The following is a 71,241-nucleotide window of genomic DNA, read 5'->3' on the forward strand; positions in this document are numbered from 1 at the left end:
GTACAAGCTGGATCGGGCTGCACGGTGGTGCAGTGGTCAGCACTGTGGCCTCACAGCAAGAAGGTTCCGGATTTGAGTCCCGGCTCGGGCGTGGGATCTTTCTGTGTGGAGTTTGCATGTTCTCCCTGTTCCTGTGTGGGTTCTCTCCGGGTACTCCTGCTTCTTCCCACTGTCCAAAGACATGCAATTTGGGGACGAGGCTGATTGATACTCTAAATTGACTGTAGGTGTGACTGTGAGTGTGAATGGTTGTTCGTCTCTGTATGTTGGCCCTGCAATGGACTGGCGACCTTCGTCTTCGTCGTCCTCTGCTTCATCCGGTGGGTCCAGGTCATCAGGGCAGCAGTCTCATCAAGGAAGCCCAGACTGCCCTCTCCCCAGCCACTTCAACCAGCTCGTCCGGGAGGATCCCGAGGCGTTCCCAGGCCAGCCGAGAGATATAATCCCTCCACCGTGTCCTGGGTCGGCCTCGAGGCCTCCTCCCAGTTGGGCATGCCTGGAAAACCTCCAGAGGGAGGCACCCAGGAGGCATCCTCACCAGATGCCCGAACCACCTCAACTGGCTCCTCTCGACATGGAGGAGCAGCGGTTTTCCTTTGAGTCCCTCCCGAATGACTGAGCTTCTCACCCTATCTGTAAGGGAGAGCCCAGCCACCCTGCGGAGGAAACTAATTTCGGCCGCTTGTATTCACGATCTTGTTCTTTCGGTCATTACCCAAAGCTCATGACCGTAGGTGAGGATTGGAACGTAGATTGACCGGTAAATCGAGAGCCTCGCCTTTTGGCTAAACTCCCTCTTCACCACAACAGACTGGTTTAGCAACCGCAAGACTGCGGATGCTGCCCCAATCCGCCTGTCAATCTCCCGCTCCATCTTACCCTCACTCGTGAACAAGACCCCGAGATACTTAAACTCCTCCACCTGAGGTAAGACCTCCCCCCCCGACCCGGAGTGGGCAAACCACCCTTTTCCGGCTGAGGACCATGGCCTCAGACTTGGAGGTGCTGATTCTCATCCCAGCCGCTTCACATTCGGCTGCAAACTGTCCCAGCAAGAGCTGGAGGTCGTGGCCCAATGGCGCTAAGAGGACTACGTCATCCGCAAACAGCAAAGACGACATCCTCCCGCCACCAAACTTGACCCCCTCCACCACCCGGCTGCGCCTAGAAATTCTGTCCATAAAAGTCATGAACAGAACCGGTGACAAAAGGCAGCCTTGGCGGAGTCCGACTTACTACCGGCCACACGGACCAGACTCTCACTCCTCCGGTAGAATGACCGAATGGCCCTTTGTAAAGGGCCATCCACCCCGTACTCCCGGAGTACCCCCCACAGTATGCTCCTGGGAACACGGTCGTAAGCCTTCTCCAAGTCCACAAAGCACATGTGGACTGGTTGGGCAAACTCCCATGCCCCCTCCAGCACCCTAGCGAGGGTGAAGAGCTGATCAGGACTGGCGACCTGTCCAGGGTAAACCCCGCCTCTCGCCCGTTGATGCTGGGATAGGCTCCAGCCCCCCCGTGACCCTTACTAGTAAGGAATAAGCGGAAGACGACGATGGATGGTACAAGCCGGATCAGAGGAACAGCTCACTACAAGCCAGTAATTAAAAACAAAATTAGCAAAAAAAAACAAACAAACTCAAGGCAGCGCCAAATCGTTTTTGGGTACTTTCTTCAAAATTTGCCATTTCCATCAGCCTTCTCTATTGTGATACTTCAGTATTCACATCACAGTACTACTTTTGAATTTACTCGTTGTGCCTCTATCGTGGAGCACCAGCGTTTGAAGTCACAAGCGCACGCGCTAACATTTGTTTATGGCATCATTGTGGAATCTCAACGCGAAAGGGATTGTGGTTATTAACTCAGCTGCTGCCAGCGCAGAGGAAGTCTGAGTCTGAGACAGATACGGTGCCACATTTGAGCCACTTTTCTGCTTATGCACTAAACCCCCCACCCAGTTTGAAATGTACTCCACCTTTGTCTCAGTAACAACACACACACACACACACACACCTGATATCAGGTGGAGGATACTTCAGTCAATGATCCATTTAACATCCTGTGTGTGTGTGTGTGTGTGAGAGAGAAAGTGTGTGTGTGTGTGTGTGTGTGTGTGTGTGTGCGCATGTGTGTGGGTTAAAGCTGTAACACCATGTGAAAGCAGTTAGGCAGAGAGAAGCAATGAGCCGGCTAAGACCCCAGCAGGAAGGCATATTGAATATTGTTGAGCTGTGTCAGGAGAAAAAGCTGTTATTAGCAGAACCCAGCAGGGTCCTGGGCTCCAGGTAAGTCAGGGGGAGACAAAGAAGCGAGGCAAGTAGCGGAGAGGGAGGGAGAAGAGGAGGCTGTGTTCGTAATTTGAAGAGTAGATGCGTGTAATGGAACCACTGATGATGGCCGTGATCACGGTAGTCTCTTAGATGATGGTGATGATGTTACCAAACACATGATCAGGTGCTAATATGCTGCAGTGATGCTAAATTCAAATCCGTAACTTCTCCTCGTCATCTCACTTTCAGACCGGACACAAGAAGAATGTGAACACAGTTGTCAAGCTAGAGATGGAAATATAATGTTGTCCCCAAGCCATAAGCTGGCGGTTTCCTCCTCCCACCCTGCAATTGAAGCTCCAGCCGTATCCACGGTGGCTTGACAGCCTCACACAATAGACACAGTAATGGTTGGGTTCATAGTGTCGTGGACACACACACACACACACACACACACTCACTCACAAAATAGAAACGTACGCTGGCGTACACCGAGACCACAGGCTTTCAGTGACTCAAAACATAAAGATCATCATTTAGACTTTTCCTTCCCCTTCACAGGAAGCTGGAGACACTGATTATATACTCTTTGTTTATGTAAGGCCTTTGAGTGTCATTACAAAAGAATGTATAGATTTTTAGGTTAGAATATCAAAGCAATTACTCCTGGTTGTCCATCACTTGCCAACATCACCAATAAAATATATTCAAAGGAATAACTCCACCGTTTTGAGTCCTTGAAGATTTGGACGATCAAAGGTTACCGTGACACTGCACTCTTTGCAGAGACAAAAATGGCATTTTTCATGTGATATTTGTTTTATCCAACATAATAACATCAGATTAAATAATAATGACTGGATAATCAAATGCAAGCTCGCACACGAGTGATTTCGGTTCGATTTACTGTATATTGCAGCGTGTGTTTTTGGACTCAAAATAGCTTGACATTCTACAAAACTTTATTCGCAAAACCGCATGAATGGAATAGTTAGGTGTGTCATATTTAGTCCTTGGCATGTATTCACATTGCTGTTGGTCTGTAAAGGTGTTTAAACTTAAGAAAACACTACAGATTAAGTTCAAGTAAGAACTTCCATCACACAGTCCAGTATTTGTTGGCCCATTCCCCCCTCAACCTGCCTCCTGGCAGGGACCCTGTCACTGCGCATCATCATAGAAACGTGGACGATTAAGGCTTCAGAAATGCTGAAATCTTACATCTTCAGGAGTCTACAGAAACTTTTGCCAACTTTCTATTCTAGCGACTGAGCTCAATCTGGGTTGACCAGGTTCAACTTTTTTCTCTCACGCGTACTTCGGTTGCTTTGGTCTTTTTTAATGAGTTGGTTTTTTTTTCACGCAGGGCTCCAATCATTCTGAGCTCCTTACTTCTTCTCCCTCGCCCCTCCCACTAACAGTGAGTGTGTCCTCAGAGAAGGACTGATATAGACGCTGGCTAAAACTACTAACAGGACATCTGATGCAGTGAGCTAAGAATAAGAACACCAGTCAACAGCTCTCGTATACGTAGGATGTCTTGACAGGGCCACTTAGGACCGGAGACCCCGGGAAAAGTTACATTATAAAGCATTTTTGTACTTATAAGAATCAGATGTTTTCATTGCGTATGTTTTAATACCGTAAGACTTTTCCAATTGTTTTATTGGTTTAATTCTGTCATGCAAACAACTTTCACGCCAAGACGACTGGAAATGTTTCAGGAATCTGAAATGAGAAGCTTACTGCCGATCTTTGAGAAAGCAACCTTTGTGTGCGCAGCAGATTTCATAAGGCATTGCACAACATTCTCCCCTTAAAGGAGGTCAAAGTCATCTGGCATGAACCACGCACCCTAAAGACACACACTGGAGTAACCCGCCACACCCTCCATCTCACAGCTCCTCTTCCCAGTTCAGGTCTGCTTTTGCAGCTACTGAAAGGTCAGCTCTTTTTTTTTTTCTCCTCTAAAAATGGCAGCACACAAATCATCAGCTATCTTATTGTCAGAGAGGGTGAAACGCTGGCTTAGAGTATATAAAGATACAGGACAGGGTTTGGCTTGCATTGGATTTCTCCTACAGTTAACAAAGGTGCACGCATACACGCACCAGAATGCAGATTCACACTCACACAAACACACACAGAAACCTAAAATCTCTGATAAGCGCTTTCTCCTGTTCTCGCTCTCTCTGTGTTTGTGTGCTCACTTTCCTCTTTTCTAACGCTTCTCATGGTCGGAATAAGTTTGGGTTTATGAGGCCTGGTAGAAATCCAAGAGAATAAATGTGAGCAGGCAGCGTCTCCTCCGAGGCTGGATGAGGGCTGTTAGACACACTCTGACTTATGCAAACGTATACACAAGCGTACGAAGAAAGGGGAACACGTGAATCGCTCCCCCCTTCATACATTTGCAAATCTGTAATTTTTTTTTTTCTCGTATCGGCTCTCGTGAATGAGCTCATTGTCAATCTGTATTTCACACGTCTGGTTTTGGATTAGCAGGCTCTTCGTTTTTATCACATCACAAGAGCATACATAAACACTATATAGTGGGTGTGTGTGATATAAAGTGAGTGCTATTGTAAATAATTGCCGTTCTCTCATATGAAACAACAACAGGATGGTGTCTGATGTGCCTCACCCACTGAAAGTCCAGGTTTAAGTGAAGTGTGGCGCGTGGGTAGAGCGCGCAGGTGGTAAGACATGATGCAAAACGTGTGCTGCTGTCACATAATCATAATTCAGTCATAAACAACCGAAACAATGAGATAATTTATGCCTCAAATTGAAATTAATCTCTGGATCTGATTATTTACACCTGGTATTGGCATGCGATGGCTGTTCGGCTGAAGTTGTCACCAACCTCATTCTTCATCATTTGCTAACGGAAAAAAGGGAAAAAAACTTTGCTGTTTTTTTTGTCGAAATTGAAACTGAAAGCGGAAAATTCCTCTGGGCGTCACTCCATCCATTTTGAGTGAGGCTGCACAGCCAATCCCCTTGCTTTTATCATGCTAAGAACAGAATAATACGTATATCAAGATGAAAGTTTGATTTCAATTCACAAAATACATACAACAACATGAAAACAAACAGGGTCCATTACGCTTTAAAAAAAAGCCCCCTGTAAATATTTGTGGCGAATCTGTCACTTTGTTGAGTAAAGAATACTGACGTCTCTTTGGATGGAGGACTTCTGAATATATTCCTGGTTACCAGAGGGACTCGGTAGCATCTTCCAGAGCATAAAGGCTCAAAATGGCTAAGCGAGGATGGGAGCTATCCTGTAGGATACTTTACTTTATAGGCTTTTGTGGTTTGCCAGCAATTAAGCCGGACAAAGATATTTTCCCAGATGGTTTATTCTTGAGTCTTCAGTTTAGGTGACCTCACCAGGCAGGAAGGCGAAAACATTTCAACGATAGTTTTGTACCCAAGATCCAAAAAGCATATGAATTTACATGTCTTCCTCTCAGGAAGAGGCTGTGTTCGATCAGATGAAGCGTACTCAGCCTCTCCCAGCTCACACGTGACACTTTCCCTTCTTAGAAAAGACAACGTAAATGTTTTTCTGCTCACTGCAGGGGTTTGTTAGATACCTGTCCAGCACAGAGCAGCCTGTCTCCTCATCAGCAGGTGAAAGCTGAACCGAGATTCTGGAACAACTTTATCCACTCACTATTTCACCTCAGTAAGGCTGTATTTCCTTTTAAGTCTATATTTTGTAGTCAAGGACAGTGCTGCAGACTCTTTAAGGAAGGTTCTTGCAGGTACACATGTGCATGAAGTAGGATACGGCAGGAAATCGAATTCTCGTTGCGATGCAAACTCATATTCACATTACATAAAACCAAACGCCGTCTAAAACTGAATTTGTCTTATACAGTTTGGGCACAAGATCATTTTCAGTTTTCAGCAAAGAAAGAAAACCATGACAACACGTTGGACTACAGACCTTTTGTTCTTAATCTTTAGTTTGCTGCTTAACCAGAAATTCTCTGGATAACCTCGTTTCTCTTGTGTATGGTCAGTGACTCACAAGCGCAGCACCTGTTACTGCATCAGTCTCTGCATGCGCTACACCCGTTAGATTTTTGGGAACACATATTTCACCCCCTCCCCCGTTCGGTCTCCATCACTCTATGGCCTCTGTCATGAGCCATCATCTCTGGCTCTCTCTCTCTCTCTCTCTCTCTCTCTCTCTCTCTCTCTCTCTCTCTCTCTCTCTCAGATGATAGGCTGTGCCAAGTTGAAGTGAGCTGACTCACAAACAGTGTGGGTTGCCAACTAAACTCCAACAAATATACAGAGATAGGATATATAGGGAGAGAGAGGCAGAGAACATTACTAATGAAAAACTGCCAAAAGCACAGAGGAATAATAAAAAAAAAACATCTCAAATTTAGATCATTCAATTTAAAACAAGCCAAAGGATTTATATAAATAGCATATAAAATGCACCCAAGAACTTGTCCAAAGTCTTTTTTTTCCTCCTTTCTTTTCTCTCTGCATCTGTGTTTCTACTGAAGCTGCAATCTGGCAGAAGTGGCTACAAATTAATAATTTGCTCCCCAGAGAGTCGCAGACTGAGTCACTCCTCCAATTACAAGTGGTAGAAAGTAAACACAGGAGCACATAAAGGTAGGCAGGGAAGGCAGGAGCTCCCCTTGGGAAAACCACCAACCTCTTTTTTACACAAAGACACACACATAGGAACATGACATATCACGCAGGAATAGACACACACGCACACAAACACACGAGCTTTTTCACGACAATGAGCCCCACTTCTGCCAGCCAGAAACAGGGTCATCTCACAAGTTTTTATTACCTTCAGCAATTAAAGCTGTTCTGTTCAGCAGTAACTTTTAACATTTTTGCATAAAATACCTCATAGCTCTTTATCATGGTGTTTAACGGTGTGCAAACAGTGATTATGTTGGAAATGCAGGAAATGAATGGTGGACATGCTGTACTTAGCTAACGCCCTAGCATCAAGTACACATGGACTTATGGGATGCTGGTTGCTATGCCTCATTAGCTCCAAGGGACGGGAGTGTCACCCAAACACACACGTATATCTGTGTGTGTGGGACACGTGTACTACTGAGCTTGTGTGTGTGTGTGCGTGTGTGTTACTCTGAGTGGACATTAATCATCTCCACTGCATAGAAGTGGTCATTTAGTCGAGGTAAGCCAAGGTTATCTGCTGTAGGCAACTTTAGCACCACACTCATCACCGTAAGAGTTCATAACAGGTCATACTGGTGAGATGATAAAACACACCTTTATGTCTCCCTCGCTTATACACATCTCATGTGGTGTGTGTTCTTTTCCTTGTCTTGTGAGAGGATGAAATAACCTTAAAATACTGAATTTGATGGCTCCTATTGAGAAAGTACAAATTTTTCCTGTATGCTGCTATGAATTTATTGGCAAGATGAAAGGAAAATCAGGAACATGTCAGATGTAATATTTCCTTCTGTTTCTGTGTTTTTAACTGTATTTAGAGATAAACCACATATCCAGCTCAGCAAGAAGGGATCATACGAGCCACAAGCTGGAGCCTACTATCACACCCATAGTTCTACAGCACTAAACTTCATCACCCCTGATCCGCCCAAACCTCCACCACACCTCCACCACAAACGCCCGGACCCCACCCTTTCCACTTTATAATCAGAGTTGCCGAGCTAAGCAGAGTGAAAGCACAGGAAAGACAGTGGGGGCCAGTGCTCGACCCCCATTCAGTGCAGTCAGTGGGCCTGTCCGGGCCCCGAAAGCTCAGATTACATCCCACATAATGAGAGGCCTGGCTCAGCAGGCTCTGCTCTCTCTCTCTCTCTCTCTCTCTCTCTCTCTCTCTCTCTCTCTCTCTCTCGCTCTCGCTCTCTCAGTCTCACACACACACACAAAAAGAGACATGCGCATGCACACACACTGTGGCATTATTGCTGAAGTCCTGTTCTGTTCTGTTCTTCTATCTGGTTGCTGCTCTGACAATTGCCAGCACAGCTGCTTTACATGTCTCTGTATGGCTAAAGGAAGTAGACACACACACACACACACACACACACACACACACACACACACACACACACACACACACACACACAGCGTGTGTCTGTGTTTGAGGTCTAATATACCAACATGGATGCATTTTTCCTCCTAATCGTTGCCTTTGATCCAACATCTCTTTTATGCTTTCCCAGACAACATGCTCCTCTAACCAGTGACTCAACCACCACACCAATGGTGAGCTGGTCCAGCACTCTTATCAGAGGTCAAAGCAACAATAAACGGATTAAAATAATGCTTTGGCAAATTTGATGATGGAATTTTGGTGAAACTTGGAAGGATGATTAATGCTTTTTTTGTATAAATTAGTTTTATAATCTATTACATGTAAGACTGCTTTATAAACATAATTTAAATGTAATACAAAATTTACGAAGGCTCTTTTTCAGCCTTATTCCAAAGTTGGGAACACTTCACTCTAACCCAGGGCCCCCATTTTATCCATCCAGCTTTGCTGTAACCTGTCAAATTTATGATGAACACCGAGAGATGACTAGACTAACTAGTTCTCTTAATTATCTGTGTTTGCTTGACATTAAAACCTAGTTTCAACCCTCCAACACCACTGAGGTGTGTAGACCTGCCTAAGTGTCCTCCCTCCCTAAATTGTTCACATTCCCCAAGGTTTAAAATTCATATTCCTCTTCCGATATCTAGATGTACAAGCACACACACACACACAAACACACACACGCGCACACAAACAAATCCATTCAGCGCACATCTCACAGCCTACTCACTCTGTGTGGGCCGGCATTGTGTTTATTGCTCCGTGCTTTCATAGCACCAAGGCCATTAGCATTGTGAAAACCTGGATCGGGGCACTGGGAGCTTGTGCGCTTGTGTATCTTAGTGTGTCGCTGTATTTGTGGCCTTAATGTGCCGCAGGACATGAGCTTGTGTTTATAAACATAACACATTATTACATCTCTCAGATGTCTATTTTTCCCTTTTTTTGTCAAAGCATCCACCTCTATTTTCTTCCCCTCAGGAGTGTGTGTGTGTTACTGTGTATGTGACCGTGTCATAAAAGAATGAGTGAGGTCACAGACTTTTGCTACAAAGGCTCCCAGCCCAAGGTCTACTAGAGTACAAGCAGTCTTTGTCAAGGCCATGTGTGGAGTGCTCTGTGCTGCATTACAATGGGTCGGGGAGGGAGAGCGATAGAGAGCAAGGATGGAAAGAGAGAGAGAGAGAGAGAAAGAGAGGGGCTCTAACAACTTCTATTGATTAGCAGCAAACAGTTCCACCTAACACCCCAGCTGATGTTACTCCCGCCAGCAAAAAAATGCAGCACCTAAAAGCTATCCACCCTCTCTGTGCTGTTTTTTTCTCCATCTCTAAATAATGCCACATAAATATCATTAATATGCTGCAGGGTTGCTCATCTTTATTTGGTTTTACTATGTGAGCATCCTAGGATGCTATTATTATTTGTCTCTTCATTAGTTTGTATAGGTGAGTCTTTCTCTTCATCCGTTTATATCACCGCATTTCCCATGAGCCTTTGTTTAGGAGAAGTAAGTGCCGGGCTTGTTGTCTGTTTCAACTTGAGAGAAGTCATGCTGATGCAGAGTCAGGTCAGGAATTTAGTCACAGCTGCTCTATACTCAAGTATAATCTGGCCTTGATGGTCCAGTCTAGGTAGGGCGCACACACACACACACACACACACACACACACACACACACACACACACACACACACTCACACTCACACTCACACACACATACACAGTCCTTGCAACCACATTAACGCAACAGGGCCACACACGAGGTAGAGGTGTGGTGGATCACACACAGCCTAGATCAGGGAGCTGTTGAGGTGGGATGAAATCAGCTGGAGACCGCTTGTGTTCCAGAGATGAACATGCGGAGGACAGATGGGGGGCTGGGAATGTGGGCTGATCTTTGAAGTTGCTGATGTGTGTAATTGTAGTTGTTACACTTCAGCCAATGAGTATTCAGTGGTGTTTGTCTTTTTGTTTGTTTGACTTCTAGCAGGATAATGCAGAAAATATATTTTTTCACCTAACATGGTGGATGGGGTTTAGAATGGAAATGCATTACATGTGAAGTAGTATTAGTTATAGTGTCACCTGGGCGCTACAGGAAGTGTCGTATTGGGGCACAGAAGACGTGCATAAGTTCGACTTCTGGCTTGGTTGAGCCTCTGTACAGACACAGTTTGCTGTAGCTACAGGTGAGAAGCAAGATGAGGGAACACTAGCGCCCCTTCTGGTCAGTCAGGGTACCTATTTTGGGTTACTACTGCGACCCTCCTGATGAAACTCCTCGACGTCAGATGAAAAGATGTGACCGCCAACTCCACATGTGACGGAGGAAGGACAAGGTTATTGATGTCAAGATGCTCCCCCACAGGACAACACGGTAGGTGAAAAAAACTGAGTAAAAGCCACAAACACCCCCCCCCCCCCCCCCCCCCCAGAAACACTGGAAGAACTTGGTCAGCGGGTTACTGTGAAAACTGAGTTTTCGTTTATGTTAAAAATTCAAATTAAAGGCATAAAGTTCTTCACATGATGTCAAATATCCTAGTTTCTGCTCACGAGGAAAGAATATTCGCACCATGTTACACACATTAGTCTGTTCCCTCAAGCAAAGGCTGTATATCATCAGGTTTCACCACCTTCTCACGCTATTGAACAACCACTCACCTCCACACGCCCAAGAATAAGGGTCTTATTTTGGGTTTGGCTTGCAGTAGTGGTCTTCTGGCACCATCTTGTATGACCCAGGTCATGGGGACATAAATGTGTTAATGAGTTTTATGGAGAGGATTTAAGGATTTAGGGTTAAGGTTTAGGACGACCAAAGGACCTGAAAGTAAAAGAATATTTAAGTATGGGACAGGGGTCCACCTGACATGACCCGTATCTGTCAAGCATGACTCATCACATATCGCCCACAATGCAACTTAAACCATTACTTTGGGCCGTGTCTGGCCAACACAACACGCCAGAGCCGTTTGTGTCCCAGATTAGTCCCTGATGCATCATGTGTACGACAGGGCTCCACAAATAATGTAAACAAGCATGGCTGTGTGTGTTCGTTTGACACAGCGCCGTCTGCTGCTGCACACTTCATACAGTAAGTGTGCAAAAACATGAATCTAACGGCTTTGAAAAAAGTCTGAGAGCATGTAGCAACTCTTTGCTACTTCTCTCTATCTATCTATCTCTCTCTCTCTGAACCGCCCCGCCCCTGAACACCCAGGTGAATTAACATCATTACCGTTGCGCGTCAAAGTCGACAGTAGCTAGAGGCTGAAATGAAGGGCTGTTGAGAAAGGCCATCAGAGCTCAGAGCAGATGTAAGAAAAGATATTAGAACTGATGACTACCGACTGGTTGAATGTCCCAGGCATCACTGAGGAGGACAATAATCCCATCACCAAGCAACTGTACATCAGAGAATATAGGCTTACAAACACAAACACACCTTTTTGTTGAAGCATGGGAGTCAACTGTGTAATGTGAATTTATTTCGCAGTATTTGACTGTAAACATTCATTTGTACGTGCCGTAGATGCGATAGCTGAGAATACAAACAGGACATCCCTGCAGGTAGGAAAGCCAGAGAGGTCAACGGAGCCTGAAAAGAAAAGAACCGTCACAGTTTTGTCAACTGTCACCTTTCATAAGATTTCCCTTCACTGCTTGCATTAATCTACAAAACTTTTACACCAATTGGAGCTCCAATCGTCATGGCAACAGATGGCCTAGTGACATCCTCAGGCAAAGTTTCAGAGTGATCCCCCTCTGCTGCGGTCTAGTCAAGAAGCCCATTTAACGGTCACTTGGCAGGTGCAATCCACTTTGGGACGTCATTAAGAGCCGTCAGCTTTGCTCCGTCTCTCCAGGGTACAGAACCACAGCCTTTGCCTTTGCTTAATACTTTCCTAATTTGCATTTTGTCTTTTTTGCCTCTCTCTCTCTCTTTTTCTCACAAATATGCTTTTGTTTCTCTATCTGACCTCTAAATTTCTTCCCCCTTAATACTAAGCTGTAATTCTCACTTGAGCAAGACACAGCAGAGGTCAGAGGTCAAGTGTCATGTGACACTGTCTAAGCAGCTCAGGATGAAAGCGTGACGTCATGAGATCTGACACACACACACACACAAACACATGCACACCACATAAACTCTCTCTCTCGCGCGCACACACACACACACACACACACACACACACACACACACACAAACACTCTCAAGTCTTGTTTGGACGTGAGCTGCACGTGAGGATTTCGGCTGGAGCCAGCTTAGAGGCATTTGCTTTGCTGCCAACACACATACATGTAGAGTAAACACGTGCACATGCAGGAACTCACAAAGACCCGTCTGTGGCAAAGCGTAATTAATCTTTCTTTTTTACCTGTTGATCGCTTCCCTAAACAAATCTCAAAGGACAAATTATTCACCCGTTGCGGCCCAGCTTTCCGTCTACACAGTGGCTTTTATGTTCAAACAAGTCCCCTCTCCATGAGAAATGTTTGCAACTCATATGCTAATATAGCTGAGCGCGAGGGAAAAAAATAAATAAACAGGTTCTCCTGCCATTCAAACGCAGAGTGAGCTTTTCCATAACAAATGATAAAAGCGTCAATTAATATTCATAATGTCTCATTGCAGAGAGGCACAAAACCTGACTGCAATCCAAATATAGACTGCATCTTTTCTGTGTACGTGTGTTTTTGTGTGTGTGTTTGTGTGACAGGCATTTCCTTCCTTTTCCAGTTGAACACTTATGTAATATTTATAGCTGAAACAAGGTCAGACACCTAACTTATATGCATTAATGGTAAAATGTAAACAAGTGCTCCTCCAGTTCATGGAATTGCCTTTAGGAGGGGATGACTTACTAAGGAAACTATCTGTCATGCACATTTCCCAACCAGCCACTGACCCCCCCCCCCCTTCCCCCATCCCCCCTGGAGCTAAACTGGTCTCAGTGAATGACATATTATGTCAGGGCCAACATTAGTCAGATGCTACAAATACTAAGACAGCAAGAAATTAGAATGATTATACTGTGCCAACCTCATTTCGAAACTGAATTCTATCTCATAACAAAAAGAGAAGCCTGGCAGCAGTAACCCAATATTATACTACAGCAATCATAAAATGTATTTGTAGAATATTTTTGACTCTTTCGGGGGAAAAAAATAGTCTACTCTAACGCGTCTTTTTTTTCTAATCTTAAAAGTTTCAGTAGGTGCAATAAAAAAGACATTTACTGAGGGATGTTTTATTGCATTCACCTTCATTTCATCAGAAATCTCTCTTTACATCCTGTCTCCTCAAGTCCACGTTAAAGATGGCAGACGAGGACTCCCTCCAGTGTCTGCTGAGCTTTATAGCATTTCAGCAAAGACTTGCACCAATTGGCCCTGCTGGTACCACAGCAACAGCAGCTGTGAAGTCATTGTGGTCGTAAGCAAAAAGAATTCTATTAACAGTGACTGTGGAGCCATGTGGTTTGTGTCAATGAGGAAAGGCCTGGTACATGAAGAAAAGCAGACTGGCTACCGCTACTGCTTTGACCCTCTCTAGAGTGCATGAGTCCGGGACGTAAATGAATAATCTTTTCATTTCTGTGGTTGTTTCTAGTGTTGGTGTTATTAAAATAAAAGAGAAGAGTGATTTGGTATGGTTAAAGCTGTTGATTTCAGTTAGCTTGGAATTTTCATCAATATAGAGGAAGAACTACGTTCATACTCAGGATTTCAGATTCCAAATCAATGCAAAAAAAAAAATAACTGCTTCAGCATTCATTCTATTTTTCTTTTTTCTATATTCTTTGGTTCATTTCCAGAGGAAAACAAAAAAGTAAGAAAATGTAATCTACAGTTTAAGGGGGGAAAAAACAACTTCTTTTTTCAAGTGGATGAAATTATAATACAACAGTTCAAGTGACCTTGAACTTTGACCACCAAAAACCTCTCAGCATCTTTGAGTTCCAGTCGATGTTTGCGCCAGATTTGAAGGAATCCCTTCAATATGAACAACCAGCATGGGTCATAGGGACGTAGGGACGGATGGATGGACAGACGGAAAACCTGGAGACCTTCCACCTCTGTCCTCCAGCTGAGGTTGATGCCGGGACACGACTGCAGCACCAAGAAGGTGCGCATTCCTACCAAGGAGGTAACATGATACAGAGTATGAACATGATATCCTCAAAATCTGCAACACTTCCCTCTAAACTGTCAGAAATAGTTCCCCTGATGGAAATTCCAGAAAGAAACTGCTATATTCTGCCCCTGGCCAGTGCTCGGGATCTACAGGACAGCCCACAATGGATGAATCTGGACATTTTGGGGGGAAATACTGAATCCCATTAACATTTAAAAACTAGCATGAATAATGTGAAAATTAACCAGAAACTAAAGGGGTAAAATTTTAGTGATGTTTATGTATATATATATATATATAATCACAAAATAGTAGTTATCAAGGTCAATATCTGCTTTTATTATGAGATTAGAGTGAAAACACAGGAAGTGTGACGCCCACATTGAAAAGCTGTTACAGATGTTTATTTTTGTTGGATGTGTCCACAGTTCAACCAAGAGAAAAACGCCTCACCGAAAAGAAGTTAACCAGCAGCTTCTTTTTGCTGCTGCTCTCAGATGCGAAGGGCATTGACGTGGTTCGGTTTTACCCTCCATCTGTAAAACTTAGACTGATAAAACGTTTGTAAGATCCTCCGAGTTTACTTCAACAGTCCCACTGGGCTTAATTACATCTGGTTCTTTGGACTCCCCTGCTGTGTGTGTTTGTGTTCAAATAGACGTGTGTGTAGGTTGGACACGACTTCGTGTCACACTGAAAACGGGACAGGATGCAAAATCACACTTAGCGTGCTTGCAGATGTGCACGTGTGTATGTGTGCGCGTGTGTGTGTTAAAACTTTGTCATCTCATAAAAATAAGGATTCTACCTTTATTCCTCAGTGACTTGAAATCACGTAATCTCCTGGATATTGGAGAATTACAGGCAATATACACTATTAGTACTCAATAAAACCAATTAGAGCTTCAACTTTCACCATAAAATAGATTTCCTGTTACAGAGGAGTGTTTGCAACAGAGCTAGAAGAGGCAACAGCGCCCTATTTCCCCCAGACGCGCGCGGGCGCACACACACACACACACACACACACACACACACACACACACACACACACACACACACACACACACACACACACACAGCAATTACTATTATTAGGAAGCAGAAAGATAAGAGGGTAAAAGATCCCGCCCCCCCCCCCAAGCCAACAGCAGCAATTTTTAGACAATTTACAACCTTCTTATACAATGATGACCTTTGCCTTCATCGTTGAGTGTCTGCTCATCCTCGTCCACCCCCCCTCCTGCATTTTCATTTATTCTTCCCTGTGCTCCTGTATTTCCAAACCTTGGTCATGTCACGTTTCCTTTGTTTTCTGTTAGAACATAATGCTAATTTGTGTCAAGTCAAGTCAGTTTTATTCGTCTAGCGCCAAATCACAACAAAAGTTATCTCATGACACTTTACGAGAAGAGCAGGTCCAGCACCTCACTCTTTTAATGAATTTACACCCAACAACAACAACACCTTCCTTTTAACAGGCAGGGACGTGGAGCAGATCAAGGCTCAATGGGGACGGCCTTCTGCTTTGACCGGTTGGAGGAAAAGAGAGCAGGAGAACGGGATAGAGACAAAGACAGATAATAGAGAAAGACAGATATACGGAAGGACAGAGAGGGGCAGAGATAAAGAGAGAGAGAAAGAGAAGAGACTGATGGACAGACAGGGACGTGAGCAGGTGGAGCTATGGGTGGTAGCTTGAGCCTCTTCAGGTCTGTAGCCTCCTCCATCGCGGGATCTGGGATGAGGGGAGCCTGAAGGCTCCGGAGATGAAGATGAGTTAGTAACACACATGAGTACAGGAGGACAGAGAGGAGGAGAGAGAAGCCCAGTGCACCATGGGAGATCCCCCAGCAGTCTAAGCCTACAGCAGCATATCTAAGCACCAGCCTAACCCTAAATGTGTTTAAAAAAACAACAACATGTGATGGAACTATAATTTGTGTGTCAGTATGAACGCTTCATTGCTTGTTCCCCTCCGTTCTCCACCCCTCCCGTCTAGATTTTTTTTGGTCCAACTCAAGACGTAGACCATATGTGTGTTAGCCACATCAACACACACACGCACGCACGCACGCACGCACGCACACACACGCACACACACACGTGCATCCAGAGAATTGGGCAATATCCACTAGACCATCTGGATACTTGCAGAGGCATTTATAGGGCAAGTGAGAAAAAGAGAGCGAGTGTGTTTGTGCATAACGGAAAAACAGAAGTTGTGATTCACCAGAAGTATTTAGATTTGTGTCCTAAAATCTGCTCACTTTAAACTATTCCAGACTGTAATTTTTTTTTGCAGATTTGATCACTTTATTTGGCCTTTAAATAAAAATATCTTGATGTTCCAAATTTGACTTTAACAGACCTGTAAATGCAAAATGTTCTACCGTCTATGTGCAACTCAATAGGGAAGTTCTGCGTTCTGTCGAAGAGTAACTTCAGAGTCACGTGCTGCCGCTCGGTGGACGACTCGACTAACTACACACAAGAATCAGTAACATTTCTTCCTCCTTTGTGTCTTTACTGAAATCTCTTCCACACAGTATTCAGTAAAGTTCACAAACGTCACAAGATGAAAATGTAATATATTTAAAAGCATCCACCTTTTTCTAGAGTAACCCTTATAGAATGAAGTGCCACCGTTCGTTTATCCTGCTGTTTTTTATTCTTGTGTAAAACCAAAGAAGAATGCATGCTTTGATTATTGTTATAGCATCAATCTGAGGAGCGTCTCTCTGTACATGCATGTGTAAAAGTGTGTTTATATTTTCTTTCCCTGTGTGCACACATTCAACACAATGAACCACCTGCATGTAAAGTGGGTCATGTACCGTCTGTTCCTCGTGTTCTCATAGCCTGTCCAGCCTGTTTGCATGCATGACGACCGCAGGAACGTCTCGTGTCGTGGACTCACACGCTGCCAACGGTGTGAAGAGTGTTTGTAGAGTGATGCGCTTCAATTGATGGTTTCTTTCTTCCTCTCATTGTTGTGTATTGTGTATTCTTGAACCTTACGAGGCCCTGGGGTGGCGAGAGAGACGTTTTTGAGTTACTTGTTGCAGTAGTAGTAAAGATAGGGATTATTTTGAAGCCACAAGATATAACTTGTTCTCTCACTTTAGCTGATGTGAGACCACAAGATGCAACTTGTTTCCTCACTTTAGTTTTTTGTAGCCCAGAAGTCATAACTTGTTCTATTATTTTGTCTTTTTTGAGACCACAAGGTATAACTTGTTCCCTCACTTTAGCTGATGTGAAACCACGAGATACAACTTGTTCCCTCATTTTGTTTCATATTTTTGATCAAAAACCATACCTTGCAGCCTCAAATTAACTACATCCAGGGTACAATTTGTAGTTCGTGGCCTAAAATGAGCTACAATGAGGGAACAAGATAGATCTCATGGCCTCAGAATTACTTAATTGAGGGAACAAGTATCCTGTGGCCTAAAAAGAATCTCTCTGTGGCCACAACAGGCTTCTGTAAAAACTAAAAACTTGAAGTTTGCCAAATATACTGCGAGCGGTTGACAAGGTTAGCGCTCATGTCACGTTGTCATGCTGGTAATCAATTCCCTGAGTGGATAATTCTGCGTATTTGTCACCTTCTTGAGAGAAAGTAGACAATCCCTCTACACGTTCTTCTTCTATACTGTGTCACCGAGGGCATTGTGCCCCCCGTTACATGCGCCTGTCTGGCTTATTATTATGGTCTGTCTGGCGGGCTGCCTGGCTGGTGGTCTCCAAGTGAACTTGATACTGAAATCGGCTAGCCGACTGTGATGTTTGGGGCATCAGTGGGGTTGCGCGGAGCTAGTCTGGAGCTCAGCCAGTCACTTAACACTTGTCAGCAGTTCTGATGAAAGTGGCCTTTTGCTTGGTGGCCTCTTTTTCATTAGCAGGGTCGGAGGTCGTCGACCAAGGCTGGGTTGGCTGGGTTTCTGTTGGTCCAAGTGGGCAGACAGTTCAGGAAGAGGGGTGAGGAAAAGGGGTTAGAGTTGGGACAAACAGAACATGAGCCTCAGTTTGGGAGGGGCTTTTGTTTCTTCAGCGTTCCGCTATTTTATCCCGCAAATTCGTCACCTGTTTACCTGCAACTCTGAAACTAAAATGTCATCATTCAGTGTCTTCAGATCAGGCCGAGCAAGCGATACGTTCCAGAAACGTTCTTCACTTCAGTTCACCTCAGGGGTTACATTCTCCTGCTCACCATCCACCCCCCTCGCCTCCATTCTCCTCTCTATTCTCTATTATGTCCCTTCAACACAGATGTGGCCGACCATCTGAGTGAGCAAGTGAGTGAAAGAGAATCAGCCAACATCCCTCTCCTCCTCCTCCTCCTCCTCTTCCCCTTCACTCTGGCCTCTCGCACATGAAAGGGGCCGCACAAGGCCAATGGACGGCCGGTGGGGTGTGTGCTATGCGAGGGCCCCAGACCCAGACACAACACAACACACAGCTCTGCGGGCCACCACAGCTGGGCTGGAATGTGACCTGCTTCAGATTGTAATGCCAGACAAGGCTCTGTGTGTGTGTGTGTGTGTGTGTGTGTGTGTGTGTGTGTGTGTGTGTGTGTGTGTGTGAGAAATAACAGTGGATGGAGGGATGTCAAGCTCAGAGCAGCCTACAAGATACAAGGAAGAGCACAACAACATCTGTGCAATATTTTTTCTAAATCATCTTTATTCATCTTGTTGCATCGAAGCTTTAATGAGCGCTAATATCGAAATATATTTCTTCTTTATAGATTCACAGCGATATATTCTGCCTATGCATATTTATATATATCCATTGGTCCTATAATAGCAGGAAAAAAATAAATACAGAGTACAGACTTTTAAATACATATTCTGTACTGTAAATGAAAACGTATCAAAATAGATTCCACAAAAATGGAACCGGAGAGCTTATTTGATTCTGGTAAATAAACTGAGGCTTCACATTGCATTATGGTGAGCGTTAAGAGCTCAGGACAGATGTAACAGAGGGTAAAACATCGTAAAACAATCATAATAAAACATAAATGAATGGTATTAATATTTTGGAGATAACATGTGGAGAGGAAATCTACAACCTCATTTTAGTACACGGCTATACAGAACAGATCCAATACTGCATGTACCTAGTATCGTTCTATTTGTCTTCACAAGACTGTAAATGACTAATTCTGAGTTTTATTTAAGACCTTGACACCGTACATGCAGACAGAATGAACAGAGAATAATCACAGGAAATAGTACAAATTAAGTGATTATGAGATTTTCTGAGATGACATACGTCAGACTTGTGAGGTCACTGGCGAATAATCGGAAAAAATTCAGTAAGGAAGAGAAAGCGAGAGGGAGGGAGGCAGGGAGGGAGAGACTACTGTGTGGCAGAGAAGTCTTTAAGGAAATTGCAGGTTTTCTTGTGGACAACCTCACGAAGCTTCCGGACTCTACGAGTGCTGGAGGAGCCAACGAAGCTGTCCGGCTGCAGGACGGCCATCCCGTTATGAACTTCTCCCATGATGATGAGCTGTCCCTCAGCTACGGTGATATTGGGGCAGGGGCAGTTCCAGTCCATATTCAGAAGAGTCACCTCCAACGGTTCTTTACCAAAGAACTTCAGACCCATCTTCTCATCCTTCAAGATCTCCTCCACTGTCACCAAAGCATGGCCCGACTCCTGCTCTTCCGTCAACTCCGTCACACGGCCCAGGATTACAAAGTCACTCTTGCAGAAGCTGGTAACCATTTTGCCTCGAGGTTTACAAACCTTACAGTTGTGGTTTTTCGGGAAAGGGCACATCTCTTCACAGGCTTCTTTGGACTCAAAGTTGTTCTCATTGCCGCCGCAGCCTCCGTAGACGAATGACTGGCACTTTTTTAGGCTGCTGCTATAAGCCCAGCGCGGCTCGTAGGCCTTGCAAGGGCCTTGAAGGCTCGGTAGGCTACAAGGAGCCGCCAGCTCTCCTCCGCAAGACAGCATGCAGGCATCGTAGGTGTCGAAATGGTTACGGTTTTTATTACACTGACTGTAGGTGAAGGTGAAACAATTGTTTCTATTGGATTCGTAGTACCAGCTTATGCTTTCTTCTCCGCAGTCGTCTGTGTCGGGGCTTTTGAGGCACTCTGCAGCTGGGAAGGGCAGGTTGGTGGTGTTCCCCTCTGCTTCCTTACCTTTGGGTTCTCTCCTGATTACAACCATGGGAAAGTGTGAGGATACACTTCCACCTATATTTTTGGCTGTGCAGGTATAGATACCAGCATCTTGGAGTTGTGCGTTGTATATAACCAGCTGGCCGATGTTAGTGACCACAACATTCCCTCGGACATGATTGGGTCTCATGATGGTGTTGTCTTTGCCCTTCAGTTGTTTCTCCCAGGTGATTTCCGGATGCGGCTTCCCAGACACCTCACACAGGAAGCTGGCAGTCTCGCCCTCAAACACAGCTTGTTGGGTGGGGCCGCTGTGTATGGTGGGGGGCTGGATATCAGCTGGGAGGGTGGTCTGAAGGGCAGTAGTGGGATGTAGAGTGGTCTCCATTGGGATTGGACTGGTGTTTGGCCAAGTCAGGTGGTACCTGTGGGTAGGGTTGAATAAGAGAGGAGTTAATTCGAGCCACGTCAAAGCCTTTTCTTCCATCATGATATATTGTTGTTTTCAAGTGTATTGATTTTGAGAATTTTACCTCTTTGAACAAATGGCAAATAGTAAAGATCTAAAATACTTAACATGTTACCTGCAGGTGACCTCAGAGATAGAGACACCCTTGGAACAGGCCTCTGCATCCATGTAGCACTTGTTATAATAGGTCATGCCATCAGATGCACATGTGAAGTGGGGCTCTCGCTCACAACGGTCCCTGCACTTACAAACTGGCTGGCCGTCCCAGATGTCGCACTCAGAGCCTTGCTGGGAGCACATGAACTTGTCGCAGGTAGCGCCCTTTGGCATTCCAATGGGGCCCTTGTTACCCTTGATGTCTATATAGCGCGCCGCCACACAGCTCTTGTTCCCACATACATTAGGGCAGCACTTCTCAAACGTCTCGCAGTCCTAAAGGAATGGAAACAAAACCTTTGTACCCGGCATGTAAATGAAACTGTACAGTAATTCTTGGAATTGCACACATCATATCTGACAGGGCATTTAAAAACAAAAAAGTAATTTCAAAAATGTGCAAGTAATTGAAAACATGGTTGTTAATTATCATTTGAGTAACCCACAAACTTTTCATTTCAGTAGCTGTTGAGTGTTCCTGGAAAAATGTAAACTGCATTATTGCATAATTGAAATGTTCCAAATTGTCTGAGTGAATAACAGATAGATAGATAGATGATAGACAGATAGATAGATAGACAGATAGATAGATAGATAGACAGACAGATAGATAGATAGATAGACAGATAGATAGATAGATAGATAGATAGATAGATAGATAGATAGATAGATAGATAGATAGATAGATAGATAGACAGACAGATAGATAGATGATAGATGATAGATAGACGGATAGATAGATAGATAGATAGATAGATAGACAGATAGATAGATAGATAGATAGATAGACAGATAGACAGATAGATAGATAGATAGATAGATAGATAGATAGATAGATAGATAGATAGATGGACAGATAGATAGATAGATAGACAGATAGACAGATAGATAGATTGATAGATAGATAGATAGACAGATAGATAGATAGATAGATAGATAGATAGATAGATAGACAGATAGACAGATAGATAGACAGATAGACAGATAGATAGATAGATAGATAGATAGATAGATAGACAGATAGATAGACAGATAGATAGATAGATAGATAGATAGACAGATAGATAGATAGATAGATAGATAGATAGACAGATAGATAGATAGATAGATAGATAGATAGATAGACAGATAGATAGATAGATAGATAGATAGATAGACAGATAGATAGATAGACAGATAGATAGACAGATAGATAGATAGATAGATAGATAGATAGATAGATAGATAGATAGATAGATAGATAGATCGGTCTCTGGAGCAGCACCTACTTGGTCAGATTCACACTCGCGGATGCAGGTGCTCATGGCATCCACCCACAGGTTGGGGTTCAGATCGTTCGGGCACAGACCTGCGTGGGAATACACCACCTTGGCCACAGACATGGGCATTGCCCTCACACGGCAACTGTCCATATAAAGGAGTATAGTGTAAAAATGTCCCAGAAGAAACCAGATCCATCGGGGAAACAGCATCCACCACATGTCGCGCGTAACAGAGCGGAGACAAAAAATCTGGATGAAATAAATCCAACGAGAGTTGAGTGTCTTTATCGCGCTTTTTAAACTTCCGCAAAGATCTCAAAACTTCCGCGTTATTAAGTTTCTAACCACTTAACCACTTATGCCGATGCGGCATAAAAAAAAGTAGCGAGAATGGCAGCGTGCTGGAGCGGTCACGGTGCTGGGAGCTCTCGCTGCACGTTTACTAGTAGCTGGAAGATTATGGCTGCGGTGCGCAAACCCACTACAGATCGAACTACATCAATTACAGTGACCTGTCTGGAGGGACAGCAGATCCCAGCTGAGTTACAGTTATGATCAACTTAATTAAAGAAGTTTGCGGACGCGGTTGCACAAAGGACTGGCGAGACACCTGTGCGTAACGCGCCGGCCGCCTTAACCCTTCGCTTGCATAGTGGCTGCAGAGGAACAGGGGAGGATATTCAACAATAATCTGAACAGGTTTAGCGATACAAACTTCATATAAAGTTAAATAAACCATCACAACATGGTGTTATGACGCATACTACCGCGGAGGAAGTTATGTAGTGTTAAGAATGTTACAAAACGTAGTTATTTACTGTCATTTTACATTTCTGTCTGTCGCGTTGTGTAGATTGAAAAAAGATCATTTTGACAGCTTTTGAAACTGTGATATGAGTCGCAAATAAGAGGGAATGTTCGTTTTTACATTATTAGTCTCTTGTCACTCAAATAAAATTATATTTTGGGGGGATATTTTTCTGAAGTCTGTAGAAGGTTATATGTAGACGGCACATCTCTGCTGCGTCACAGTATTCATTCTTGAACGTATTTCATTGATATATCGCCTTGTTTCTATTTGAAAATTAGAGGATATTGTTATTTGGATTGAATTTCAATCGATTTCTTTGGAGATAAATATAACTATTCGCCAGCTTTATTCTTGAGTTGATCAAATGTGTGACACAATCCTGAAACGCTCTAAATGCTGTGAGTCTCTTTCATCTGAAGGTTAAAATCTTTCAGATGATGGCAGCAAACTCTGTCGAGCTCTGTCTAGTCACGTCTGGTCTCTAAAAATGAAGGCTAGTCAAGTGGAATTTCTAGCTCATGAACTTGACCATCTTAGAGCAGCTGTGCCGGTGCACCAGATGGGGGCGCCATCAGCCACTTCTGCATTTCGATCTACGATTGTTGACCTGAGGAATTTTAACTATTCCAAAAAAAAAAAAAAAAAACACTTTATTAATAAAAAGAAAATAGTGAATGTGATTACACGAAATAAAGGACACAGTCTCATCCCTGGTGTGTTTACACGTGTTCGTCCAGGATAAGATATTGTGGAAACTCAGGGTGGAGTTCTAATTATGTGTAGCAGCCTCTGCAAAATGCAACACTTTATGATGTGCCAACGTGACTCACTAGCTGAGCAGCCATTTCACTAAATATTATACGCCATTAAATCTTAGAAATGAGAAAACGCCAAACTCTCCAGCTGAAACTTACAATGAAAGTGACTCCAGGCCCACCAGGACCACACTATCACAATATTGACACGCAGGAAGTCACAAGTAGTACAGACAGCTTGATATCATATGGTAAAAAAAAAACCCCTTTGTTCTCCAAAAAGACAGTTCCAGGAAGTGTCGCTGGAAATGGGGCTTTAAAACATTTAGGTTGACGGTCTGAACGAGCAGCCTCACATGCACAGCTGAACTGGCTGATTTTATAGCTGGTCTACACGTATGTTGAGGAGAACATTTTCATATCCTGTACATGTGAGAGTGTGTGAGCTCTTTGAGTATGGAGTCTGTGCTTCCCCACTGAGTCCAAAGAGGCCCAGCTAACTCCAGGCCGAACCCTGCAGTCTTGGTCAGGTTTGCCGTCTGTAAGTCCTCTCCGAGCACATGCGCACACGCGCGCACGCACACACACACACACACACACACACACACACACACACACACTCTCACTCTCACTCTCACAGGTACAATGCATACACATGCGTACAAAAACTATAAAAATTAAGACACAGCAATCATTCAGCTGGTGTTACTGAGTATTTCTCACACACACACACACACACACACACACACACACATTCATGCTCTCGATTTCATTCAAAGCTGTTTTCTGTGTCTACTCACACTCACCCCCTCAGTCCCTGCACTCCTAACCTTCACCCCTCAAGACCCTGCATTCCCAGCATAGCCGCCACTGAGGCTACAGGGAATGTCACATATTGAAAAAAGCCACACGGAGCACCCCACGCCGAGCGCTCCGACTCTGCCTTCGGCACATATATTGTCTGCAAAACAGCCCTTGACTTTGACCTTCTCAGTGCACCCTCGGCATCTCTCTGAACTCAGTCCATAACAAAGTTGTAACTCATGTGATATCAAAAACAAGGAAGAGGTGCGCAGTTTTTGTTCTTCGTCCTGCAACTGTGCAAACATTTGTGACTCTTCTGCAACTCACGCAATGTCTGTGTCCGGAAATGTGCCTTTAAAATGTTGACAGCTGAAGAAGTGCTTCAAGAAGTGCAAAGAGAAAAGAAGAAAAGAAGATTCGGGCACAAAATTCACAGAAAATAAAATCAAAATTGGCTTGAACAGTAGTTTAAATAAGGGGTCCCCAATTTTCTCCCCTTGGGGCTGGTGGCCCCTAGAGCTGGGATCGGCTCCGGCTTGTTCAGGGTAAGTGGTACAGATAGTGGATGGAAGTTGGTGTAGATCGTCAAAAGATATCTAAAGGTTGTTTTCTGGTCTTTGTGCAAGTAAAGGGAACGGTTAGCCCAAGCCTTCTATTGAACAGACTTCCCAGCAAAGAGCAGAGATGGTGTCATGCATTCATGTGTTTTTCTAAATTAGAAGCTCCATGTACTGGTTTTGTGAATTATGCCTGTTAATGATAGGGTAAGAAATTAAACCAAGGGCCATAGTCCAAGCACATCGACCGGTGCCTGTGAGTGACGTCGCCCTCTGCCTACATTTGTAAAATGCTCTTAAGGGAACTTGACCATGCAGGTACATGGTACACGCCCATGACGGAGGCCTGGGAAGGTGGAGCTGGTTTAAAACAATGAAGGTGTTATGATTGTTCATACTAAGCTCATTACGTGTGTCTCACTCCAGAACAAAGGAGAGAGACACGTCCAGCCACAGCGGGGCCCTAAGCTGATCCCTCAGCCCTCGTCTAGACACACAACACAACATACTGGCAGACAGACATTTCAGACATTCATGTGCAGATTCATGGGTGTCCAGTGAGATGTACCCTGGTAACCATACATCCTGTTGTCTTTATCTGGAGACTTGGACACACACACACACACACACACACATTTTATCAACTCCATTCTGCTCAGATTATGCAACATTGTTCTCCAGGTTGAAATGTCAGAACATCCACATCTCTCCGCAGGAACCGATATATTCATTTCATTGAAGAGGTTAAGGATTCACATACATGTCAGTATGAACAAGGTGTTTATATTCCTGAAAAGGAACATGAAATGTCTCCAACACACTGCATTTATGACCGCCCCTGCAGAGAGGGCTCTAATTTCCTTTAATCTCTAACTCAGAACCTCACTCTGATCTGACTTTAATCTCTGACACAAGATGATGTCAAATAGCATCGGAGCAATCCAAGCAGGTACGTACGTCTCTCATCAAATGTTTATCCTCCTGACGTCAAAATGGGTGTGAGCATTTCTGGTGCTTTAGAGAAATGTTGTTCCAAGATTGAAGGGTCTGGGTATAATGGTCCTGGGTCTGAAATGATTACAGTCATGCAAAATTGGACATGCGACACGAGGTAATGCGACACGTACATGTAGCTGAGCCAGACGCATCACCAGAGCGGCAGGTGAGTGGATTGTGATCGATAGATTTCCCGAGACAGCTCTGATGCTCTGTGACATCACCTGGGTCCGATTAAATCCCCCAGATCAAAGTCGAATATTTAAGCGAGAACCGTCAGCTCAAAGTGAGTATTTGAGATCAAAGTCAAAGAGGTTTTTGATGTCGAGAGCCACGGCCCCTTGAACAATGAGCACTACTTTCTTACATTTACTGCTGTAGAAATGCACACGTGCATTGGTTTATTTGCACTGTTCCACACTGTGGTAGGTCCATTTGGACTGTTCTGTTCAACAGAAAAGAAGAAGACAGGGATTCAAATGTGTTCTTAGTGGTTTGGACGGGTATAGAACTCTATACTAGTATCCATTCAACCCACTACAACAGTGGTAATTAAGTTTTGTATTCATTCTTTAGAAAACCTGGTGTAGGAAGGCCACTGTTCTATTTAACAAGGTTGTTGTCTTTGAGAGATGACAAATTACTCACCAAATGATGATCATCCATCCAATACATGTGACATCACTCTACATGTTCCAGTACTAAAAGACTAGATCAGCTTACTATTCAGAAACTTGGGTGATGGCGCATCTCCTTGTAGACAAAGGAATAAGTGAATTTCAGTGTAAAGATTTGACAGGTTTAGAAAGATATTATTGCATGATCTTAATTTATTAGGATTCTCATTTTATCAGAGTGACACGCACTCTGGCACAACATGTGCAACTCTTGTGCTCCCTCTAGTGGCTGGAAAGATGGCTCAATGCACGTTCATACAGAAAATAACCTGCAACAGAATCTGTGCCGTATAAGAAATAGTCCTTTCTTCAAACTAAAAAAGTATGTCATGGACTAAATTGGTCAGGTGGACCTACTTTATAGACACAAATCCAGTTAGGGTGAAAAAGAGGGATGAGATCGAGTAGTTCACCATGCTTTATCAAAGAACAGATACAGGTCTCCAGAACAAAAGGAAAAAACAAAAACAAAACACAACTTGAACAGTGCCTAAGATTATTTCTACAAGTACACAGGATGTTCTGTATATAAAAATATCAGACTCTGGATGCATAGGTTAAGTCAAACTGTTTTCTGCTTTTTCTAGAACAACAAGCAATCCTGTGAATACAATGTTAGTCACCTCCTTTCCACTGAAAAACCCATATCAGACTTTCTGATCTCACTCACCCAGGGCAGAAAACCGGGGTGGGGTGGGGTGGGGGGTGGGGGTGTTTTCTCCCATAGTCCCACTCACTAACCCAATCTGCCTGCACACATCATTTAATAAAGCATTTAACATCGTTGGGAACATAAAATAAGCACTCTTGGTCATCCTGTCTTGTCACAGCCAGTGTCCTTGAAACACATTCTTGAACCCACATTGCACTTGCCTTCAACATCAGTGTCCCACTGTCCAACTTTAACCTCCACAATGGTAGACTTTTTGACACCAACACAACAGGCCTACCTGGTTTAAAAAAAAAAAACTATACAAATTAACAAATTAATAAAAAATATATCATAAAACATACAAATACAGTAAGAGCCTCAGGTATACATTTGAACAGTAAACAGTTACCACAGGTAAGAAACCTTTTTGATTGTAGGAAACGTGTAGTGTCAGTCTACAGCGCCACCGACGTTGATAGAACCCCAGCTTGAGTCAAAGGAAAGTAATGTGTGAATGAAAGCAGCAGTGACGTAAGCACATAAGGTAACATGGCTCCTGACTTGTCACAACGTTCTGTAATTCTGATGAGAACTATTTATTTAGCCATTAGTGTAACGAGTCATCTCTTCATTATGGTTTTCAGTTAAATCAGACTTCAAAGGGCCAGATTTACTAAACAGCGCCGAATTCTGTGGATAAGCTAACAATGCGCGATATTTATAATTTTTTTTCTTATAAATACATACGCGATGAGGTCAAAATTATCTGTCCATGTCCATTTAGTAAAACATTAATGAAAGTGTAATGCAGATCTGGCCCTTTAAAGTGTCTTCTGATAAAGCTACCACATAGAAAACTAATGGTTAGAATTCGACTGGACACTCAAACTGATGTCCAATACATCAAACGACCATCTGGATAGAGAACCCTATCAGGGTGGACATTTGGAAAAAGGTCAGGAAAGTCTTCAAGTGTCATGAACGCACAAACGTCCCTTTTTCCTTAACAAAACTAACACTTTCTGAAGTGAACTCTCATAAACGTTCTCTGCTGTAAGTATCTCTGCTGGCTCAATTAGTTTTTGGTTTTAATCAAAGCTAAACAGAAAAAAAAACAAAACAAAACAGCAAATGTTTACTCAACAGAAGGCGCGTCTTATATGATAAGTTAGGTGGGAGCCTCAAACACAACCTTTACTGGGACTCCAGTGTTGTTACTCCAAAGCGCGACGTGTTAACCTGCGTTATTAGTAATAATTGACACAGCTCAGAACTACAAAAGAAATACTTCACAGTTGACAGTTTAAATGTGACTGAACCAAGTAACGTACTGCCAAGCAGGAGTGATGATGATGTACTGTAGAAGAAGAAGGGAAAAAAAAGGTCCGGCTTCAAACAGCAAAAATTGTGTCACACAGAAATATTAAAAGAATTGTTTCCACAGTGTCCATGTAGGTAAATCATTACACCTACTCAAATGTGTACGTGTTTGTTTGTGTGTGTGTGTGTGTGTGTGTGTGTGTGTGTGTGTGTACGTGTCGGCTGCAATTAAAGGAACCAACGATACCTCAACCTTAATGATTTAGGCAAGTAATGGATACCCCTCTGCCAGAAAGACACTAAGGTTTATGCCTACAGCATGTATGAAGGTCTGTATCTCAGCTGGAATATACCACGCCACTCTGTAGGTCAGTTTGCTAACATAGTTGCATGTCTACTGTGCAGCAACTGGCCCTGATCTCTGCTCTAATGAACTTATCAGTAAGCATTACATGAATCCCTCCCGTTGTTCTCTGCGCTCGGTCTAATCAGACCGTGGTCCACAGCTAGTGTAGGGGTGTGTCTATATAAGGCTATTGTAGAAACCCATTCAAGTCCAGTCCATAACGGAAGACAAACCAATGTCCCGACCCCCCCTGTTGTCCCACCGGAGCCTTGGCACAAAGTGCAGTGGGCGGAGATAAAGATAGGAGAGAGGGGCCCAAATACTTTCTCACATAATCCAGGACACCATGCATCAGTAATCTCTTAGAACTAGTTGGGTACACTAAAGCGGCAGGAGGGCCAGAGGAGGACAATAGCTGCAGAACTTGAAAAAACAAATCCTGGTTAGGAAATTGGCAAAACACCAAAGCTGAACAAAGCTTGACAAGGGACCTGGGCAGGCAACTATTAATGGCTGCTTGAGGGTAGCAACAGAAGCCCATTGTAAGCAGGGAGACCTCGGGCTCTGTGGCAGCTCTAGTAGGTGAGGCGGGACGCCTTCATGTTGTAGCAGGGTCTGTCTGTTAGGCCCCCTGTCCCAGAGAAAAGGGATAGACCCTCCGCCTTCTCCAACACCACCTCCAGCTCCTGAAAGTCCTGCAGCCGAGCCACATCTTTGTCCTAGACACGAAAGGGAAATCACATTAAATCATAAATGGTTTCCACTACTGATCAATTATTTAATGTTACAGCGTGAAGTGTGAGAATTTATTTCTCATCCACCACAAGGACGTCTCTCTGTACCTCACTAGCGCGCACAGTGCACTGTGTGAGGTTGATAAGTGACAGAGGGATTAGTGGATTCATTACTATTACTGTTGAGTGTAAAACCAATCCAACTGACAAGCCAAGCGTAGACGGGGAGATCAAAAATAATAGTTTTACAGTCATTTTCAACCCAACCACACAAAAGACTTGTACTTTATCAGATCTGGTGTGTAATGAGGCAGGGACGGGCGGGGGAACGCGAGTCAAAAACCACCTACAGACGTTAGGCAACATCCACCCTAATTAGGTTTCATTTAATAATAAGAATTTTAACTACCAAACATTTGAAAGCTCTCCTGCAGCCTGTGTCCGTTCGCGTCGCTGTGTTGTGTGGACTCTGGAGGTGCAAAACAGCAGCACTATGATGAGAGTTGGCGCATCATGCGACTCCACGCAGTGATGTTATCTCCACCTTGTATTCACTTACCTGAGTGGTAGGGGGTGGGAAGGGGGGGGGGGGGGGGGACTCTGAAAAAAACACTAACAATTGTGGACAATCCCGGCAATTTTTCCTGTCATCTTCCGACAATTCTGCGGGGTTGTCACATCTAAACATGGGAGCCCCGAGTGAAGCATCGCTATCTTCTACCAAAAACACACCGCAGCACAATGTTTGGTTTTTGTGTTTTCCTCTCTTTTGAGCATGTGAGCTCTCGTCCCATCGCCACAGCTTCCTCCAGCCAATGACAAAAAGCTGAAAAAGCTGGACGAATGTGCTTTACTACCAGGCTATCTTTCTGTCCCTTGGACCTTCATGCGCTCTTTTAGCAGCAGTTCCATTGTTATCGGCAGGAGCAGATAAATCTCCCGTCTCAAATTTACTCCTCAGCTTTCACTGCAACTGACTAACCCTGACCTTCACGCGCATGTCCTGAGAACAGGACCGGTCATGCAGTGTTTCTAAAAACGTGAAATCATCATGACATTGTACTCAGACTCGTGCAGACGGTGATCATCTTAGTTCAAATTGAACCTCATTAGCGTGGATGTAGTCTGAGACGGCTGTGTCATGTTTATTGAATTAAACTGGAGAGAGAAAAATATTCTGTTCTATTTGTGTTAATTAACAACCATTACGGAAAGACAGAAACAAACTGGAGTCCAGAAACTTCCTTCAAAAGGGGGATTTGTTACGATGGATCGAGGATGAGGGGATGAGGCACAGCCATATTTCATACCTTTCTTAACATGGTGTTTGGCAGCTTGCGGATCTTCTCCACGTGCTCTGCGCTGATGTCTAATTCACGGCAGCAAACCCTCAGGAGGGAACGGTAGGTGAGCTCCTGGCGGTCCAGCTCCACCTCAATGAAGTCGTTCTCCCGCGCATTTGGGTTCTGAATACGCACCTTTAACACCAACTCTACACAAACAGACCATCGTGATACTTTATTATCATTCACAGCAACAATAATGTGTTTCTTCAAGATGGATATTGACCTAAGGAGAGTCACTCTCTTAATGACACGTTTGTAATTCAGCACTGACATACAATCAGCACGTACGAGGCAGTTAAGTGTTAAGTCAGCCACAGTGACATGCTAGAGTCTGTCGGTTGCCTGGCAACTTAGTGGGGGTTTAACACCAGCAGCAGGTCACTGCCTCTAGCCAACTAATAGCCAAACCACCCAACTCCTAACACTAGAAATATCTGTGGACAAATAACGCAAACATGTTAATAACAGACTGACGTGGAGGGGCTGGAGAGCACATTCTTTTTTTTTCTTCTTTTGCCTTTTTGCGGGGACAGGTTAGCTACTTCCAGATTTTATACTAAGATAAACTAACCATCTCTATCTTTAACATAATGAATGAGTGGTATTTCTGTACTATTAAAAAAAAAATTGTGAAAGCGTACTTATAACACACAAAAAAAAAATCCTTTTAAGTACTTTTCCATGCCTGAATGCAGTAGGAGACATTTTTCATCAAGGTTCCTGTCAGACTGGCATCAAATAATACCAACTGTTGCTGCAGGACAGATTCATCTTAAATTATGATTGTGCGATATTTAATGTACTTTCCACAACCAAAAATCAATGTGCTCTAAAGTTTCTATACAAAATAAATGGTATTCTGTCACATTTCCAGTGTTGGGGTCAGTATGTGTGCATTGACGGTTCAACGCAAATAATTTCCTCACCTTGTACGTTGACGGGGAAGGTGCTAGTGAAGAAGAATGGCTGGAAAGCTGGCAATTGTCCACCATTCTGTCCATAGGTAAGCTGCTGCGGGACAGACTGCTGCCTGCTCATAGTTGGGTTAGCATTGGCCACCGGGGCCTGCACCTGACTGGTGGTGCTGCAGGCCAAGCTTGGGCTGGGTGAGGCCAACGGAGGAGAGCACATGGTGCCATTGTGTGCCACTGTATGGGGGTAGTCTGCATGGTTGATGAGATGAGGCTCCACTGACAGGTCCATGGGTACTGTGCAGTTAACAACCGAGTGATTGTGGGACGTTGCCGAGCTAATGCCGTTTTGCTCAGCCACAGGAATGAATTCCCCAGCCTGGGCTTGGCTGTGAGGGATGGGGCTTGCAGAGGCAGAGGGGTCATCAGAGACTAAGCTCTGGGACTTTGGAGGCTCCTGGGTTGGAGAAAGGGAGGGTGAATTGCTGTCTGTGCTCTCAGTGTGTTCTCCAGAACCATTATGTGCAAGGTGCTGGGCCAGGAGGAGCTCTGTCTTGTTATCCATCTTGGAGTACATGAAGGGTGGGTTAGCCAAGTAGTTGGGGATGATTGGCAACTCGGGCTCCTTGACTTCAGGCACTTCCTCCACCTCAACTACAGGAAAAACACCATTACAAAAAAATTAAATACTGCTTTAAAAGTCAAAGGGTGAAAATCTGACAACTTTGTCTATATATAAAAACACTGTATAAATGACAACATCCATGGCTAAAGATGCACATTACACATTTATCTATCTCACTCACAGTACACATGACAGATATTACACCATAATAAGTTCATGCAGTAACAGGACCAACTGGTAGCTTACCTCCTAACAGTCGTTTGATCTCTGGTTTGGACGTGAGCTGTGAGGCCAACTCATCCTTAGCCGTGAGGATTTCTTTGTCTGCTCCGCAACTGAGTAAGTAGGACACTATGTGCTTATGGTTCCTCTTGCACGCCCAGTGCAGACATGTCCTGGTGAGATTATTGACTTATGACTTCAGGTGATCAAGGTGGTCCATAATGAAGACCACTTGAGAGTTACATTTACAAGGAGCCATGTGTAATTGCATTTCTAGTGTAGCAAACTAGGAAAGATGATGAAGAGGTACTAGCACTCAGTCACTGACTTTTATTGTCGGATGTACCTAACTTTGAGTTAACTGTGAGTTAAATAATCTTTATCTATTTCTCACATGAACAAACAAGAAAGTCTCAAGTTATGTTGCAGCAATTTTGGGGAGGTGCTTATACACAGAAATATACGTTTCATAAGGATTTAATACTGTAATGTCACCTTTAATTAATGTCACCGATAGCATGAGAATACAGCTGTTTAATTTTCTTTTTTTCAGGATTGGAGCAGCAACAGTTCAGTCCTTCTGATGTGCGCTTTATACTTCAAACCATCCCAAACTTCAACTGAGTGTTCAGATAAGCTAAATCAAATATGGCATCTCAGGCCGATTAACAAGCCTCGCTTTGCCTAATAGGATAACAGTGAGCAATTTTAATCCCTTTAACATAGCAGTTGGCTGTTTTTCCAACAAGTGTCAATGTATGAAAACCTGTACAGCAATTTAAATTTAAACAGACCATTATTTTTCGTACAAACTACTTACCATCCATTTATTTCATTTTGTGAATTGACGTTTACGCCACTCTCCACCAATGTCCGCACTTCGTCTATATCCCCGATGGCAGACGCCTCTCTCAGTCGCTCTTGTAGTTCTTTATCCAACGAAATCGTGGACATTTTGGTACAGACGGCTAGCGTTGCGCGTTCATAAGATACACAAACGACTCTCGGTTTAAGTTGCCAATATTAGTTGACAAACGACTTTTCTACTGATGGCACACAAGTTCACTAAAAATAGACTTGCCAGCTAGCATTAGCTACCGGGCTAACATTACCTACTGGGTAGCTTAGCTAGCAGTATCTGTGGTGCTAGCAGGTGGCATCAAATCACTTCCCCTTCTCCGGCGGAGTTTTGGCATCTATAATGTTGGTTACTGGCTAGAACACAGTCGCCATTTGTTTATGTTGTTGCTTCGATATCAGCACCACTGTCAACACCCGCCTCACTCATTCAGTCTGTCGGCGGTGTCAGAGCTCCGTCAGCAGGCTGCGACTGCGAGAAGCACCGCCGCCTCACCATCGGGTCGGGGGGGACATGTTTAGATGTAACAACAGGAACCATAACTTTAGTTCCCCACTGAAAACTCTCATTTGTCAGTGTACCCTGTGTGAAATGGTGTGGCATTGTCAAATTTTTGCTTAAGTCGTTAAGTAAATACGTACCTGGACCGCAATTGTATAATTTGGAGTTTGAGCTGTTATATAGTTTTACCTATCACAGGTTGTATTGCGAAGTGATGTGTATTTTTAACGCAAGTCCCCATACGTGTGACTGACGAGCTAATTATTAAGTTGTGTTCATAGTATTTTTAATTGACTTTGGTCCCACTTGACGAAATTATTCACCGAAAAGGAAAAAAAATGCTGTCACTTATTGTGGTTTGAAGCAACTGGTATGCTCATTATCTTAAACGTAATAACCAAAATGTTTAATAAGTATTACCAATAGTTATGTTATGATTAATTGCAATTTCATACTGTAAACATGTAAATGGTTATGTATTTTGACACCTACTGCTTATGTTACCGTTATTTACACGACACAGCGTGGAGCGCCATTGTCAGCCTTGTACTTCCGGTTCAGAGACCGCAGGGGCGATGTCACTACAACTGCCATTTTGACTAGAGATACTTAGAGCGCAATAGATGGTGTGAACTGGCGCTCCAAGAGAAACCGTTGTATTATCAAATAAAGGCTACACTTTTTTAGGTGAAATGCTTTCCGCAGCCCAGTTACTCGATGAGTTAATGGGCCGAGATAGAAATTTGGCCCCCGACGAAAAGCGATCCAACGTGCGATGGGACGACGAGAGCGTAAGTTAGCATTCCATGTATCGTTAGCCAACGAGTTTGTCAGGGCTAACATAGCTAAGATACCTTAAGTCTTTGGCGGAAGAAGTTTGCTTTATGTTGTTTTGTGTTTTTAATTCTAATTTCAATAATAACGCATTTAATATGTAGCGTCTCAGTTAACACTGCGTTAAAGCCTAATACCGACGGAAGCTCGCATTGTGTGTGCGGTCCTGGCAAGCTAATCCTTGCTAGCAGCATTAGCATGAGACCAGTGTTGGTCATTGGCACTGATGGAGAACCGTGTGCTTTTATCTGTGTTCTGATTTTAACTGATCACGTGGAGTTTGATCAGGGTCATGTTTTACTCTGAATCTGTTACTACAACCTGGTCGGCTAATTGTGTTTTCCATTTAACAGAAGTCAACTAGGGTGACCCGATTCGATGAAACTAAGTTTTGGAGGGAGAATTAAGAGTTTGAATTGACTGAAATCTCTCTGTATTGTCAGGTCTGTCGGTATTATCTGTGTGGCTTCTGTCCAGCGGAATTATTCACAAACACCCGTTCTGATTTGGGTAAGTCAGACACGTGTAGAAATACTTAAACCATTTCTGATAGAAAAGTATATTGACTGATGTGTTCATCTTCTCTTCCAGGCCCTTGTGAGAAAATCCACGATGAAAATCTTAGGAAAACGTAAGTTTTGGTTGCTGTTTGATAAATCATTCTTTGTGTCTTGAAATTATCTGAAAACATCCTAATTTTAACGCATTTTGTACAGGTATGAGAAAAGCTCTCGGTTCATGAAGGAAGGCTATGAGCGGGACTTCCTGCGCTATCTTCAGTCGCTCCTTGCAGAGGTGGAACGGCGGATTCGTAGAGGCCATGCCCGACTTGCTCTTTCTCAGGCTCAGCAAAATGCAGGGGTTTGTCTCTCAGTTTTTTGACATTGTTACATGGATATTTCTTCTGCAATGTGTTGGCCTGCTTTTCCCCTCAAAGATCAGGGACCAACAAATAAATTATAAAACTGATTGACATTGGTATCTGCAACATCTCTTCCATCCCTTATTCTCGGTCACAGTAGGAGTCATTTTGACCCAATCTGTTGGATAAAACCTGAGTCTGGGTCTAGGCTGGGCTGAAGGTTTTAGATTTGGGTCATAATCAGTAGAAGAAAGTGTTATTGCTGCCTGAAAATACATTGCTTTTGTTGCTGCAGGGTCCTGGTCCATCAGGAAAGAATGAGGAGAAGGTTCAAGTTCTAACAGAGAAGATTGAAGACTTAGTTGTGCAGGTTTGTAATGAATAATATCAGTTAAGTGACACAGAAGTGAATAACCAGGTTATTTGTGTATACTAAGGAGGAACTGGATCAGAGATGTGTTTTACTCTGAGCTTGTATCACATGGAGGTTGCAAAACCTGACACATGTAACTGTCAATGTGAAAATGAAGAATGGGGATCAAATGGATAATAAAAAAATAACATAGTTTTGTTTTTGCTCAGATTGAAGAGCTGGGTTCAGAGGGGCGTGTGGAGGAGGCCCAAGGGATGATGAAGCTGGTGGAGCAGCTGAAGGAGGAGCGGGAGCTGCTCAGCTCCACCCCCTCGGTGAGTCTGTGACTCCTCAGTAACTCCAGGCTGATATCTGAACAGTTTCAGCAGAACAGGATTTTAAAAAGTGGAAGTATTTTCTTTTGTGTTTGTACTACTGACAAGTCACTGTAGAATTGGCTGGAATTTAGTCTCAATCTAAGTGAGTTGTCTCGATTATTTAGCCGTCAGTTTACCTGCATTTATTTGTTGCATGTGAAACTATCCGTTCACTACACCAGACACCCTGAAGGTCTGGCTGTTGCCTCCTGAGGGCATTCATAACTGATTGATTCTCGGCTTGATTTTGCCAGTCCTGCCAACATTCATCGTGGTGTTCCTCTACCATAAATGCCTTGAAAGCAGCGGAGCGATAACCAAGTGAGTGATGTGCTTTTTTATTCAGACCATCGAGAGCTTCGCAGCCCAGGAGAAACAGATGGAAGTGTGTGAGGTGTGTGGTGCCTTCCTGATTGTGGGTGATGCTCAGTCCAGAGTGGACGACCACTTGATGGGGAAGCAGCACATGGGCTACGCCAAGATCAAATCCACCGTAGAGGAGCTCAAGGTAACAGATGTAACAGAGACTACTGATGGAAATGCACCATGTGGGATATTTAGTCCAGAATGTTGACGAGGATCCAAGAGAATACATGTTTCGATCAATCATTTGTAAGTTTAATTGTCGGTTCTTTCTCGTTTACTTTCAGGAGAAACTACGGCGCCGCTCAGAGGATCCCCAGGGTGAAAGCCCAGCCATTAGGAAAGACCGAGAAGACCGCGAGCGAGAGAGGGAGGAAAGGGAGAAGAAGCGCAAAGAGGAGGAAGAGAAGGAAAAGGAGCGGGAGAAAGAACGAGAGAAGGAGAGGGAACGTGAGAGAGAGCGGGAGCGTGACCGGGAGAGAGACAGGGAAAGAGACAGAGAGCGGGAGCGAGAACGAGACAGGGAGAGGGACAGGAGGGGACGCCGAAGCCACTCCAACAGCCGCCATTCCAGTCGGACATCTGACAGGAAAAGGAGCAGGTCCCGTGATCGTCGGAGGTCCAGGAGCAGAGACAAGGAGAGGGATCGCAAACGCAGCAGGTGTGCCTGATGATAAAGCTGCAAGCTGTCAGAGGACATTCAGACTCTTTCAACGTTACTGACTGCAAAACATTCCTCCAAAACTCTTTTAGCACATTTCCTTAATATTCACTTTCCCCATTTGTCTAGGAGCCGGGACAGAGATCGGGACAGAGACAGGGACCGGGACCGGGACCGGGACCGGAGGCGCAGCCGCGAGCGCTCTGACAGAAAGCGACGCTCCCGCAGTCGAGACAGGAGGAGGTCTCGTAGTTCAGAGCGTAAATCTCACCGCCATCGCAGCCGCAGCAAGGACAGGGACAGGGACAAGGACAGAGATAAGGAGAGAGACCGGGACAGAGAGCGGTCATCAAAAGACAAAGGTACCACAAATGTCCTCATTTCACACCTCATTAGTGTTTGCAGATTTCTTACAAAATACGTACGTTTGTTATTCAGACCGTAAGACGAGAGAGGAGAGGAGCAGCAGCAGCTCCAAGAAAGACAAGCACTCTGACGGAGACTCAGCCGCCATCAAGGCTTCGTCAGAAGCGGAACCGATGGAGACGGAGGCTGCTGCCTCGGCCTCCTCCCCTCTGCTTAACGGCCAGCAAGAGCTCCTCCATTCTGAAGGTGACACTCAGTCCAATTAAAACTGATCTGATAGGACCTCAGATCAGGCTCAGGTAAGTGCGTCCTCCTCCTTACTGCCCCCTGGCTCTCAAACCCCCCCAACCCACCACCTCTCCCACAACCCCCACCTCTCCCATCTCCCCTACCCACCCCTTCACCCTACCTCTCCTCCCACCCTGTTTACATTCAGTTCAATGCCTATGATTTTTGTCTTATGTACAATGTGCATATATATCTTTATCCTGTTTTCGAATAGTGCATCATAAGTATGCACTGAAGATGAAGGACTAGGCCCGATGAGTGAGAAGAAGGTAGAAAACATTCACACAAAGCCAAGAGGGAAAGGCCAGTGTAGTCCTGAGCAAACATGCCCGGAGGTACCCCTCGTTTTGTATCGGTTTTGAACCTTCTAGATGTATATTTGTCTGTGGACAAAATGGCAGAAAAATATTAACCAGTCCAATCCATTTTTCCTGCCTGTATTTACCTGTTTTTGTTTTGTTTCTTTTATTTATTTTACATTTTGCGGTCAAAACTGTAAAAACTAAATTCAAGCACTGTGTGTCTATGTGCATCTATATCCAGGAGAGTTCTTACTCCTCGTATGTAATCACACAGACATACTTCATTAAAAAAAAGAAGCAGCAGTAAACAGCCTTTGTTTTTGCCTCAGTCATAACTCAAATGCCATGGGTTTGTTGTCCAGCTTACTGTGCCTGATAATGCCATGCAGTGTGTGTTTTGGTTGGGGTGGGAGGGCGGGTTGGCGGGTGGGGGTGGGGGTTGTAGCACCAGGGGAGGGGTGGCCTAACGTAACTTACTAACTTGGAGGGGTAGGGTCTATCGAATGAATTGCAGCTGACTTCCATACCTCACACAGCGTTGGTGTTGTGAGCGAGACCACATGAGAAAAAGGGCAAATTAAAAATCATGGATACTCTGACTGTCAAACTGTGCAGGTACTCACCCCAGGTACTCCTTTCTCTACCCACATCCATTTCTGAATGCTGTTGCCTGTCAGAAACAATTCTGTACTTCTCCTGAACATGAAAAGCTTGAATTGTGTTTTGTCTTTGTTAGCCTGCTTGATTTACCTCTGCCAACAGTTGAAAATGTCCCTGGTAGGCATACTTAGCGTACCCTAGAGGTCTCTAGTATGGATAGTTTGTATTATTAACACTCTTTTCACATTGGCGAAGGGAATATCAAACAGGGTTGTTGTCTGTATAATTTTTTTTTTTCTTGTATTTTTAAAAGACTTTTTCCAGGTTGATCAGAAACATTTTTATATCAGGATATCCAGTCAGACAAAAGAATTTGGCAGCAAATGGACTGTGTTTCTGTCTCTGTGTTATGAGCTACACCTCTTTAAGGGGACATATATTCTGATGAGAAGTTGTTGGGACCTTTGCTAACGTGACATCTTATGAACATCTTTTGCTCAACAGGGGAAGCTGGGAGAACTGACGGGAGGAAGACTAGGAAGAGCGCACCCATCCTTTCCTTGAACCTGACACGTCGCTGCTTAAAAACAAGGTGAACCACAAAATGTGTAGTGGCTTATTTAAAAAAAAAAGAAGAAGAAACAAATATGAGAGAGGAAAAAATAAAACAAAAAAAAAAGAGAAATGGATTGATTTTCATGTTTGATTACCTGTCTATCTATTGGCTGGATGAGAGGGGTAGTTGTGGTTCATCTAATGTATTTTTTTTTATTTTTTATTTTATTTTATTTTTTTGGTCGAGATGTCAACCAAGACATCACATTTAATACCAAACTTGGAGGCGGAGTTCATTGTGGGTTTTTGTCTCTCTCTCTCTCTCTCTCTCTTTCGCTCTCTCTCTTTAAGAATCTTCATACATCCTCCTTGTTTCTTGACATTTAGTGCAAATTAAATTTAAAAAAAAAAAAACAGTGCTTGTGGTTTGTTTTTGGTTTGTCAGGTTCCACTTCACTTCCTGATTTTTTTTTTTTTTTTGAAGAGTCGGTTTAAAAGCGTATGTACAATGTTAGTCCCGTTATCAGCGTGACTGGTTTTCCTCCTCCACTTTAGAGCTCACATTGATTGCTCTTGTCCCCTTTTACTGTAAAATATCCTGATTTAATTTTGATCAAAAACCCTTTTTTTTTTTGAAGACTGAAGATTTGTTTTAAGTTTGCTCTGCTTTTAAATGTCCATGTGATCATGATGAATAAAAAGTAAAGATTTGTGACTGTGGTGTGGTTTCTTCGCCGGCATTTGGACTCTTGATTAAACCACGTCTGTATATTAAATTGAAACTCATGAAAGTATTGTATTTCATGTTAAGGGCTGTGTTTGGTGGCTGTTTTTTGCGTCAGAAAAAAACAACAAAAAAAACACCCCCGGCAAATGACAGTAAAACACACATTCACTTAGCTGAAATATGAATTAGTATCAATATGTATTAGATATGCATTATTAATTAAACCATGACTGCATGACAACCACAAAAATTGCTGATTTTGAACCGTACTGCTGCATACATTTTGGCTTTATTTTTTTTAATGAAATGTACCTTTTTGGACATTTATTTACTCTGAAAAGGTTTTTTTTATTTTTAATCATGCTAAACGACAAAAAAAAGGTTTTATTGCCAGCAGAAAGGTTGTACATTGGACTTGAGAAATGTTGAAATGAACAGTCATTTCATAGCATTTGTTTGATATTTTCCAATCGCATTTTGACTTTTTCACCTAAAGATGTAGCACAAATCCACAGCGCATTAAGCCACCAAGTATGGATGCTGCTCGTACCTGTACTCGTTACTGTCCAGGTGAGGGCAGCGGTAAGGAGCTTGTTACAGGAACGACCTCATGACTGTTTCCCAGCTGAAGTATTAAGGTCAGTTTGGGGTCATGACGTGGACGGCTGGGTGTTTTCGTGGTTAGTTGGTGTCGGGCCTGTGTGCTTAAATGTGTGGTGTCCAAAGTTTTTCATACTACTCTTCAGAAAAACAAATTTATTGCAAAAAAATATACTGCCTAAAACACTCATTTCTGTAGAGTTCCTTTCATTTTCGTATTTGGGCTGAAGTTAATTGATTTTTTTGAAAACTTGATGCTTAATGAGTCTTCTATGACTTGAAGTAGTGTTATACAATTTTGAAACGGTTTTAAATGATAGTTGCTGTAAAGCCGTTCAGCAGACAGAACTCAAGTGTGAAGTCCACGTTCCACTGGTGGCTAAGAGCCTCCTCGGGACCTGCTGGTGTGGAGCACCGGCCTCCATCAGGGCTCAACCATCATGACAAACCTGGAATAATCATAGCATCGGGAAAAAGTCATGGAAATATAATTCACGAATCCCAGAATATTAACCACAAATACAGGCTTAAGTTGTAAATGTGTGTGACAGAAGCTCCTCATATCTCTCACAAACATGCCTCTCCTTGTTCACTTCACATGATTTTTTTTTTGTGTGTCTTTGTTCTGACCTTTCCAGACCAGGTGCCTGTGGAGTTGGCGGCAGGAGCGGGTTTGTTTAGTCATCGTGGTTACTGCTGCTGGCATTCGAGTCAGTCGCCCACCAGGGTTTACAAACCACACCCCACTGACTAAGACCTGAACCACAGGGCAGGAAAAAAAAAAAAAAATCCCATAAAGGTAACGCCGGTTTGATTTGTACGAAACAGCCGACCTTCATCAAAGTGAACTGACTCAGTTCATAAAGCACTTTTCTACCTTTGTTGCGCTCAGAAAGCTTCATCACACGCACACAAACACACACAGGAGGATGCCATGCAAGGGGCCATCGTTGGTGTCTTGCCTGTGGACACAGGGATTGGACCAGCAACTTTTAGATTCTAGACAGCCACTATACCCCCTGAGCCAGCAGCAGCAGCAACATGCTATATCATCACCAGACAGGTGTTCTCCAGGTGACTCTGTTGGTGTCAGTGTTTTTTGGGTCATTTCTTTGATGCTCTGTCTCTGGGCCTCCTGGGTTTCGTTGTCCTGTGACGAACTGTGAGCGTAGGAGGTAGTGTTCAGGAAGGTGAGACTCAGGCTCACATAGACGCGGTCATCTGAGCCGGTTCTGGGCGATGGTGTTAGCCTCCTCCAGGATGCTGGTGTTGGTGCTGGTTTTTCGGGGGCACCTCTGCCGATGTGCCTCAACTGCCTTCAGGTACTTCACGTGGTCCAGGGTTCCGATCCGTACGTGGGCATCTCTAACGCTGGCTGATCAAGAAAGCAAAGCTGGATGTGTGGCAGTGTTAGAAACTGAATATTTGAGTCAGCTTGCTAGGAAAAACTGACTGGCTTTGGCTTCTAGTATAATCCAGGTCACATCCTCATTGTCCCTGCCAGTCTGGCAGATTACAGACCAGAGGTGATCATCAAGTTGTCTGGTGAAATATAAAGCAAAGGCCTCGCAATCCTGGTAATCATCTGTATGTCAGAGCTACAAGGCGTCACCTGATCGTGGATCGTGTGACAGTTTATCATTCTGCATGATTTCTGGCTTTGAAATGAAAATATTCTGATTCTTTGACATTTTTTTGTCCTGCTGCATTGGTCTTCAAAAGCCTTTGAAATATTAAAAGCTTGATCATGCAAGTTGACCATGAATTGATTTTTTTCTTGCGTGCCATATTTGTTGAAGCTTTCTTTCAGGAGAAATACACCGTACAAATGTTATTGTGCCTTATTCAACAGCAGGGGGCAGTCTGTAATTGTTTTAAATGTGCTCGTCAGTGCATCCACATTCACACAACTTGACTTAAAACAGTGTCAGAGAACATTAACACAATCTGTCATGAGGGAAGCTGTTTCTTTTTGGGGGGGTTGAAGTGCAGCGAGGGGAAAAAACAAGGAAGCAACAAAAGGAAGTCAGCGAGCCGAAAAGGCGATGTAATGAAAAACAGAGCAGGAAACTAAGGGAGACAAGAGGGAGTCAAACAAACCGTGCTGCTAAATGTTTAGAGTGTAAAAGAAGAATGCTCCTATAGCCGCTTTTATGATCTTGTAGCTCCCCAAGAGAAGGTCAGGGGGGACGCGGCATGCAGATGATACAGAGGAGAAAACCATTCATCAGTGCTGTCACTGCTGTCTGATTAATGATCCCAACTCCAACACACACTAGCAGCTTATGTCACTCGTCACTCAAGTTCTTAAGGGGAATTTAATTTCTCCTGAAGGTGTTTGTGTCATTTATGCTGTGCTCATACTTCCATTAGTCCCTGCACAGCTGTAGCACTATCTAATACACACATTCTCTCTCTCTCTCTCTCTCTCTGTATATATATATATATATAGTACTGCGTAGGCTCCTTGGCATTGTGTTAGCAATGCAGAGACTTTATTCAGCTTATTAAACACGCCATAAAAACTATCAGTGGTTTCATCAAATCAGCTGCAGTATGATTTAGCAGCAATTTAGTAGGAACAACCTTGAATATCCAGTAATGCCTTAAGTAGCATCCTTCCCATCTTCCCTACCAGAGCCAGTGGTCACTGTAATTTAGACATGAATCTGTCTGCCTTAAGAGGTCGTCTGGCGTGTAAAATCTCCGCAGGGCGATGCAAGAAAAGGGTTTTTTAACCTCGTATGGGGTCACGTTGGGACGGAGGACGTCAAATGATAGTCAATGATAGAGTTAACTTTGGACAGCCTGTTATCATGACACGATGCTTGCACTCAAACCATGATAGCATGTAGGAAATAAGCACTATTCCTCTTGCTGGTGCAGCTGTGAAAGTGACATGAAAAGCATGAATCTGAAATGTCTCCGACACGTTCAGCCGTGTTTGTGATCAGTTATGTGGTTGGATAAAGCAGCTACGCTTAAAAACATACAATTTTTCCAGTGTGTTCCATGAATTTCATTGATCAAGCTGGATCAAGAGGTTTTTCAATAAAACCTCTAGCTAATGCTATTAATGTTGCTTTGACTACAGTGGAAGTACAACAACCAACATGTCTCAGTATGAATATATTGGGCTTTGTTCTCTAACACTTCAGGACTTTTGTTTTTAGCCCTGGTTTTTATCTTGCAGACAAGAAGCGAAGCCTGATGGCTCCTGTATTTGTTGTGTAACTTGTAGTCACACATTGCAGTACAAACCGCCATCTTCAGGCTTTGCTGCCTGATTTGAGGGCTTCAAAAGTGCTGCAGTGCATGGTAACATTTCATGAATAAGGCTGATTGTGTTTCTACTAAATCAGGTCAGCAAATTTTGACTGACGCTGAGGAACCCAGCCCGCTATCTTTACTTCTTACCTTTAGACAAGCATTCATCTTGCCAGGCTTTGAGTGATTTTGTCCGCACCAACGCTTGTTTGGGCCTATCAGCGTAGTTCTGGGAAGACATGGGCGTGGCTAAGGTATAACAAGGGGCGATAGACACTGCCCTCCTGAAGTGATTCAGTTGTATCAGAAATGGAGCATATTCTATAAAAGAAGAGCAAAGAATGCCACTGACGTCTTTTCTCCACCAAAAAGATGTTTGCAGTTTGCACTCCTCTACTTTTCCGAGCGGTTAAAGGATTTCCCGGATGGTTGGGTGGAAGGAACCATCTAGCTTTTCAGGTTCTTTTATTACACCTACGTAGATGTGTATTTTCATGAAAGCAGGACTGAGGAACCCCTGCAGCAGCTTCACCGCACCTGTCAGTTAGATACAGTAAGAGCACCATCACCGCTAACCCAGCAGCTGCTACGGTTTATTCGGGGTTGTTTAATTGGGCTGCTGCATTTCACAGGAACATTCCTCATTCTGGTCATGTGAGCATTTGGCCTGGTATTGCAGAGGCTTCACCTGTGTGTGGTGAAATCAAAAATCTCAGTAGTCATAGTAATATATGAGTGGATCGAGCTTTGAAGTGGGCTCTGTCGCTCCCTCCCTCAGCAGATGGCTCCACAACGGGAATGGGCTTCGAGACGACCAGTAACAGCCCAGCAGCCCTCTCTCTGACTATCTCACTTGTTTCATGTTCTCGCGCTTTCTTTTCACTCGTCCTCCTGCAGCGTGTGTGCCGTTCTGGCCCCAAATGAAGCCACCAGGCGCCAGGAACCCGGGTGGCAGCCAGAGACTTTTCAATCCTCCCACCTGACCATCAAAAGCCCTTCTTTGTGGTTGTTGGAGAGAGGACAAGCCAGCCCCCCTTCCTCTGAGACCTCAAGAAGAGAGTGACAAAAGAAGAAAAATGAAAAACACCCAAGTTTCTCTTTTTGAAGAGGCGACTTGAAGATAGGCTTGACAGTTCGGAGCATGTTTGGAGAGTTTAATGAGAGGAGGGGACTGATTTTGATGCAGTGAATCTTTTAAATTCTGAAAATTCGCCTGGTTCCTGCCAAATATAACAAGTGTAGAAACATAGGAGGAGTCAGAATGAGAGCGAGAGAGAGAGAGAGAGAGAGAGAGAGAGAGAGAGAGAGAGAGACAGAGAGAGAAGCTTGGCTCAAGTCACACAAACATTTGAGATGTGATATTATGCTCTGGTGCAACCCTGTCTCCATGGCAATGGCTCAAGCTGACCTTGCCTAATTTGTGCCCAAACAACTGACAGCACATGGAAATACATAGCAGGTGAAATAAAATCAAAAGCTCACACTGAGCCGCCTTTGTGTCTCCTCGCTCACGCAGCAGTGGAGAGCAGAGCTGCAGCACAACCAATCACGTTACCTCCGAGTCTGCCTGCTTGCCTCATCAGCAAAGGATTTAACAACTGCTTCCGGGGTAACTTTTTTAACCAGCTGTCTTAAAATTGGGGAGAATTTTCAGGGCAAAATAGCAATTAGTGCATTCGGTTGTTGTTTTTCATGTAACGTATAAATACAACCACTTAATATGTTAAAAAAAAAAAGTTCTAATATTGATGTGAAACGTTTTCAGTCACCTGCATGTACGAGACGTACTGACCAAGAACAAAAATCACGTCCTTCATCTTCCTCCTAATTCATGCGTATGGAAGCTATTAAAAAAGAAAGATGAATTTTTCATTCTAATATCTGTAGAAATAAAAGATGCAGTAAAATGCAATTCAAGAAGTTGGTCTTAGTAGCCTTGTGAAAATCGGATACTGATTTTTAGTCTTTAGTTTCATGATATGGAACCTGTGGCAAAAATAATAATAATTTTGCATTAAAATATCCATGTAAAATCCAGGATTTAGGAATTTACAATGAAGAAACAAGTTGTGTATGATCTACGCAGTTTAGCAAGAATATCTGTATCATTTTGGAGTCTCTAGGTCACAGTACTATGAAAAGAATGAGAAGGAACAATTAATTTGCATTACTCACTTTTCCAACCCAGTAACTTGTGATGCGTCTTTGTTTCATTTTCTACAGTGGAAACGACAACTTTGTCACTGGCGTTTTAGCTTGTGTGTGTGTGTGTGTGTGGGGGGGGGGGGGGGGGGTCTGCCTGCACATAGGGACCTCAACTGGTACAAATAAAAAAATAATCCAAGAGCATTTTTTTTAGGGTTACTATGAAACTGAGTATTGGAGCGTGAGCTGGAGGCTCAGCACGGACTCCTGCTCCGAGGTGCCATCCTGCACCATGGAGGCTCATTAACATCCTCGAGCTTATTGATCGTGGACAGCAGCACCCAGGTTGAATCCATGATGCTCTTATTTCTTTGTCAGTCATGACTGATCTTTGGTCTGCAGGTTCCTTTGACATCGACCCAACTATTGTCTGTTGATTGCCATCAGACCGATTGATTAGTCTGGTGTGATGAGTGACGCACCTGATAGTGCTTTTGATTATTTCACTGTTAACGGACCTTAATTACACCTCCTTTGATTTTAAAGAACAAAAACAGCGTGGACATTCTTTTTTTTCTTTTTTTTATTAACAGCCAAGCATACACACAACATGTTTGCCACAAGAAAAAAAAACCCCACATGAAGCGCACACTCCGGCGTTCTCCTTTTCTTCCCTGAGAAAACGCTGATGCTGCAGTCCTGTGTTCCGTCACACCCGCTCGTTCCCTTTCACAGTGCACTTTTCCCTCCATGAATTATGTATATGATTAATTAGGCTCGTCATGACAGGATATAGTCATCTGGTACTTCCCCTCTCTGCTAGTTCAAACAAAAAATTGACCTTTTCTCCCCCCCCCTCTCTTTCTCTCTCTCTCTGTTATTGTTGGCTGTTATGGATGAGGGGGAAGGCGGTGGGTATTTGTTGCACCCCTTTGGGACGCTGCACAGCATTGCACACGGGAATACAATGAAATAACAAGATAACAAGATAAAAGCCTTGTGTTGGACTTCAAAGCATTTGACGGTTGCTTGTCTGCATCTCAGAGATTTCAAAGAACACGTCTCGTGTTCATGGAAGACCAGAGCGGCGTGTGTTAACATGGGATGTTGTCTATGAGGCACTTCTAAAATCAAACCCCACCTCTTGGTGCACTGGTCTCATGAGAGGTGAACACCTCATGGATCAAGGCCCGGTGCTACTCCTCCTCTACGCTACGCACAGTCACAGCTGAGCGAGTGACCTAAAGGTTGCATTCCCAGAAAAATGGCTCACTCCTGGCTGACCGTCCTGCAGCCCGAGGTGCTGCTGCTGCCTGCAATAAACGTGCACTCAGTTATTGATCCACCGCACTGAGAACACATGTGAATGCTCACACCTTTATGACAACAGGGAAGGGACATTTTGTGCCCAAATCTGCTTTAGAGTGTGTGTGTGTATGTGTGTGTGTGTGTGTGTGTGTGTGTGTGTGTGTGTGTGTGTGTGTGAGTGTGTGTGTGTGAGTGTGTGTGTATGCTCCGTCCCCATAAAGCAATGAGAGGTTGTTGCAAGGTTTGCCTGTGAATTGCGAATCCTTTGGCCTGTCATTGATCCTGAGCTTCAATAGCTCTGTATTGATCGTCCATCTTTCCTTGTCCAGAGATGTCATGTACGTGTCCACTCGTGCTCCGCGGCCAGCGGCGTTCTCTTTGATCCTATATTTACAATAAGTAGACTACATTCTAGAAAAGAAAATATTTTGATTTGGGTATCAACATGAGTTTCTTATAGAACGATACATTAATATTCCTGTCACGGAGCGAAGTCCCTCTGGAGACACTTGCCCACGTTCCAACTCGCTTTGTGGAATTTGACCTGTAGCCTTTCCGACATGTTGAGGTGTAATGGGCTGGAATTTAAGATTGTGTTTTTAAAGAAGGACAGTAACTGGATTGGCCAGCTCAGATTATGGTCTTTGTATTCTGTTTTTTTGAGCAACCACAACAGAAACAAAGGGACATTGTAAGCGCGTCAATCACCTGAATCGCGAGTTCACTTGATGACCTAAAAAATTCAGTGCATCAATTTATTGCTAATAATTCAAAATACTGCGCTTAAAGTCAAGCTCGTAGTATTTGCAGGAAAGTTAAGACCAAGTTAACTGATGTATGCATCACAAAATGCTGCAAAAACTCCAGGAGGACTTCATGGTGTGAATAAATACACTTCTAGATGACTCGAGTCAGAATACTCCACATCTTAATTAGATTATTGCTTAATCTGACTAAAACTAAATTCAAGTTGAGGTCATCAGAACATCGTCAGGTTTAAATTGTAAGATTAGTAACCACTGAGATGGACTTGAACATTGTTCCGATCTTGATCACCTTCAGGATTTCATGTTCACAAGAAACACAGTGAAATCTGGTTATTCAGCTCTCATAATCTGGTGCGTCTCATCACCGGTGCTTCTTCAAATTTACCAGTTTGGATGTGAATGGTGAATCAATAAGAGAACATTTTGCCTCATAGCAGGCTTAGCACCCTCAAACAACCACAAATCCACTTTATTTCCAGCAATAGGAGGAGAGTAGAAACCTGTTCTCATCTTTGACCGGCGTCCAGTGAGCAGCAGACGAAGATACACAGTCATGTTTCTCTAGTATTTCTCGCCGTGACCTTTCTTTCTACAGCACCGAGAGACAAAACTCTCACTTTCTCAGAGGTGAGATGCTCTCATTGCTGCTGTTATTTGGGGTTCTGCAGCCAGCAGCAGGAAACACGCAGCGGTTTTTCAGTTTATTTCACCGTGCAAGGAAAATGCTGCTTCTAAAACCCGAGATAAAACATATCCAAGTTTGTGAAATCAGGAAATGATGAGCTGGAGTGAAGCTCAAGTCCAATGCGGCCAAGTGAGCTAGTTGCTAGCTAATTGACTCGTGAAGTAGCGTTTGAATTTCAAACCAATGAAGCAGTGTATTAAAGTGCTGCCATCCTCACCACTGCTCACCTCTAAAGTGCCTGACAGCATTACTTTGATGTACTGCGAAGGCTGCAGTTTTTGTTTGTTTTTTTTTTACACATTTTTAACAATCTTCTCAAAATCATTTAGCGTGCTGTTACGCTGAGCAGTGAAGCGCTGGATGTCTGCCGGCTTTTGTGTAATCATGCAAATCGGTCTCCAAGGCGGCGTCGGACACCGAGCGTGGCTGACCTCCTCCCGGCTGATTTACTCCTTCCCTCTATCTCTCCCAATGACATCAGAGCACTAAAGATGACAGGGAAGGGGAGAGGAACAAAGAAACGCTGTGGAGAGGCTGAAGAAATTAGATAGGAGAAGATCTCACAGAGGAGAAAACAGCAATTAAAGTGTAGACTGGATATTACTCATCTCTAGTGCAAACAAGAGTGACGTGGATCCCGACTCCTGGCAGTTCAGGCGATCCTGGTATATCAGCATGTGGCACGAACACAATGAACGACATGACAAGGAAATTACAATGCAGTTAGAAAGCAAAAACAAGACAAGAGTTTTACACATGCAGAGCTACGAAGGTACAGCTGGAGCTTTTGTGTGTTGCACATAAATCAAACTTCGTACAAACCTCAGCTGTCACTCAAACCCGCTGCTACAATCCTAAACGCTGCTACTTTTTAACGGTTGTATCGACCCCATTGATTTCACTTCTACAAACTCTGGCAGCACTTAGGTCCCTTATTCATTATTTATTTTCTTGTGTCGATCGTCGGGACCTTAGCACTTCATTTCCTTCCGTTTATGTTCTTCCATGAAGCCGATTCGATAACAGTTGACCTGAGCTTTGATCTCCCCTCAGGACATTTATCTTTAACATTTTATGACATTTTAATCTAGTTGATTATTTTGCTTTTAACATGTTTGTATGACGCCTTTCAATTGTATCTCCAAGTCGTATTTTTTTGGAGTTTCTGATGTCCTGTTTTAATTATCTACAGGAATGGATTGACTGAAGTTACAATCAGCTTCGACCGCTCTCCTGAGTTATTCATCAGTTATCAGTCAGCACTTGATTTCACTTCATTGTTGCCTACATTATTCTTAATTAACATTTTTTTTAAATTTCAGGCGCACACATCAGACAGCATGGTAAAGCTGCAGCAGAACCATTGGCTGTGAGGGCGCCCGTCCTCTCAGCTCCGAGCTGTTACCATCTGCTCGACATCTGACAGGGCCGACGGCCGTGAAAAACAGGTACAGAAATTCTCATTTTCCATTTGAGGGCTGAAGGCTGAAGGCAGGTGGGGGGAGGCGAGCGCTGCTGTTGTTTGATCAGCCTGCAGGTGTAGCGTCGATGTAGTTGTAGTGATGATTTGCATTGAATGCTGATGTCTGGAGGGTTTACAGCGGATACTTGTCAATGTTTTCTTTTACACAGGCTGCAGGATAAACTACCCACCCGGGACAAATACTGAACCTGAGCATAAACTTGCTTGCCAAGTTTTACGAACACCAAGATAAAACTAATGCAGTATAATGGGTTGAACTAATATCCAATCAGTGACATGCATATGAAGTAGGGTGCATAAGCATGCCAGTATTACCCAGAATACAGCACTGCCTCCCAAACTGGGATGCAAAGAAGTGGACAGTTTTCAGAAACCTTCTCCAAATTTGCCATGGAAAGTTCATTTTGGGAATTTGTACCTATTTTTGGTAAATTGGAATTCATGTGAATTTATAAAAATCAAAGGCAACATATGTAAATTCATGTGAATTTATAAAAATCAAAGGCAACATAGGTAAATTCATGTGAATATATAGAATCAAAGGGAATATATGCGAATTAATGTTAATATATGGGGAAAAATAACGTGAAATAATATGAATATTGGCGGAATTAATGGGGCTTGACAGGAATAAACATTAATTTATGCTTACTGTATTTTGCCACTGTGCTTATTAGACTATGAAGGCCACACCCTCTGTGCTTCCATCCTCTCATGAGATAATAGAAAATATTTTATTCTGTTTTACTCTCATATTTTCTAAAGCTGTGGGAAAGCATCCATTAATTGAAAGTGATGAAAGTCAGAAAATGTCATTTTTAAAATGGGCATTACAAGTGTTTACTTCTGCTGATGAGAATAGAAAATGTCTATATTTAGTGTGTGTGTGTGTGTGTGTGTGTGTAAAAGGTAAATACATCCCCCAAATTTCCAGTTTATCCCTTTATAACTCCCACGAAAAGTTTCCATCTTTGAATATTCCAAGAAATTTGCAACTCTTCTCCCAAATAATCAATCATTTGAATGCAGACAGACTCAAAACAAATCTATGAGCAGAAATCACCGGGGCCGTTTTAATTGTTATTTCTTGCTTCTTCTTGTTTTATTACGACATAATTCATCGAGTGTGAGTTCACGTGTCGCATCCAGGGGTGTGGTTGTGGACGTGTGTGTGTGTGTGAGGATGAAGTCAATGAGTACTGACATTTGCACTGATGTGCACTGAAATGGAAAATACAGTCCAGACTGACAAACACCTGACTCCCCTCAAAACCACGAGCCCACCCTCTCACCAGCTCTCCGAGCATTTGAAGTAGACGTTGTTCTGCTACACTTTCTATCAAAATGACGCAGGTTAATTCTTGGATTTGTGTGAGTAGCAAAAAGATTTTTTTGTTTTGTTTTGTTTTGTTTTTTAAAAAGTAGTGGATTTCAGTTTCACTTAAAATCCAGGAAAGCAAATGCCAGCTAATATTACAGTTATGAAACGAGACCAGGTCCCAGGTTGGGGGGGGGGGGGGGGGGGCTGCTGGATGGATGGACTGTGGGGACCTGGAAACAACAAACTGACTGTTATGTTATTAGGAAAAGGGGTCTTACTCAATTACTGGTGCAATTTAGGATCTACATACTCATAGTAGAGGTACCAGTGTAAAAAGAAAAAAGAAAAAGTGGGGAGGGGGCGCTTGGGGTGTTGTGTACCCTTCAGATTCTTTTGTATTATTTCTGTTATTCAAAAGTTGTGCTCTGTACTTGCCTTTTGAAGACCGATATTGTACTTTTGAGGGAACAATGTGCCAATGAGGGAAGTGCTTTTGATGGAAAGTTTTCATCATGTAAATTCCAGGGTCACGGATGCAAAGACACACTGTTTATGAAGAGCTGGGAGTGAGATTTCTACCCACACACGCAGAACATGTCCACGACGGGACAATCGAACTGTCTTGAAACTTACAGTACATGGACACATAACAGATAGAGCCCAGGATAATCTCGCAGACTAAAACCTTCTGCCACTTCCGATATCATCTGCTGAGTGAAGAGGGACAAAAAGCAGGCAGGCATCTACCTTGTACTTGTTTGTGTTTGACCAATCCGTTTGAGAGAGAGAGAGAGAGCATCTGTCAAAAAGCAGCAAAAACACAAAGACAGATCTACAACAAGATAGGACCCCCCCCCCCCCCAAAGAGACAAGAACGGGGTCACGCGCCATATTTTGTAAGACAAAGAAACCAAGAAAATTGGCCCTCGCTGTCACTTGAGACGTGCGACTAATAAAACTCCCTCCAAACCATCGTCCACTGAATGTGCATCACCTAATAAGTGCCATGTCGAAAAAAGAATGCGTCCATTAGCAGAGTCCAAATTGGATTCTGTTTATGAATTCAAATTGAAGTGAGCTCAGTTGTCTTCTGATGACAGGAACAAATTTGTTTTTACTTTCTGTGGTATTATTTATTTTTGAAATCCAACGACACCCCGCGACAAAATAAACAACATGAAATATGCAATTAACTGAAATCGATGCGTTTTGAGATGACCGTGGTTTCAATTCCTATCAAAGATTTCTTTGCTCGGAGACGTTCTGCATAACAACGATAACGGCGTTCACACATAGCTTTGTTTACCCCCTCGTCTAATTGCCAATTTAATATTTCATCACTGATACGGCTACACTGTTCATCATCATGCTAATGAGAAATATAACAGTTGATCACTTTGATCCTGAACCAAAACTGTGTTAATAGGTTGTCATGAAATTTGATGGAGAACAGAGAAATTCTTCACTTTTCCTTAACCCAATAATGACATTCCCGTTTATGGGATTTGAGTTTAATGAGTCTTACTAACTACTGGATGGACTACTATTAGTTTTCTGTATGAGATACCACTTTGCAGGGGATCTGATTTTTTCTGATTTTTATTTGTTCCCGATACCTGATTTTTTGAAAAATTGGTTCATGACTAGATGTCTGCAAAACTACTGATATTCTTGTTAGCGTCAACTTTAGCCTGCTTTGTGTTTGATGCTGGTATTAGCTGATACTAAGTAATTTTGAAGTAATATTGAAGCACGGAGAGATGCACGCGTTGCATCATCAAGATAATAATTCTAACCATGGCATTTGAAGAAAGCATGCAGATAATAAACAGTCATGGTCCGAATAGCGAGCCTTGTGGTACTCCTTAGTTGATAGAAGTAGATTTGTGTCATGAGGAACACCGCAGAAGACTGAAATATGGAGCTGTGCTTGAAAATGTCAGATGAAATTGAAAGAGTCCAAAAATCCTAAGAGTTGAGCAGCATAGGAACTAGAGACTCCATGAAAGTGAAAGTCCTGCTAATAGGGACAGACTCTCTACAGCTGCTCTTTCATAAGAGTCAGATTTTTGCTGTCAGACTGGATCGTAACAGCATTTACACATCTTTTTCACTGCAGGGATATCATGCAGCCGCTACGTGTCTCCATCTGTATAAAAACACACATAGACCTGATGTGGAGTCTGATTGATTCTGCTTAATTGGCTCCATCGTTGGAGCACGTGTTTGCTGTCATGCCTGGCACAGTGGGAAGTGTGGGACAGTTGGAGCAAAAAGCAAACCTGCCGTAGTTGTACCCTAGTCTTTAGTCTACAAATGCAGACTGAGTAGACATTCCCAGTATCTGAGGGTATGAGTTGATGTGGGTCTACAGTAATTACTGTTTTCAGCTCCGCCCTTTTTTTGTAGGTACAAAACAGAAAAAAACTAACTAAACAAGTCTTGTCCGTCCATCACATGCATCTCTCCATTGTATTCTAGCTCCTTGACCTCTTCTAGGTCCAACAGTCCAAATATAGACCCCCCATCCACTGACATCGCTGTCATCACACTGAGGTCTGTCTGATGACCCGTAAGACAAGAACACTGATGTGAGACTGAGGTAAGATCTTTTTTACGTCCACATCTATCAGCCTGGGTGTAGGATTTCTCCTTCTTTTGTTGGCGTCAGTGTCTGTAATACACCGCACTTCCAGCACATGATTACTCACTTATCTCTTTGTTCCTGATAGAAAGACTCAAACCACACACATCTTAAACTGAATATGCTGACCTCCGTCATCATGGAGACCGTCATATTCTGTCTTTTCTTTCTAAATGTACTTGTTCCCATCTCCTCTTTTTAACCTTTCACTCTGTCTTTGGGAGTAGACAGCGCTCTACTAGAGTGGAATTTCAATATGGATGCATCATGTGCAGGAAGTGTTGGCTTGACTTTCACTTCCTGGGCTCCTGTGGATACACAACATATGTTCAACAGCTAAATACGGACATTTTTCTTCTGCCAGTGGAGTTTGTAGTGTAGCCATGTGACACGCTCCAGCTTACTTTGTCTCACTGCTGCTTGAAGCTTTTTTACCTTCAAAGACCCTTTTCTTCATTCACCTCATTCATCTTTCCACTGCTTCTTTGCCTTCTTTTGTTTTCACCCCCTCTTTCACACACACCCTGTATTTCTACCTCTGTTTTTCAGTGATATGGTCGTGTGTGTGTGTGTGTGTGTGTGTGTGTGTGTGTGTGTGTGTGTGTGTATGTGTGTGCAAAGACAAAAGACAACATTTGCTACAAAGGAAGTCCTGGAGGCTTCTTGATCCAAGTGGCAACAAAAGCCACTTGACACTTAAAAGCTGCTCAAAAATACCATTTGCAGCTAAGATGGTAGAGTCGCCTTCTTGCACGCACACACACATGCACACGCACGCATACACACACACACACACACATGCGCACGCGCGCCAATATCAAACCTACCGTTGAGTTTTCATTTGTCTGTGTGTGTATATGCTCAACTGTTTAACTTTGTCATGATTCATTTAATGTTCATGCACATTAACATAACAAAAAAAGTACAAGTCTCTCTACTTGGTTCCCCCACATTCAGGGGCACATAGAACCATCATACTACGTCCTCCTTTAATCAATTCTTTCCTGGCCTCGACTGCATGACGCTTCCATTCTCAATTCGCTTCCATTTTCATCACAACACGGAAATAAATAAAACAGAAATATGCAGAGAAATATGATGAATCAACTTAAAAAGGATCAAGCTGCAGTTCATGTTCTTCTGGTAAAATAATGGTATCCGGTCTTAATGAGGCAGCGCGGGGAGGCTGACAGTGGCGACCAGACAGAACGTTTTCTACATGTCCGCCATCAAGAAATCAAACTTTTCATCCAGTCATGGGGCTGGAAGAATCATGAATATAGAATTATATGTAGTTGAATTTACAGTCAAATTATTCGGTTAGGTGTTTAAAAGAAACACTGATGTGGATAAGATGTGAGGTTTTCTTCTGTAAAATCCTTATTAGACGTTCAAAATGTAGAAATTATGCTTTTATTCTTTACTGAATTCAGACGTTTTCTGTAATTAGGTGTCGTCTATTCCAAAATCTACTCACACAAGTCCAAGAATTGCAGAAATGCATCATGTGTCTGGCAGAATAAAAAACTGGCTTGGAAATAAACAGAACGTGTGTGTGTGTTATTCTCCTCAGCTACCCTTGCTGTCGGCAATGAAGCATCTACAGTACGCTAACCTTTAGGTGTCTCTGGAATGTTCATTCTCTGATTGTTTCTGGCAACTTCTTGTAATTTTAAGTGTTTTTTTTCCACAGTAAATGTTATACACTGCTCAGTTTCCAGCCTCATCGGAGAATCTGATGTCTCTCCGGTGTTACGCTCCGGAGCCCCAACACTAGCATCCAGAACAGCTAAGCTAACTAGCAGTTAGCCATCCAGTGGGTGTCTGGAGCTCTGTAATACACAGATTTAAAAAAAAAAAGAAAAAGTTTTCTATCTGCTTGTGTGGCTCTAAAAGTCATGCACAATAAGTATAAGTGTATGTCTTAAACGTTGAGTATATCTGTGTCAGGTCTATTCCTTCAATTAAATGTGTTGTGCAACCAGATTGCTAGCATCAGCACAGTGGGAGCTAGCTAGTACCAGTTTCTGGGTGATGAAGAGCCAGTCTGATTGTTGGGTATTCACAACTATGTGATTATTAGTTAAAATATTAGACAATAGTGGGCTGCATTCACCAAAACCACATAAAGAGCTAAACAGGAAGCAGTGAAGAAAGTAGCAACTGCTTAATGATGCAACGTCTGATGTTTTGCTGACTCGACAGGCCACCTGGACGACCAGGGCGAATGGAGTCTCCAGCGGAGGAGAAATGCTTGCCCTGTGTGGGGCTCCACGCTCAGTAGAGCGCCTAATTGAGGTGATAAATATGAGATGGTGGAGCTGGAACACAAAGGCTCCCAGGAACTCTCCTCGCATGAACCTGCAGGGGGAGGTGGCTGTTTAACAAAAGTGCGACTGTGTGGAAGCGATGATGTGACCACAGACTTCTGTGCTGCTCATATCGAGCCCTCTCAAATCTGCAGCGTGTTGCAAGTTCAGCTCACTCTTAATTTGTATATTCAGAATTGAATCATGACTAAATACAAAAGGAAAGCTTTTTGACACGTATTTTGAGGCTCATCATTAAAAAAGGCTTGAAGTGCGGTATAATTATGTTCAGTTTGATGAACAATAAGGGTCATTACCACGGGGCCCTCTACCAGTCCGTTCATCTCCCGACAAATAGGTCACATTGTTATTAGTTTCATCACAAATGGACAACCCGTGCACTCTTACAGGTCTGACGGCACGAGTAAGTTCATGTTTGCAGTCTGATAAAATACATGAAGAGGATTTCTGTTCAATTTTCTGGCTACTGTATGTAATGTGATGTAAATATATGTAGGCTACGTCTTTGAAATTCATGAGCGTCTTCATGGGGTGCCCTTCGCTACAACCTTGCTTAATGCATAATATGAATTTATTGTGTGTTTGTGAGCCGGAGCCGATGGTCGGCCTCTTATTCTCTCTCTCCCCCTGCAGAACGCTGCATGCATGAGAGACGGCAGCCAAAAGCTCTTTCACACCACACGGCAGCTTCCAGAGACACAGCGCCACCAGATGCAACAGGCGTCTTACGCCTCACCGTTAAATCCACTCAGCGCGTATTTCAATAAATAAATCATCTCAGTCTGAGGAATTTCAGTTTGGACTTCTTTTGTAATTTTGTGCTTGATCTTTCCATTCTTCCCTCTTGTGTCTTCTACTTCCTCTCTTTGTCTGTTTTCCCGCCTTTTTTGTGAGTTCTCGCTTGTGTCTCGTCTGTTGATCATTCTTCATCAGCCAGAAAAAGCCTGTTCCGAGCGTTTCTGCTCCTCTCCAGGTTGGATTCTCCATTAGATCGTTTCCACTTCCTCGTGGTTTATTTGTATAAACTATCTTACTTCCCTTTTTCTCTTCCAGTCTCTGCAAGTGCAAGTCCAACCTTCCAGTGTTGCCAGATACCTGATAATATCTGGTTGCACGGAAATGCTCCCTCTACATGATGCACATCAGCAGTGCCAGAAGTCTCCTGTGGGTCGCAGTTTCATTGTGTGAAGTTCCATTGCACATCAGAAACTGGTGGCTCTGACAGCTGACCTCAAATCAAAATGTCTACCAGCCTCATCTGCTCATGAAAACTACAAACGGCCCCTGAGGCGCGTGTATCAGGTATCGTGGTGTGAAGGCGACCGGTGACGTGCAAAGAGACACGCGTGTAAAAAGAGGCGGGAGGAACTCGCAAGGACATACCGATTAGAAATCAGCTAAAATCCAACAGGCGTTCCACGAAGTGAGCCGCCTCTGCTGACCCTCTCAGTGCGCTGCCACGTTTGCGCCGATGTCACGTGCGAACTGGAGCAGTAGAACACACCGTGGTTTAAAGACCACGAGATCAACCGAACCATCCAGACTCCCATTCGTCATTCGTCATTTTTGTATTTTTCGGCAGTTAGCATCCAGCTAGTTGGGGCGCCACCTCCTCTCGCAATCATCACTGCACGTGACAGCAGGTTTATTCGCCTCGTTCGTCACCATCGTGGCGTTGCTTCGGATAAACCTGGGTTTTCTGAAATGACAGTTATGTTTGTTTTTTTTAGTTCCAATAATGTCCCTCAAAATAAGGTCACTTTAAAGGATTCTGGCATGATTGTTTTCACGTTTTCTACCCGGCAACACTGCACCTGCCTCCTCACCTGACTGACACACATTAATGAAACATAATCTTCACTTTTACATTTTTACTACAGCGTAACCTGCCGAGACAAATAAATTAGAAACAAACCTTAAAACCAAGAGCGTCCTGTTTGTGCATATTTTGTAAGTAAAGTTCATCTATAATCCCTTTGAAGTGCATGCTGATTTTTTTTTGTTTTTTTTGCCAAGGTTACCATAATTAAAGTTCCAACTAAATATCAAACAAATAAATTGCATGAATATAAAAAAACAAACAAAAAAACTGCTGCCTTTGTTGCTTTGTATGCTCCCTGAATTGGAGGACAAAAAATAAACTTTTTTTTTTTTTGTGCAACGCAATTTCACAGAAGAGCAAACTTTATTACAAATTCAGCAATAAGATGGTATACATTAACTTTTCTTTAGAGGATGTGATTTATTGTTTTTTTTGGGGGGGGGGGGGTTGTGCTTCATTAACAATCCGTGTGATGTTTGGGAGCGTAGCCCTGCTCTCATGCTGCAGCTGCTAATTTAATCTGCTTTATTATGAGCTGCTACTTTCTGTTCTCTCTCTCTCTCTCACACACACACACACACACACACACACACACACACACACTTCTGGAGGTTATTTCAGTAAAGTATATTAATTGTCACTTATCAAACAAACCCCGCCACTTTCATGGTAAATAAAGAATAGAATAATACCTCAGTAATCTGCTGTTGGGAGGAAGAGTCAAACAGAGGTCAGAAACATTTCTTTACCCTCTGCGCTCCCAGTCCTTCTATTCTATTCTCACTATTCAGCAGCAAATGTAATAAGAGGATTCCTGAGAAATATCACTGGAGTTCTGCCAACTGTTTTCATGTAAAGTGAAATTGCACAGTTCTAAATCCACACAGGGGAAAAGATGTGACAGCTTGAAGTGGGATTTCAAATCTTGCCAACGCAGCAGTCAACATACGACTGAAGCGCCAGAGCTCACGCTGAATAAAAGTCTCTCTAAACCATCGCCCCCTTTGTCACTGTTACTGTATTATGTTTCACTATTATCTCACAAAACAGCAGGCCAGGTGTTAAGAAAACAAGTCAGTCATCCATCATGATGAAAGCGCAGCAGGGCCTGAAAACCAGCAGCGTCAGCACCGTTCTCCTCCGATCTCTCCGGGTTTCAGCTGTCACACCTTCCACGCTAATGGCTTTACATTGCTGAGGTAAAACAGGAGGATGAGGAGGGAGGAAGGTGGAGAAGTGATAAGCTTCAGCTACGAGTGCTGATCCTCTGACGGGAACAGACTTGCAGACTCACACCGGGTGCTGGAGGGACAACACGACTCCGGGGAGGAGGGGAGCGTGGAGAGGAGTGACCCGTGTGACGGTGCGGTACAAAGACACCAGACGGCTCTGATGCGGTGACCTCTGGGGACACGTGGTGACCTCTGGGGAATCAGGTTGACCTCTTCGGAGAAAAAAACCTGACAAATGAATAGGGCAATACATCGTCCCTTCATGAAGATCATTATGTTCAGTTCTCACATTTGAAGGGGAAGTTTGTTTTATTCCAGTGGTTGATTTTACCTGGAATGGACACCACTGGTCCTTAGGAAGTGCAAACCGGCACCTGGCCCTGAACTTGGGCACCTTCATGAAAATACTTGAGCTTTCCTCAAAACATTAAAAAGTACGATGACATATGACAGAGTGTTTAAAGGACACGGTGCAGTGAACAGGTTAATATTCTTATCAAACCTTCAAGCTAATGGACTGAGCACCGTCAGGTCGGGTCGCTCTGCTGTCTGTCAGGTTCCGTGCTAATGCTAAGGCTAATACATCCTCAAATGGAATTTCATGTGAATTAAATGATAGAATTGGCTGATTTGATTTAAATGACAAATCTGTTATGGAATGATAAAAGGAGGATATCCACCATCACGTGCTCCAATGCAGCAGGTAGACATTCCTCCTTGTAAAATTGGCTACTAATGACTGGTGCATATTCAGCCTCTACCTGTAATACTAATATGTGAACTACTAACCCTACACTGTGGATGCGGTTTGTCTCTCCGAGTTTGAAGGTCAGAAGTTCTACACACAGAAAATTCAATATGACAACGATGAAGGACCCCAAAAAAAAAGTCCCCAACCAAAGGATTGAAAGTCTGCTTCAGACACAATTTTAGACACAGAGAGAAAAATAGTAAGGGCAGGAAAAACGAGGCCTTTTTTTTTTCTTTTTGCAAAACAGTCACTTTCCACATAAATAGTGCTGTTGTGTCTGCTTAGACGGATGAGCCGCGTCCATGTTCACCCCTGCTCTACACAGACACACCAGTGAAGAGGAAAAAAACAAAAAACAAATTAAAAAAAAAGCTGAATTTCACCGGAGGGCTGCGAGCGGTGACGTTTCATTTAGAAGACGTTTGCTTTTAAAATTGAACTCAGTCAGAGAGAGAGAGAGAGAGAGAGAGAGAGAGAGAGAGAGAGAGAGAGAGAGAGAGAGAGAGCAGGTAAAAGACACTTGCTGAGGATGAGGACGGTGAAAGGGCTGAACTTCGCGGTGAAGACAAGACGAAGGCTCACGAACGTGCGGGCGCACGCCAACACGACGCCTTCTAGTCTCCTTCAGCATGATAATGAACGCTCAGTGCATGAGGGTCACCCAGTCCCAATGAAGAATTCATAGTGGTAATTGAAACGCTCCTCAATGTACTGGACGCCACATTTGACTGCATACATTTTCATTCCTCTCTTTATTCTTTCATTCAGTCCAAAAATGGTGGTCCAGCCTCTCTTGGGCTTCCAATCGCTTTTCATTTAGAGTGTTTTTCATCTTCTGAAGCTCTAATGTGACGAATGGAGGTGAAAAGTGATGTAAATGAGAAGGGAGGCAAATGAAAAAGAAAAGCCTTCAAATCACTTTCGAATTGTGAGCTTGAACGTTGTGTGGTTTGATTGACAGCCGATGGGCCTGATCTCGTGCTGTCAGCTCATTTCTGAACGGGCATCTCTTTCATCCTTCACAGCCCGCCTTTATCTGCATGTCTCTTTGGAGGCCATGATATCATCACTCGACCTGGACAACTCCCCGGGGCGGTTAGACCTGATGGATGGCAGGGGGGTGGTTTTACGTATGTGTGTGTTTGTGTGTGTGTCAGGAAGACTCAGGTGTGGCTGACACCTTCAGAGCATTATGGGATTAAAGAAATGGAACGAACAAAATGTTTACCTTCAGTCAATAGTCATAATCCCATAAACCTACAGCAGATATAAATAAAACTCATGAACCTTCATTCCCTAATCCCCTAATCTAAAATCTCATAATTCTCGCTGACCCGTCTGAGGTTTCCAAACAATAACGGCATGAAAAACAGGCTTTCACGGTCCACCTCGGTGGCTCGGCGCTCAGGTCAGGCTGACTTTTTTAAAATTTACAAGCGTTTTTTTTTTTTCTTCTTTTCTCTTAAATTTTGTATGAACGGGAAACTTCCCATTCCCCCCAGGACACGCATCTGTGAAAACAAGCTGCATGTTGTCAGATGTTTCCGCCCCGGACGAACCCACGCTAACGAGACACGTAGCAGGATTCGCGTTGACAAAAATCGGAGATTCCTTTGACGACGTGATATTTCTCTCAACTTCCCTCTTAGGAAAACATTTTTTAAAAATCCTTCACTGTTGCTTCCAATGTCACACAAACAAATGTGTCCAGTTCAAATGAGCTTATTTGTGCTTCTGCGTTCATGGATGATTAAAGCTAAGACAGCAGCCACATCGTCCCCAATGGTTCTCAACGCCGACTGTAGGTACCGAGATGGATCCCTCGCCTTATTTTTAACCCCCTTTTGGATCTTATAAGGATTCAAGATTTTACATCATCAAATACATGAAAACACTCTGCGCTGAGCCATTTTTCTTTTTACTCTTTGACTCTTGTAAAGTAGGAAAAACTAAACTCTCAAACTACTGTGAGCATCTTTAACCAGATCACATCCTCGCTGACTGTTCTTCTACACGTCCCCCATCTTTAATAAAAATAAATATATTCATTATATACAGTATATGTTCATATAAACGATTGTAACGTTGGGGCAGGGCTAGATAAGTAGTTTACTCCCCCCTGCCCCTTCTCAAACATTTGAAAAGTCTGACTAGTAACTGTCTTTTATTTTTCTTGTATATTTTATGTCATGTTCTAAACAGGTTTTGTTATCTTTTTATGTTCGAGGCAAATATCAACTCAAATCTATTCATGGGTCCTTCCCCGAAATTGTCTTCCTCAAACTTTAAAAACCTCTGATGTAAAGAAATATTCACGTGGTGACAAAAGCGTCAGCCACGTCAGAAGTCGCCTGGAAAAGAAACCAAACGAGGAGCTTTTGGACCTCAACCTTTGTCTGACGGGAAGAATCACAAGAAGCCATTCAAAGTTGTTGTTGGTTTTTTTTTAAATTTCCAAATCTTCAGATATTTTTCTAGCAATGGCAGTATAAACCCATCCAACACATGTTTAACTAGTTCATCATACACCTCTAACATCGTCTACAGTGGTTCGTTACTTTTTAAAAGTACAAGATGGATTATTTAACACTCTGGCAGTGTGTTACTACAAATTTGTGTCCACCTCTATTGGAAGGAACAGAAGAAAAGTTAAAGCTAAGGATGAAACCAGAATGATCGGTCTGACACTCGACCGTAGTCTCCAGCTGTGGGTCGTGACTGAAGGGAGGAGGTTGCTAGTAGCTGCTGCAGCGTGTCACCGCTGCTGGGTGAAGGGTGTAGGACAGGCCGGTTCTAGGAGTGGGCCCTCAGGAACACGGACTGTTTGGTGTGTAACTGTAAATATGCACACTCTTAAAAAACTCTTCAATGTTTTGCAACAGATTTCTGAATATGACTGACATTAACTAGCAATAAAGTCGATTCAAGCTTTCTTAAGGTTTTTCAGTGGGTTATGACGGGAGGAGAAGATGTCTTGTGTCGTCACACCCACAAGCAGTGGTACCCACCATCCCAGATATCCTGTGTTTATCCAGTAGTGCTGATTAAACAGCAGATGTTCTTTTTGAAAAGCGGTGAAAGACCTGAATGAGCTGTTCAAGAGAAGCTGGTGGATGCAGGATATCTGTAAAAACACTAGTGAATACCCCAATTAAACAAACACACACACACACACACACAGGGAAAAAGATATCAGGGTTATGAGTCGCTGCAGGAGTGGGTAGCAGAGACCCGAGCAGGTACCTTCTCCGGATCCGTTCATGAGTCCTCAATTCCCACCTACATACTTTTGAGTATTCACATTTTTGCGTACATTTATTCCGCCGTGTCAAATTTTTGTTTTTTGCTCTACTTGACACAGTAGATCCATCTCTGATTAAACCAATCAGATAAGCACAGAAAGTCCCGAGCTGTTCCTAGTCGTTTTTAGCTTGTGCTGGGTGACATTTAGTTTGTCCTAGGCGGTGTTCAGTTTGTCCTAGCCAGTGCTTAGCTTCTCCTGGCTTCATTTTAGCTTGTCCTAGCTCACATTTAGCTTGTGCTAACTGGTGAGAAGTGAAAGGTGATTGCAGGTTTGGGGGGTGGGGGTGGGGGTGGGTGTACACCTCTGGCCCAATTAAATCTAGGAGGAGGGGGTCCAATTTGCAATGATGCTGTGTTTACAAGCCACAATGAACATTGCTACAGACTCTTCCTTTAAAAGACTTTGTAGCTACAGTAACTGCAGCAGTAACTCCACCCACATGTAAATGTCGCTCACAGTTTTAGAGACACACATACATACACTTTCCCCTCACCTCCACCTTTCTGCAGTGACATTTGAAGGACGGGAGCCTGGAGGGAGAGCTGGTTTGGAGCGGCTGGAGGAGGCGGAGGGCTGGCTGGCTGGCTGGTTGGGGGTGTGAGGTAAACAACACCTCAGAATTCAGCGTGCATGCCTAATGTGCTCTCTCGCCCTGGCGGCTCTGCTGAGCAAGGCTGCCGATGACAAGCTGTCTGGAGAAGACTCCTGATCCGGCAGCATCTGAGTACTTCAGTCTCACACACAGTTAGCTTCTACTCTGCCCTGCTGTCCACATCAACACTGTACACTTCCTGTCTGTGTGTGGCCCCGTCTGCCTTCACCTGCTTTTAAAGTGTCCTGACCCAACCTCCGTTACCCTGCTCCCATTTCAATAAATGTAGAGAAAAAGCGAGCAGCAGCGTTTCCTTGTACCAAAAAATGCAATATTTTATCATTTTTACAATCATATTAAGAATGTAACGGAAGAAAAAATGACTCAGGCTTTTTTTTTTTTTCATAGCAGCAGTCAAAACACACTGGTGCATTCCCTTGAACAACTTTATGAAAGGCATATTAATGATATGATGATCACTAGCAGCAATGCACACATGCAGATGAAAATACAAAGATATGTACAGACGTGAACTCTACACTCTTAAGAAGGTGTGTTCAAACTCAACGCAGAGCAAATTTTTAGAGGCAGCGTGATTGCATACACATTTCATGTTGAGTTGCGGGAGAACCCAGGTTTGTTCTAACGGCAGCGAGACGCTGTCGCCTTGAAAATGTCGCCACATTCAAGTGGAAATTGTGTTGAGTCCAAGTTTTGTAATTCAAATTTATAAGAAATGGAGTCATTTGTGGGGGGGGTTATAGACTATATAATGAGAGGACAAAGGGCTGTAAATCTGCATCCCCCCCCCCCCCCCCCCCAAATAGACTAGCAGGGGGCGACTCCACTGGTTCCAAAAAGGAGTTCAGGGAGAAAACGTCTTAATAGATGATCACCTCCATAAACATTCCTCTGATGAGTCTCAGTGATGAGTTAGCTTGTCTGCACTGAGGCATGGTTTTTATTTAGTGAGTTATGATCCCATTTGGAGTAAAAAGATGATGAACGCGTGCGAGTCCCTTGTGACAGCACTGCCACCTTGTCCAGATACGGATTCGAAAAGTCAAAAACGCCAAACTTGGAGGAGGGAATTCACAAACCAGTGAACCTTACGCACCAGCACGAGCAATAGCACATTCATGTAGACCAAGGCACGCTCCAGCCACACACATCGGTAGCTAGCTGGAGAGCTAACGTCTGGATCGAAGGTGCATTGGATGTCTGTAGTCTACAAACACGCAGTGCAAAGACACTTGAGCAGTTAAGAGTTGTGCGCATTAAGCAAAGTGAAATTCTGCTTTGCCTTCAGCGTGAACACACCTTTACAGCTAGTTCTAAAATGGTTTAGTGGTTTGACCCTTCAACCTGAGTTCATTAATCTAATGTGTTTGTCCAATTACCGCCTGTTTCACTGCTGTTCGAGACAAATGCGTCTCTGAGAGAGCACAGGGGCCATCTGACTGCAGGGGTGCAAACTCATCAGAGATGAAAAAATGTGTCTCATTGCTAATCTCACTCCAAGGTTTTCTGCAAGTGTACAACCCTGGAATAATTTCATTAGGCTTTTTCACACCACCGTAACTCGCCGCCTCAAGTCATTTCAGTGGGGGGGGGGGGGGGGGGGGGGGGTTGACCGTGGTAGTAGGCTTTAGAAGTGGTTGCTGCCCTCATCAACAGACAGGGTTTTCTCTCCTGCTCTGAGTTCTGGTGCTGGCTAATCACACGGGAGGGACCTGGAACTCAGGGATCGCCTGTCAGAGAGAAGCAAACGTGGAGGATTTGGTGGTGCTGGTGTCTGAATAGCTGTGATAAATGTATGAGGACAACCAGAAAGAAACTTTTCATCAAACTGTCCTTACTAACAAAAGATGCATCGACTTTTCAGAGGCTATTATGCTCACTGCAGGCTTTGGTGGGTGTAGATGTTTTCTGGGGAAATGCTCCTGCAGGTAGGAGCTTGTTAGGGGGTTGGTGGTGTGAGAAGGCCTTTACAACAGTATTAACCTCTTTAATATTTTTTAGCACAAAGAAAACTGAAGCGCCTGGGGCTAACGTTTGCAAGAGGTTGGCACCTGCTGAGGAACTCAAACAATGTAAATAATAAGCAGCGGGTGGAACAAGGAAGTCTTCGAGTGGATATCCGCAGGCTGAAAAGGAAATCCTGAAATACTGGTCCTTGATCAGATTTAGGGAACATTACGATGTCTGCAACAACAACTAGGCTTGCTAAGGTAACAACATGAATGCGCCGGCCCTGGCCTCTCTAGGAGCATGCAGTCCTGTTCTCAGGTCAGCTGTTTTGGCAGTTCCATCAAACTGCTTGTGAATCTGTCACCTGTCCACCCCCGCCCCCCCACCCCAGAATTTTGCTAAAAAGGTGACAAGTTTGCACCCCCGTTGTAAATTCGGAAAAGTAGAAGCCAGAACAGAAGGTAAGGGGTTCTCCTGTACGATGATATAAAAATCACATTGACATCATTTACTCAGGGCATACACATGGAACATTTATTGCTGTGTAGTCAGGCTTGAACCTTTGATGCCATATTCATTGACATTTGTCTCAGAAAGATAGAAGGATATATCTTTCACGCTAAAACAGCCCTTGGTTGTTTTGTGTTGTCTCTCTTCATCCTTTCATCTCAGGTATCTTCACAGACAAACTTCAGGACACTTCAGGAGAGGGCGAACACTCCCCACCTGAAGTCAGTAACACACGTGCTCGCTCGCTCACTTTGCTCGCGTCACTCGTTACGGACCGATACGACGAGACGAAACAGAGTGATTTTGCATGATTTAAAAAAACAAAACAAAACAAAACAAAGCAAACCCCCTTGAAATTTTCACCTCAGAATCACCTCATTCTTTGTGAAAATTAAAAAAGTAAGGTAATGATCAAAACAGCGGGGAAACAACAGGCTACCTCGGGAAAAAACAAACCGAAACAATCAGGCTTAAAGATGAGCGTCTCAGTTTTGGTTGGAGAAGTTCATCAGGTGGCAAAAGACAAAATAATTTTGCATTGAAAAATGCAAAGTTGTGTTCAAGGTTACAGTGTCAGAGCGTCTGATATTAAACCATGGAGTGTGTGAAAGGATTGCTACAATGTACTGTATGTAAAGAGATGGGGGGGATGAGTGCATCAGCATGTTGTTTCAAGAATAAGCATACTCTATTGCAATCTCAGAACCATGCTCAAGGAACACCGATGTGTCCGTAATCGATATGTTATGGTGCAACTCTCAAATTAAAGCTTTCGTACGGACGGTTTTTCCACGATTCATGGGTTTTTAGCATAGGAGGCTAAAAGCAAACAGAGTTCCCTGTGTGCAGCCAGGAATGTCTGTGAGCTAGAACCATCCCCGTGTGGTGAGTGAATATGGCTGTTCCCATCTCCGTTTGTCCGCTGGGGCTCCAACAATTGGGGGGGTGGGGTGGGGGTGGGGGGGATCCAAGAGGAACTGATATTCCCATAGAGAAATGTGCTGGATTGAACAATCTCTTCAGCGCACAAAGTTTGAAATTTTTTGCTTCGTTGTTTTATACACTGTCCACACCTTAAAAAATGTTATAAAACTGGAAGCCACTGGCAGACAAAATGTCTAAGACGACAAGAGAACAACAGTATGGGTTGAGTCAGATGAGGGGCAAAGTCATGGCAACAGTTGCAACGTGCCTATTCTCTTTTCTACAAAAATAGTGGAATAGAAATCACATGATTATCACCCAACATTGACATCTTGATACACATCTGTATATAGTTAAAAATCTTGGTTAAATGCATTTCCTTCATGCAGTCAAGGTCCCTTGCAACCCTTGTGGTTTTTGTCCATCCTACTCTTGAGCATGGGGAGAGGACGTGGTGTTAGAAGGAGTGTGCTTCAAGTCTCACTTCAGTACATCGCCGCGTGAACCTGTGTGAACTCACTGGCGCACGCGAGGCTGCGGCGCATGTCTCCATCCGTACCTACTCATACTCATCCCTTCATGTCTGACCGAGTGAGAGAGAGAGAGAGAGAGAGAGAGAGAGATGCTGGAGATAAGACAGGAAAATAAACCAATTTCACGAATCGCTCAATGCTAAGTTAGACCTCAGCGATCTTTCAATTTCATTTCATTTTCAAGACTGTGATGACAGCGCCACAAAAGCTTTTGATCGATCAGTACCTACCCCCTTGTTTCAAAAATACAGAGATGGGCTGAATTGATTTGAATGACTTAAATCGTGCTTCGGATATCAGATGCAGTGCTCTCACACGTTAAACGTGCACACACATTCTTGAACTCTCCTCCACCTCACATTTTACTCTGATCTCAGCAGAAGGTCCTGTGCCAGAGTGAGTAGGACCTGTTGTTTCCGTCTGCCAGAACAGATGGACATTAGATCCGCTTTCTGCTTTCCCAGCCAAACAAATGACCTGCCTTCTCCTTCGCGAGCCTTCCCTCTCCCTCCATATTTCTTATAAGCCTCCTCCTATTTACTTGTTGCATTGCATCACACGGACATGAGCAAATCAGAACCGTCTCTGTTGGCTTGGACAGCTATTTCAGTTACGATGCTTCTATTTTTGCATTTTTGAAACTCAGGGAACCTGAACCGACTTGGAGAAAGAGAAACTACAGCAGACTACAGAGCGAGAAGACTCTTTTTGTTCTTGTGAGTTTTAGCTCTTTGTCTCTCCTTTGAAACCACCTGAATGTGAGCAGAACCTTCCGTCCTCAAGAACCCAGGAGGGTACAAGGACCTATCTTTAGCCCTTGGGCCCAACTCCACAGGCTACAACCTCTCCAGTAGGCTAGAACTAAGACCACTCCCTTAGGTAGCACAAAATAGGACATGGGCTTGTCACAAATGTACAGAGAGGGGATGATAGGACAAGAGTAGGGTTTGAAATGTGGAACATCATGTGCCATCAAGCCTCTCTCTCATTGATGGGAGCTGAGAGAGTGCAAGAGACAGCAATGGGTTTAGATCCAAGGACTGGAGACACAAAAAGAGTTTCCAGTAGGTTTCATCTGTTTTTCCGACAAGGCCCTACTGTTGTTTGGCTTGAGCTCTTCCCTTTAAACCCTTGCTCTCCATCGCCCCCTTCTCCTTTCCTTGCCTCTACAAATACCCCTGTCCAGGGGTTGGCCAAGAAACCCTGGGGATCCATAAGCTCCAGGCCTAGAATCTCCCTGCGGTTCTCCCTCCCTCTGGATGACAGCAACATCCCCCCTTGGTCCAGACTGCCTGTGCTGTTGCACTTCTTCACTGATCCTCCAGGGTACGCCAGGGAGCTGGGTGACAGCAGTGATGTCAGTGACAAGCTGCTCAGTGTCTCTGACAAGTGTTCACTGTTTCCAGCTTGGCTGGAGCCACAACCGCCGATCGACGAACCTATGCCGATGCCCAGGTCTTCATCTGAAGGGTCGATGGAGTCATCGCGGGTGTAGCCTGGGCTAGTGCTCCCTCGCCCGCTGCTTTGGCTCCGCTGGTGGCCTCTGGTGGCCTCGAGGGTTAGAGCTGATGAGGTGTTCGGCCTTGGTTTCAGGGTTTGGACCGGGGAAGAAATGGTAGTGATGTCTTCTGGCAGTGGGAGGGGGCACACAAGGGGTGAGGGAGCTGCTGGCAAGTCCAGGTTCTGTGGTGGAGAGATGCTGAAGCTCAGTCCTTCCTCCAGGGTGGTCTGGAGGCTGCCCTCAGAGCTGCCCGTAGCCAGGGACGAGTCACTGTGGGATGGGTACTAAGACACAAGGAAGGGAGATAAGAAAGCGATGAGAGGAATAGCTCCTGGAGTCTAACACTTTCCTTAAATTTAAAATGTAACATCTGAGATCACTGCCTGTCATTTTGTTTGCACACTCATATTTTATAGCCTCTTTATTAATGTTTAAAAACAGCTTTCACAAATCATACATCATCTTCTGCTGTCAGTGACCAAACCTCAGCAGATTCCTCATGTAGATGGCGATTAGTCGCTTCTATGCTAAATCAGGCTGAACGTCACTTTGATATTCACTCTCGACTCGACTCAATAAAATTTCTTTTTGTTGTTCTCTCGC

The 71,241-nt window shown here is 43.6% G+C and overlaps 4 protein-coding genes and 1 long non-coding RNA gene across 11 annotated transcripts in view; 2 read left to right on the forward strand and 3 right to left on the reverse strand.

Moving 5' to 3' along the window:
* Window positions 1–19,211: 19,211 nt before the first annotated feature.
* Window positions 19,212–23,180, reverse strand: LOC147245253 (WAP, Kazal, immunoglobulin, Kunitz and NTR domain-containing protein 2-like). Its single transcript, XM_086184563.1, has 3 exons — window positions 22,552–23,180; window positions 21,243–21,559; window positions 19,212–21,083 (listed from the first exon to the last, which is right to left on the reverse strand). Exons 1-3 carry the CDS (start codon window positions 22,762–22,764, stop codon window positions 19,883–19,885), a joined length of 1,731 nt encoding a protein of 576 aa, XP_086040689.1. The 5' UTR covers window positions 22,765–23,180; the 3' UTR covers window positions 19,212–19,882.
* Window positions 23,181–27,545: 4,365 nt separating this feature from the next.
* Window positions 27,546–34,663, reverse strand: ankrd40 (ankyrin repeat domain 40). The gene is made up of 5 exons (XM_086184684.1): window positions 34,122–34,663; window positions 33,326–33,474; window positions 32,470–33,108; window positions 31,508–31,689; window positions 27,546–30,182 (listed from the first exon to the last, which is right to left on the reverse strand). Exons 1-5 carry the CDS (start codon window positions 34,253–34,255, stop codon window positions 30,039–30,041), a joined length of 1,248 nt encoding a protein of 415 aa, XP_086040810.1. The 5' UTR covers window positions 34,256–34,663; the 3' UTR covers window positions 27,546–30,038.
* Window positions 34,664–35,229: 566 nt separating this feature from the next.
* On the forward strand, window positions 35,230–40,936 carry luc7l3 (LUC7-like 3 pre-mRNA splicing factor). 2 transcript variants are annotated; one of them, XM_086184683.1, is made up of 11 exons: window positions 35,230–35,452; window positions 35,939–36,005; window positions 36,087–36,126; window positions 36,212–36,356; window positions 36,653–36,727; window positions 36,940–37,044; window positions 37,433–37,594; window positions 37,737–38,110; window positions 38,240–38,472; window positions 38,549–38,775; window positions 40,171–40,936. In XM_086184683.1, exons 1-10 carry the CDS (start codon window positions 35,354–35,356, stop codon window positions 38,740–38,742), a joined length of 1,494 nt encoding a protein of 497 aa, XP_086040809.1. In that variant the 5' UTR covers window positions 35,230–35,353; the 3' UTR covers window positions 38,743–38,775; window positions 40,171–40,936. The 2 variants fall into 2 exon arrangements, with proteins under 2 accessions (XP_086040809.1, XP_086040808.1); XM_086184682.1 differs by having other exon boundaries at window positions 38,549–40,936.
* A 15,753-nt stretch (window positions 40,937–56,689) lies between these two features.
* On the forward strand, window positions 56,690–58,255 carry LOC147245256 (uncharacterized). The gene is made up of 4 exons (XR_015110222.1): window positions 56,690–56,773; window positions 56,862–56,984; window positions 57,374–57,466; window positions 58,132–58,255. It is a non-coding gene; the product is annotated as an uncharacterized LOC147245256 (long non-coding RNA).
* Window positions 58,256–64,040: 5,785 nt separating this feature from the next.
* The window catches only part of cacna1ia (calcium voltage-gated channel subunit alpha1 Ia), a 163,182-nt gene continuing 155,981 nt past the window's right edge, over window positions 64,041–71,241 (reverse strand). For all 6 annotated transcript variants that reach the window (XM_086186136.1, XM_086186134.1, XM_086186133.1 and 3 more), the window contains one exon: window positions 64,041–70,922. In XM_086186136.1, coding sequence (XP_086042262.1) covers window positions 70,209–70,922 — 714 coding nt within the window. In that variant the 3' untranslated portion in view covers window positions 64,041–70,208. The remainder of the gene's footprint in view (window positions 70,923–71,241) is intronic.

Source organism: Aulostomus chinensis, chromosome 18 (assembly GCF_037954235.1).
Source record: "Aulostomus chinensis isolate RoL2024-O1b breed Wild chromosome 18, RoL_Achi_v1.0, whole genome shotgun sequence".
NCBI classification, from domain to species: Eukaryota; Metazoa; Chordata; class Actinopteri; order Syngnathiformes; family Aulostomidae; genus Aulostomus; species Aulostomus chinensis.

Coding starts and splice junctions, on each gene's coding strand:
- LOC147245253 (XM_086184563.1), bottom strand. CDS start 22,764: ATGTGGTGGATGCTGTTTCCCCGATGGATCTGGTTTCTTCTGGGACAT. Junction 21,560..22,551: donor GCGAGTGTGAATCTGACCAA/GTAGGTGCTGCT, acceptor CCATTCCTTTAG/GACTGCGAGACGTTTGAGAA. Junction 21,084..21,242: donor ATCTCTGAGGTCACCTGCAG/GTAACATGTTAA, acceptor CCCTACCCACAG/GTACCACCTGACTTGGCCAA.
- ankrd40 (XM_086184684.1), bottom strand. CDS start 34,255: ATGTCCACGATTTCGTTGGATAAAGAACTACAAGAGCGACTGAGAGAG. Junction 33,109..33,325: donor GATCAAACGACTGTTAGGAG/GTAAGCTACCAG, acceptor TTTTTCCTGTAG/TTGAGGTGGAGGAAGTGCCT. Junction 30,183..31,507: donor CAAACACCATGTTAAGAAAG/GTATGAAATATG, acceptor TTTCGTGTCTAG/GACAAAGATGTGGCTCGGCT.
- luc7l3 (XM_086184682.1), top strand. CDS start 35,354: ATGCTTTCCGCAGCCCAGTTACTCGATGAGTTAATGGGCCGAGATAGA. Junction 36,006..36,086: donor AAACACCCGTTCTGATTTGG/GTAAGTCAGACA, acceptor CTTCTCTTCCAG/GCCCTTGTGAGAAAATCCAC. Junction 38,473..38,548: donor GCGGTCATCAAAAGACAAAG/GTACCACAAATG, acceptor TTTGTTATTCAG/ACCGTAAGACGAGAGAGGAG.